The 72,089-nt window shown below is 35.0% G+C and overlaps 5 protein-coding genes and 1 non-coding gene across 14 annotated transcripts; 3 read left to right on the forward strand and 3 right to left on the reverse strand.

Moving 5' to 3' along the window:
- Positions 1–5,075: 5,075 nt before the first annotated feature.
- On the reverse strand, positions 5,076–5,147 carry TRNAP-UGG (transfer RNA proline (anticodon UGG)). Its single transcript has one exon. It is a non-coding gene; the product is annotated as a tRNA-Pro (tRNA).
- A 1,295-nt stretch (positions 5,148–6,442) lies between these two features.
- Positions 6,443–8,929, forward strand: LOC127800689 (LIM domain-containing protein WLIM1). Of its 3 annotated transcripts, none has more exons than XM_052335448.1 (6): positions 6,443–6,461; positions 6,764–6,987; positions 7,755–7,851; positions 7,971–8,014; positions 8,101–8,190; positions 8,431–8,929. In XM_052335448.1, exons 2-6 carry the CDS (start codon positions 6,853–6,855, stop codon positions 8,653–8,655), a joined length of 591 nt encoding a protein of 196 aa, XP_052191408.1. In that variant the 5' UTR covers positions 6,443–6,461; positions 6,764–6,852; the 3' UTR covers positions 8,656–8,929. The 3 variants fall into 3 exon arrangements, with proteins under 3 accessions (XP_052191408.1, XP_052191407.1, XP_052191406.1); XM_052335447.1 differs by lacking the exon at positions 6,443–6,461 and adding an exon at positions 6,555–6,641; XM_052335446.1 differs by lacking the exon at positions 6,443–6,461 and having other exon boundaries at positions 6,683–6,987.
- An 11,450-nt stretch (positions 8,930–20,379) lies between these two features.
- Positions 20,380–22,990, reverse strand: LOC127798752 (F-box protein At3g12350-like). Of its 6 annotated transcripts, none has more exons than XR_008022489.1 (4): positions 21,930–22,990; positions 21,458–21,525; positions 21,271–21,359; positions 20,812–20,958 (listed from the first exon to the last, which is right to left on the reverse strand). XR_008022489.1 is itself a non-coding variant. In XM_052332341.1 (2 exons), the coding sequence occupies exons 1-2, from the start codon at positions 22,815–22,817 to the stop codon at positions 20,491–20,493; spliced, it is 1,356 nt and encodes a 451-aa protein (XP_052188301.1). In that variant the 5' UTR covers positions 22,818–22,989; the 3' UTR covers positions 20,380–20,490. The 6 variants fall into 6 exon arrangements, 3 of the variants coding, with proteins under 3 accessions (XP_052188301.1, XP_052188304.1, XP_052188303.1); XR_008022488.1 differs by having other exon boundaries at positions 21,271–21,363; XR_008022487.1 differs by having other exon boundaries at positions 21,271–21,525.
- A 17,388-nt stretch (positions 22,991–40,378) lies between these two features.
- Positions 40,379–41,482, reverse strand: LOC127799669 (uncharacterized). The gene has a single exon (XM_052333892.1). It carries the CDS (start codon positions 41,468–41,470, stop codon positions 40,379–40,381), a length of 1,092 nt encoding a protein of 363 aa, XP_052189852.1. The 5' UTR covers positions 41,471–41,482.
- A 7,903-nt stretch (positions 41,483–49,385) lies between these two features.
- LOC127798770 (uncharacterized) lies at positions 49,386–52,049 on the forward strand. Its single transcript, XM_052332370.1, has 2 exons — positions 49,386–50,411; positions 51,797–52,049. Coding segments are annotated over exons 1-2 (804 nt in total). The 5' UTR covers positions 49,386–49,609; the 3' UTR covers positions 51,799–52,049.
- Positions 52,050–60,546: 8,497 nt separating this feature from the next.
- LOC127799909 (nucleobase-ascorbate transporter 7-like) lies at positions 60,547–67,155 on the forward strand. Of its 2 annotated transcripts, none has more exons than XM_052334188.1 (14): positions 60,547–62,190; positions 62,576–62,673; positions 62,841–63,035; positions 63,126–63,226; positions 63,324–63,399; positions 63,509–63,568; positions 63,670–63,854; positions 64,303–64,399; positions 64,844–64,930; positions 65,109–65,167; positions 65,766–65,857; positions 66,180–66,257; positions 66,444–66,604; positions 66,688–67,155. In XM_052334188.1, exons 1-14 carry the CDS (start codon positions 62,046–62,048, stop codon positions 66,904–66,906), a joined length of 1,653 nt encoding a protein of 550 aa, XP_052190148.1. In that variant the 5' UTR covers positions 60,547–62,045; the 3' UTR covers positions 66,907–67,155. The 2 variants fall into 2 exon arrangements, with proteins under 2 accessions (XP_052190148.1, XP_052190149.1); XM_052334189.1 differs by having other exon boundaries at positions 62,172–62,190; positions 62,480–62,673; positions 66,688–67,153.
- Positions 67,156–72,089: the final 4,934 nt, after the last annotated feature.

A 72,089-nucleotide genomic window follows, 5' to 3' on the forward strand; every position in this document is an offset into this window, starting at 1 on the left:
AGCAAAGTGGTGGTATTCTCAGATAGTCAAAGTGTTATCCACCTCTGTAAAAATCTAGTATATCATGAGAGGTCTAAGCACATTGAGGTGAAGTTTCACTTTGTCCGAAAGTTGGTAGCAAATGGAACTGTGATGATTAAAAAAGTGTTTACTAAGGAAAATCCAATTGATGTGGGAACCAAGATTTTGACTGCAGCCAAGTTCAAGCTTTGCTTGAGTTTGTTGCACATTAATGTCGGTTGATCCTTCAACTGACTAAAGCGATGATGGTAAGAAATTGAAGCATGTTGCACTATGTTTCTGAGTATTGGGTTCATTCTCCTCTTGATGCTTCAAGGTGGAGATTGTTGTGGGTGAAGCATCAAAACGCTGTCGTCTTGTTGGAGGGCAATTTTGGCAACCTCAGCAGTCCACGTGGACGGCTGATGGACGGCCACTTTGCAACCATCGAGACCCCTTATCTCTGATATCTGGCGCCTCTTGATTTTCCTTACTCTGCCCGACACCCCTTTGCTTGTCTTCTCTGCCTTTCTGTTAATCGTGTTCTACGATTAACTGATGGCCATCGATGCTGCCTTTATCAATCTCAATCCCAGCCGTTCAACTCTCATATAAATGGAATAGTGCCTCAGGATAGTAAAAGAGACGAGAAATATCGCAGAAAGAAAAGAGGAAGAAGGAAGATTGATCGGTTGTGGGGTTCTTTGAGTAAGCGCTGTTTTTTATTTGTATAGATTCATTTCTCGTGATAATCTCTGGTTCTTAGGTTTGCTTCTAATCCGTATTTGGTGATTGTGAGGCTATTTTGTTAAAAGAACCATTGATGTACAGTCTATTTGTTCGGATCCTTGTAACCCTACTTGATATAGTGCAGTGAGATCTTTCTTACTAAGCTCAACGTGGACGTAGCCCTTTGGGTGAACCATAGTAAAATTTCTGGTGTCCTCTTCTGTTTTTTCTGTTCGTTTTCATCCTTGTTGGTTTTTATTTTGATTGTGTGAGTGTGCTGTTATTCTTCTTATTCTACCGAAAGTATTTGGATTCTGAAATAGCTATTCTATCTGATTCGTTGTTGTGTCTTCCGCTCAGTCCAACGCCTTATTATTATAAAATAAGAGAACCGCAAGACTAATATAGAAGCATTGCAACACTAAAATCAGAGTATTATAAGAAAACAAATTGAAGTACCACAATATTAAAAGGAGAGTTTCACAAAGTTAGAATAGAAGCATTACAAGACTAAAATGGTCTCATGGGAATGCCACAAGGCTGAAATGGGAGCATCACAATAATAAAATAGAAGTACTCCAAAGCCAAAATGAGAGAATCACAATCCTAAAATAGGAGTATTGTAAGAATAGAATTGGAACACTATAAGACTAAAAGGAAAATATTACAAGATAAAAATAAGACTATCATAATTAAGAATAGGAGGAGCATTATAATGTTAAAATGGAAACATACTAAAATAAGAGCACTACAAGATTAAAATAAGAGTATATAAGACAAAAATAAAAATAAAAGTATCGCAAAGCAAACACGAGAGCATCATATAAGAATAAAATAGGAACCCCAGCCCACAAGACTAAAATCAGAGCCAGCCTAATAGAGTTGGGGACCTTAGGTGAAAGGAATTTTTGAGGTCTTCGAGCATTAATTTTTTTTATAAAAAAATAAATAATACATTTTTTTATATAAATATTTTATTATTTTATTAAATAAAAAAAATAAAATAAAATTCAATCAACTATAAAGTATAATAATCTCAATGATAATAAATTTTTAACTAAAATATAATGTCTCGGATATAAGAAAAAAAAAAACCAAACAACTTACAATAATAAATAAAAAAAAATAAAATTATTTTTTCTTGAAACTTTAAGAAGATCAGTGCCTGCAAAAAACTATAAATTCATGGGATATTGGGAAGGGCAAGTGGGTTTTATGGGATATTGGAATTTGGAAACACCGTAGCAACGGTTAAAAATTGAAAAAAATTGAAAAATGGTGAAGGGAAGTTAAAAAAATATATATATAATGTTTTGTATTTAATTTTTTAAATAAAATATTAATTATTAAAAAATAAAAAAATATATACATAAATATTATAAATTTTTAAAATTTGGGACCTTGTAATTTTGGAGGCTTAATGCGATGACATATATGGCTTAAGGGTATGATCGGCCCTGCCTAAAATGACAATCCCATAAGATTAACAAAAAAAAAAAAAGACACCACAGCCATAAAACATCAGTATTGGAAGACTAAAATGTTATATATATCATAATTAGTATTGATGTTAAATTATAATACACTATATGATAACCGAAGATGACGATCATATAGTTAAACCTATTTAAGATGGTTATCTAAATATCTCAAGAGGAGTCAAACTTCTAACAAGAAAATAAAAATAAAAAATAAAGCCAAACTGCTAACTCCCATAGTTTCATAAAACAATATCATAGAAACATAAATTTTAAGTAGTTATATCAGATATTTGGAAACCATTACAACTACGACCCGCCAATATTTGAACGAAAATGTCATGTCATTCACAAATGTTTGAATGGAAGTCTATATTTTAACCATTCCTTGTTCAGAAATTCAAATGAATAAAGGCAATCCTAAATACCTTAATAAAAAAACATACATTAATGATCATTTTAGTTAAATTACATTAAATTTATTTAGATAAGTTCTCTAGCATTTTTTATTTTCATTACCAAAGAAGTTTTTATTAGATGGCATTAAGATTATTAAATTACACTGAAATAATTTAAATAAATATTTTTAATTTTTCTTATTTTTGTTATTGAAAGAAATTTGTAAAGTTGAAAAAATTTAAAGGAATTTGTAAAGTTTTAAAATTTAAAAAATTATTTAAATGACACGAATAAATAAAATAGAATTTTGAAATTTTTTTACATTGATTTTAATTTTATTCAAATGAGTTCAAAATTAAATTTATTCACATTATTAGCTTCAATAAATTATATTAATATCATTAAAATAAATTCTTTGTATATTATCATTGTATTATTCAAATTAATTTGTCGTGTTAAATAAACTTGAACGAATATTCTAATTTTTTTATGAATGTAAAAAAATTATTTAAATAAGAAATAATTTATACTATTGTCTTTTGAGAATTAGATAATTATTTTTTAAGAGATTGTCATAAAATATAAAATATTCACTCATTCATATTATTATTTAAAATTTAAATTTCGAAAAATTAATTAATTGCAATGATATATTTAAATATATATTTTAAATTTAAAGAATGATTAATATAATTTTTGTTGGAACAATAAATTATACATTTAATCCTGCATATTGTCGATTGATTTGTAGTTATAAAATATTATAATAACTTATTATTATGCCCCACAATAAACTATTATTTTTAATGAATACTTAAAATTAAATTTTAAAAATAGTTTAAAATTTATTTTAAATTTTGAGACTTATAATTAAAATAATTTAACGTTTTCAAAAAAAAATTGTTATGATGTTGAGGAATAATCATACATAAGCAATCATAAGTTTTTTAATTACACTCAGATATATATTAACAAATATTATACATTTTATGATATTTAATGTATTATTATATATGATAATATTCTCTATATAATATTATTATTATACTAAAATAATACCTCTCATAAATATAACATACTATAATATTATCCCTTCAAAAGATTTTTTTCTATTTTCCTTCATTTTTCTCTAAACCGCTGTGACGGTTGCTGCTAATGTCGAATCAGTCGTCATTAGCGACGGAACTAGTGTTTTCGATAGTCGCTGTTACCGAAACTCCATATTTTCTCTCTTTCTCTGCGTCTTCTCCTTGCATTCTTCAATTTCTCACCCTCTCTCTTTGATTGGGTGCGTCCAAAACCCGGTTGCTCGACCCTATTTATTTATTGGCCACAACTTCACTCCCTAACGTCATATCTCGTACCCAAATGCCACTCCCAGCATATCCTGTCCTGTCGCTGCTGCTGGCATATAGCCGCTCCAGATGCTGGTATTCGCTGCTTGATTGAAACTTTTGACAAATTTTGTGAAGACCCCCTAAAATTGAGTAATTATAGGAAGGCCAAAGCTGTAAATGACTGGTTGAGCAAGTCATCCGTTGAAGAAAATCAAAGGTTGAGATGTACAATAGATAACCCAACTGGATTAGCAAATGAGTTGAGATGTTTGCAAATGACTCAATGTTTAATTTGTCAAAAAATTATTTGAATTCATTTGTTGAGCTTAATTTTGAAGTCCAATTTATAAATAACCTGGCTTTTTGTGCTTAGTAAAGCTCACTCGATAAAGTTTGTAAATAGTCTCAATGAGAGATTTGTGAACATGTTTGGATCAAACATTCATGAATAATTTGTAAATAAATTCATTTATAAATATATTATTTAATATAAAATTATTATAATAATATAATTAAATTTAATATGCTTAAAATCATTATATATATTAATTTAATTATTTAAAATTATAAAATATACATGCACATATCAAAACAAAAAACTAATTTAGATTTAACTAAAAATAGTCATATAAATAGTTGCAACTTAAAATTCCATACAACTTAATTTTAGAAGTTATGTAAAGGTTGAACAGAACTAGTCTCAACCTTTTTGTCATTATTGCACATCTTCTCTCTCTTTAAATTTAGTTGTTGTATCGTCTATCTCTGTTACACATCTTTCTTTCTTTCTCTCTATCACTGCTCGTTGTTGTACACTTTTATCCTTTATCGCCGCAATTGCATGCCTCCCCCTCTCTCTCAAGCCAAAGCTTGAGTTCTAGGCTAAAAACTAATTAATCGGATCAAAATTGAACTTAAAAAATCTTGATTCAACTCAATTGAAACCTAACTCTTACCCTTTGGCCTTGGGTAGCATAGCTGCCCCTTTAATTCAAAGCATTGAAAGCTCCATTCTGCCATGGCCACAGCCACCATTCCCAAACAGATCATTGAACAAACTAACAGCAACACAGCCAACAGGGGGAAGAAAATAAAAATAAAAAACTAAAACAAATTGCTGCCACGAGTTTGGGGGGCATTCCGAGAATCGAACTCGGGACCTCTCGCACCCAAAGCGAGAATCATACCACTAGACCAAATGCCCAACCATTCGACAACTAAATATCTTTTTTTCCTGATCAAAGTGAAATTGTGGGGCCGAAGCATTGATCGAGAGAGATGGAATGATGATGGGGGTGTGGGACAGGCATGCATGAAGGCAAGAGCTGTCACCATTCCTAATTCAATGTCCAATCAGAGGCCCCCACAAGTCGTCGTCATCATTTCCCTCTCTCTTGCCTTTCTGGAAGCGATGCCCCGCTTTGCATCTGCCGTAATCATACTCCAATGTGCAAAATTAATAGTAAATCAATGAAATAAAAATCCATATTTGACCATCCACATCATGCCTTCCTTTTTAATTAGGCGAGTTAATTAAGCTCACATTTCCATTACCTTTACAATAAAGCGTTAATCACCCATAATTCCACAAGAATATCCTAAATATGTGCTACCGACAATTTTGCAGTCAAAATCACTGTAATTGGTGTTGGGTATTTTCCCTTCTTATCCTACAGGTAATTCATAAGATATGGGTTTAACTTGTAAAAAGTAACTTTTCTCTTTTACGAAAAAAATAATAAAAAATATTACATAAATACGACAATCTTTAACTCTTGCAATCAAACTGAGAGTCTCATGGAAAAGGATATGTCAGGTTTTATGAACCATCATGAATTTAGGCACCCAAGGATTTGTTATGCTTACAAATGAAGACGACGAAATGGGAAACAAGCAAGTTGAATGATTAAAAATGAACGCCAGACAGCTGGGTCTGGTTGTTGAAGCTCTGGCAAAGCTTTGGCTCCTCAGACATAAATTAAATCAGTTTTCTTCCCCCCTTCTCTTCCTTAATTGCTTCAATTTTTCTGTACGGCTCCAGAAGAATCACTTTCTCAACAGCCGCTTGTATATAAATTGTAGTTTAGTTTAGTTGGTGAAATCCCCTTCTGGGTGGACTGGCAGATGAAGAAAGTTAAGGAAAAAACAATGTATGCTCGGTTTGACAAGATTTCTGTGTCATGCCTGGCATGTTTGGTTTGAAAGAATTTGAATGATAACTCCTATTTGAAATTAGAATTTAAAAATCTGTACTGCATACACACACACACACACATGTATATGAATCAACTACGGGAATTCTTATTAGTGAGTCATTTATATATTAAATATATATCTTATGTGTACATCAATATATCTATATGGTCCCCATCTGTGTCTCTAGATTTTATAAGAGGAGAGAGATCTGCAAATGAGGCAGATCATTTAACATTGTATCAAAGTCAAGTGTCCACCAAACTGGGCTCCAACAGCATGTGAGATTGGTGAATTTCTACGCAACAATCACAACAATTAGTTGGTAAAGATACATCTCACAAAGTAAAATGCTTCCAGATAGCCCTAGTCCTATTTGGTACTTTCCCAATTTAATGGCATTTCTGGGTAAAACATCAGTGAGAACATCATTTTCCATTGACAACAAGAAGGTAAGAAAAGGAGAGAAAAAAAAAAGGGGGATAAAAAAACTGTGAAGAGAAAGGTGGGTGGTGGATTCATATTTGGACAAAATGATTTTGTCAAAATGGCCAACTCTGCTTTCTCTATATCTCACCCTCTCTCCCCTTATCTATCTCCTCCTCATTGGATTCTTCTTTCTTGCAGAAAGAGCAGAACCAGAGAGAGAGAGAGAGAGAGAGAGAGGGACTTGAGCTAAGCCTATCTTTGCTCTGTTTGAGAATTGAAGAATAACCATGGCATTTGCAGGCACAACCCAGAAATGCATGGCCTGTGACAAGACTGTCTATTTAGTCGACAAGCTAACTGCCGATAACCGGGTTTATCACAAGGCCTGTTTCAGATGCCATCACTGCAAGGGAACACTCAAGGTACATAATTTGTAATCACTTGTAGTTTATACCTTAATTTGACATGTTATGTTGTTCAATCCAAGATTTTATGTACCAATCTTGGTTGTTCGAGGATTCAGATGACTTATAAGATGGGCTAACACCAGAATTAGGCACATGATTCAGTGTCGTCTATCAACTTCATATTGAAGAAGCTCAGTAATGTTGAGTTTGGCATCCTGAAACCAAGGGCTTTCTTTGGATCAAAGAGTTTCAGGAAAGAAAATGTTAATATGCATTTTAGATGCACATAAAATTAGATATTTATTTATATGCACATAGGATGTTCTTGATTTCAGATACACAGTAAAATCATGAAAATTTCATGTTTCATAGTAAACCAGACTCGGATCTGAAGATGATGAATCGGTAACTGAGGCCTTGTTTGATATTTCGTTTCTTCTTGCAATTTTCAAAATTGAAAATTCTAAGAATTTTGAAAACACCTTCATTTTCATATATTAATACATCTTGAAACAATGAAAATATCTTCTAGTTGCCTAAAATTGGGGTATTCTAAGATCAATTATCTGAAAACGATTTTTCAGAATTTTCTTGAAATGTGTTTTCTTGTGTAACGTGTTTTCTAGTCGCAAAACTAGAAAATAATTTTGAACTCATAATCAAACAGGGTCCATGTAACATGGATTTTGACCTCCATGATAACATCTAGCTAGGTAAACCTAGTCACACACAGTGGAAACTTATATTACGGCCTCCATTTCTGAGGATGCTTTCATATGCAGCTCAGCAACTACAATTCCTTTGAGGGGGTTCTGTACTGCAGGCCACACTTTGATCAACTCTTCAAGAGAACTGGTAGTCTGGACAAGAGCTTTGAAGGTAAGTGCCCAGCTTAACAGGAAAAGAAAAGAAAAGGAAAGAAATTTTTTTGAGTTTTTTGAAAGATCCAGATGATTATTAATTAGAGGATCAAGCTAATATCTTTCCTTATCTTCCAGGGACACCAAAAATCGCAAAACCAGAGAAACCTGTCGACAATGAGGTACCAAAATCTAGGGTTACTAATCCTGTATGTCAATCTACAGTCCCCTTAAATGCTCCTAATTCTGACTCACCTGCATTTAACAGAAACCTCTGGCGAATAAAGTCTCAACCATGTTTGGCGGAACAAGAGAGAAATGTGTAGGCTGTAAGAATACAGTCTATCCGACAGAAAGGGTATTCATCAGGAATAGTTTCAGCTTCTAGTACACACAAATGTTTTCTCGCTGCCTGCTCTTTTCTCCTCCTATATTCCAATCGTTTCTTTCTTCTTCTTCTTTTTCTTGTATCTGAGAACCAGGCTAAGTTATGTGTCTAGAGTTCAAAGTTACACAGTACACAATCTTTAAATCTTTATGGTACAGGAAAATACATGATGAACTATGTAGTAACTAATAGCATGCAATTCATTGCAAGGTTACGGTGAATGGAAGTGCGTACCATAGGAGTTGCTTCAAATGCAGCCATGGAGGGTGCGTGATCAGCCCGTCCAACTACATTGCACATGAGGGCCGGCTTTACTGCAAGCACCACCATGCTCAACTGATTAGGGAGAAGGGAAATTTAAGCCAGCTCGAGAACAACAATGAGAAGGATCCAGCAGAGAGAGTTGAAGTCAGAGAAGTTGCTACCGAGTCATGATGTGCTGAAGGAAGCGTGCGGATCCTTTTCTCCATCTGTGGTATTGTGGTTTTCTGCTGTCTGCATTAATGCCGCTCCTTTGCCGGTCTACCGTTTCCCTGCAGTCGAGGATGGTTTACACTGCCAAGCCAATGGAACTTTTAACATTTCCCGTTTGTGTTTGAGACATTTTGCATGCTATCTCGGGTACTCTGATATATGCCATATGAAAAGTTATGTACCGGTTCTGTTTGTCAATTCCTACTTTCTTCACTCTTCAGTGGGTTTTGAACAAGTGTGACTGTTCCCACGATTTTCATTTTCCTTTGTGCTTTACAGGGTGTTGTTTTATATATGTGCATCGCAGGGGACGCATTCCTTATTGGTGAAGAGGAAGAACTTCACTCACTACATTCTAGAGTACAAAAATGACCTTCCTCCAGTTGGCGCACATCGATCAGGGATTCTAGTCCATGGAGGACATCCCTTTTGTTTAACTCTTATACACGAAATAGTAGAGTAAGATCTCAACCAGAAATTACAACCAGAATAGTTGAACTATGGGATCTCAGTTGTACTGTGCTCATAATCAGAATTGTTGAAACGTAAAATATCAAGTTGTTGCCTGTTATAGACCTCAACACTGACAGTGGCTATATTAAGAGTAACAATGAAGAAACCAAACAATGGAGGAAGTTCAATCAGCCTAAAGATTTGCCTCCCAGATGCTAATAGCATAATAGACCATTCTTATCAGAACAGATAAAAGTTCACCCAAGATGAAAACAGAACAGAAAAATTATCAAGAGCAGACTTTCAGAGAGAAAGAAACAAGAATTTGCACAAGTATTTTAACTGAGCAAGAAAAGGACTGTAATGACCCAATCCTGTCTTGAGTCGACAGTCCTGCAGGGTGATAATTGCTCATCAAGCCCCAACATATAAATCAAAACTAAATTTGCTGGGAAAACGTGTAAATTACTCAACAAACACAGAACATTAGAGTGCGAGGTCAAGGAATTTGTTTCCCTGAACTAACTCACTAGATATACTTCGTGCGAGGGATTCACAAAAACACAATCCCTGGCAACACTTGCCCGGTAATTGAATAAAATTGAAGTCAATAAAATCAAGGGCAAGCTTCGAGGAGCGGTGCACCAGAATCAAACTCACACACACACTCATATAAATATTAGCAGACAAAAAACTCATGAATGATATTGAATGGCATCATAGCCTTTGGTACACTACCCTGTATATGAGATATATACCTGAATCTAAACAATCAAACATCCAACTTAGGTGCATCAACAGACAACAGGCAAACATACATGCTAGCTAGCCTCTGGCTAGTCAACTACTACGTACATCTGGCATACATCTCCAATTAAATAAACAAGCCTCTGGCTTGATACAGTCATGAGTCATCCAAGAATAAATAAATACAGATTGAGAAGCTAGCCTCAGCCTAGTTAAATTCATCCAAAAATAAAAATATGCATATGTGCTTAGGTAGACTACTTTGTCTAGGAAAAGAACAAAAGAACAAATACTTTTGATGTACTTTCTAGGATAGATATACAGTAATGATCCTAAGTAAGGATATCAATCAGCAAAAAGTTCGGTTGTATCAAGAATACAACCATCCTGAGCAATTTGCTTCAGGTCTATGACATAATTGTCACCGAAGAAGCCAAACCCAAACGTCCCATTCCCATACTGCCATATTCTTCCCTGTACGTATTAGCTCAGGGTTTGAAGTGTTGGTCAAGAGAGATTTTCTAGACCCTTGTTAGTCAAAAAGCTATTTCTGTATAAGCAGCAAAAATTAGGGAGTTATAGTTGAAAATGAGTGATGATCCAAATTTTAAGGAATATGCTCTGTAAAATGATGTAATATTAGTTGGAGTAGGTATGGTCCTTCATAATTTTCTGTAAGCATGCTTTTTGTATATAAGAAATACATGAACCTCATGAATGATGATGGAGAAAGTTCTATTCTAACTTTTCATTTTTTTGTTCTTCAACCAACCAATGGTATCAGAGTATTTCTTAGGGATTTGTGAGGATATGGAAGGCTCTCTCGAGTGCTTGAAAGGTGAAGAGGGGATTCAAACTCAGTGAAAAGTGGAATCGTTTCTAGCAATTTCTTAGGCATAGGTTCTCCTACATTTAAAAGTGAGAATTATCACATATGGGTGATAAAGATGAAGACTTATTTGAAGGCCTTTAATTTATGGGAAGCAGTAGAAGTTGGAGATTATCTCCTCCTCTTGGACCAGATCCAACTATGGCACAAATAAAATTCATGAAGAACAAAAGGCAAAGAAACCAAGGGCACTTACATGTATTCATTCAGCACTCTCTGAGGTAATTTTCACTAGGATAATGGCCTGTGAAACACCTAAGGAAGCATGGGATAAATTAAAAGAAGAGTTTGAAGGCAGTGACAGAGTAAGGACTATCAAACTCTTGACTCTCAAAAAAAAAATTGAGATGTTCAGAATGAAGGAAGGAGAAACTGTGAAGGATTATTCGGCTAAGCTCTTGGACCTTGTAAATAAAATAAGGTTGTTTGGTGAAGAATTTCCTAATTCTAGAGTAGTGGAGAAGATGATGATAAGTCTGCCTGCAAGGTTTGAATCCAAGATTTCTGCAATAGAAGAATCTTGTGACTTGAAAATGCTGTTAGTAGTAGAACTGATTAGTAAATTACAAGCCCAAGAGCAAATGTCAATTATTCAAGATAAAGAAGTACCACAGGGAGCATTTCAAGTCAAACATAAAGGCAAACAATCTGCAAAAGATAACAAGAAGACATAACAGCAAAAAGAAAACACCAATGCATGGAAAGGAACAAACAAAGAAGGGCAAGTGTCATCCATGCATTATCTATCAAAGAACCAATCATCAAGAGAAGGATTACTGGTTGAAGGGGAAACCTCCTATTCAATGCAGATTTTGTAAAAAGTTGGGGAATATTGAGAAAAACTGTAGAGCCAAACAGAATCAACCACAGCAGCAAGCTGTACAGCAGTTAAACTTAACTGAAAAGTCAGAAAGAAAAGAAGACAGCTTGTTTATGTTTTCACATGAGCCACAAACAATTGGCAGATCCAGCTGGTTTATAGACAATGGATGCACATGTCATATGTTAAACAATGATCTCCTGTTTAGCACTCTTGATAAATCATTCAGGACCAAAGTAAGGTTAGGAAATGGTGAAACAATTGAAGCACAAGGAAAGAGGTCAGTAGCTCTGCAAACTAAATAAGGTACTATACTTATTCACGATGTTCTGTTTATTCCCCTTTTAGCACATAATTTGTTAAGGGTTGCTCAAATGCTCTCCAAAGGTTATTCTTTGTCAACAACAACAACAACAACATATCCAGCCTTTATCCCACTATGTGGGGTCGGCTACATGAATTCTAGACTTCCATGTATTTCTGTCTTTTGTCATATCCTCATTTAGATCCATATATTTCATATCAAATTTTAATGTCTCTCCCAAAGTCTTCTTGGGTCTACCTCTACCTCTTTTTGTGACTAATTGTTCCATTTCATCAACTCTCTTCACAGGAGCGTCTCTTAGTCTCCTTCTCACATGACCAAACCATCTTAGTCTAGTTTCTCTCATCTTCTCCTCAATTGGCACTACTCCTACCTTATTACGAATAACTCCATTTCTAATTTTATCCTTTCTTGTATGTCCGCACATCCATCTTAACATCCTCATCTCCGCTACACTCGTCTTTTGCTCATGCTGGTATTTGACTGCCCAACATTCTGAGTCATACAGCAAAACTGGTCTTATAGCTGTCCTATAAAATTTTCCTTTCAATTTTAATGGGATTTTACCATCACATAACACCCCCGATGCATTTCTCCATTTTAGCCAACCTGCCTTAATTCTATGTGCAACATCATCGTGGATTTCTCCATCTTTTTGAATCACTGATCCCAAATATCGAAAATGGTCTTTTCTTTGTAAGATTTGGTCTTCTAATTTTATTATAACATCATCCACTCTTGCATTTTTACTAAATTTGCATTCCATATATTATGTTTTCTTTCTACTTAATTTAAATCCCTTAGATTCTAAATTGTTTCTCCACAACTCAAGCTTAGTGTTCACTCCTTCTTTTGTTTCATCCACCAACACTATGTCGTCTGCAAATAGCATACACCATGGCACATCTGTCTGAATATCTTTAGTGAGTTCATCCATTATTAGGGCAAATAAGTATGGACTTAATGCAGAACCTTGATGCAATCCTATTGTAGTTGTAAATGGTTCAGTATTCCCTCCGCATGTTCTGACCCTTGTCTCTACACCATGATACATGTCCTTAAAGGCTTGTATATAGGCTATTTTGACTCATTTCTTCTCTAAAACCCTCCATAATACTTCTCTAGGGACCCTATCATAGGCCTTTTCTAGATCTATAAACACCATATGTAGGTCCTTCTGATGATCTCGATACCTTTCCATTAGACGCCTCAGTAAATATATAGCTTCCATTGTTGACCTACCAGGCATGAAACCAAACTGATTTTCTGACATCTTTGTTTCCTTTCTGAGCCTCTACTCTATTACTCTCTCCCAGAGTTTCATGGTATGGCTCATTAACTTAATTCCTCTATAATTTTCACAGTTTTGAACATCTCCTTTGTTCTTGTATATAGGAACCAAAGTACTCTTCCTCCACTCATCTGGCATCTTTTTTTATTTAAGGATGGCATTAAATAGTTGTGTTAGCCAGGAGATACCCTCTTCTCCCATGCATTTCCATGCTTCTATTGGTATATTATCTAGTCCCACTGCCTTATGATTTTTCATCTTGTTTAATGCTTGCCTTATTTTATTTGAAATTATGCGTCGATAGAATGTGTAGCTCACATTCCCTTCGGAGTTACTAAGATGTCCCAACCTAACTCTTGTGTCACCGCCATCATTGAATAATTTTGTGAAATACTCCTTCCATCTCTCCTTAATCGCTCCCTCATTTACTAAAACATTTTGATTGTCATCTTTTATGCATTTCACTTGATTTAAATCCCGTGTTTTTCTTTCTCTTGCTTTAGCTAATTTATATATATCCATTTCTCCATCTTTTGTATCAAGTCGTTTATATAGATTCTTATATGCTTTTGACCTTGCTTCACTAACAGCTCTTTTTGCTGCCGTTTTTGCTTCTTTATAATTTTTTTGATTTTCTTCATTGTTGCATTGATATACCGCCTTATAGCAAGTTTTCTTATTTTTAATTTTCAATTGTACCTCTTCATTCCACCACCAAGACTCCTTAAGGTTAGGGACTCTACCATTTGTCTCTCCAAGGACTACATTTGCCGTGCTTCTCAGAGCATTAGCCATTTCTTTCCATATTTGGTTTGTCTGTCTTTCTCCATTCCATTCCGTTCTACCCCTTAATTTTTCTTTGAAGATTAGTTGTTTCTCCCCTTTTAAATTCCACCACTTGATTCTTGGATTTTGTTTTATGTGATTTTTTCTCTTCCAATTTCTTACTTGGACGTCAAGTACTAGAAGTCTATGTTGAGTAGTCAAACACTCTCCCGGTATCACCTTACAATTCCTACAACATAACCGATCCTCTTGTCTTATGAGGAAGTAATCTATTTGGGTGCTTGAGGTGATATTTTTATATGTGATTAAGTGTTCGTCCTGTTTTTTAAACCTAGTATTGGTTATAATGAGCCCATATGCCATAGCAAAATCTAGGATAGATTTACCCTCATTATTAATTTTCCTGAATCCATACCCTCCGTGTACCTCTCTATATCCGTTTCCGTCTCTACCCACGTGCCCATTTAAATCACCTCCTATAATCACTTTATCTCCTCTTGGTATCATTTGTATGAGTCCCTCTAGATCCTCCCAGAATTTTGCTTTTATCTCATCACCTAACTCCGCTTGTGGTGCATATGTACTAAAGATATTCATAGTCATTCTTCCTAGACTAATCTTCACCATAATAATCCTATCCCCTATTCTCTTTACATCCACTACCTCATCTATTAAGCTTTTATCCATAATAATCCCCACTCCATTTTTCGCTCGATCAGTTCCTGTGTACCATATTTTATATCCAGCTTCTGATAAAGTTTTTTCTTTTTTCCCTACCCATCTCGTCTCTTGAAGGCACATAATATTAATTTTTCTCCTAATCATCACATCCACCACTTCCATAGTTTTGCCTGTTAATGTTCCTATGTTCCATGACCCAATCCTTAATCTATGATTTTGTTTTTGGTCTTGACTTTGGATTTGATTTTGTTTTTGGCCTTGACTTTGAATTTGATTTTGTTTTTTATTTTGATTTTGGTTTTGGTTTTGATTTTGATTTTGGTTTTGATTTTGATTTTGGTTTTGATTTTGATTTTGATTTTGGACTAGCTTCTTTACCCACATCCGTCCAAGCAAATGTGGGAACCCTTGCTCATTTATCATTACATCCGGGCGTCGATGCAGCGACCCTAGCTCACTTGTCACTACACGGGGGCAGTGTAGCGCGTCGCTATGAAGGGTTACGCCCACGCCCAAATGATTTTTCATAATTTGTCTAGAATTCATGTTTTGGATCCGACTAGTTTTACGTTGGCTGTCGGCTACCTAACACAACCCTCTTCCTTTATCCGGGCTTGGGACCGGTAGTGGATAACATCCCCAGGCGGAGTTGTTATTCTTTGTCAATCAAAGACAAATATTGTTGTGTTTGATTCTGATAATAAGTTGATTGTTAAAGTGAAAATGATGGACAAAAGCTTTCCTTTAGACTGGAAGTTAGCAGCAGATAGTGTTAACTATGTCAGTATGGATGAATCGTGTGTATGGCACAAAAGGTATGGGCATTTTAATTATACTACCTTGAAAAATATGTGCGAAAAGGGCTAACTAAGGAATTACCTAAAATCTCACTCTCTAGGGATGTGTGTGGGTCATGTTAGATGGGAAAGGTAAATAGGCAAGCATTTCCTACAAGTGCTACCTGAACAGCTAAGGTAAAACTTGAATTAGTTCCTATTTATGTGTGTGGACCTATGTAAACTCCCTCATTAAGCCAAAATAGATACTTTGTTCTCTTTTATTGATGATCTAACATGGATGATATGGGTATATTTTCTAAATTGCAAGTCACAAGTGTTCTTAGTTTTAAAAAAATTAAAACTTTACTCGAAAACTCTTGTGAGGGACAAACATGTGAAATTGTGGGTAGATGTCCATGGTCAACCCAAGAGTTCTGATTGTGAGATGCGTGAGGGCATTCTCAAGTTTCGGGGTAGAGTGTACGTTTGTAATCAACTGGTATTGACATGATTTTAAATGAAATACATCGAATTTGGTATACTGTACACCCTAGTGCTACCAAGATGTACCGAGATCTTTAAGAGATCTATTGATAGCCAAGAATGAAGACAAGTGTGACAAGAAGAGTTGCATGATGTGATAATTGTCAGGGAGTGAAAATTGAACATTTGAAACTAGCAGGTCAAATGCACTGATAAAAATCCCAAAATGGAAGGGAAGCATTTCATGATGGACTTTATGATGGGATTCCCTAAAAACCAAAAGGGCAATTATGCTATATGGGTCATGGTGGATCAACTCACAAAGTCTGCATGCTTTTTTGCAACAAGAATGGGTTAGCTTATGTGAAAGTTTGTGGAGCAGTACATCGATGAGATAGCCAGGATCCAAGGAGCACCTGTGAGCATAATCTTATATCAAGACCTGATATTTATTTTGAGGTTTGGGGAAGTTTGCAGAAGCCTAATTAAGTCAAAGCTTATCACTTGCAAATTGATGGACAATCAAAAAGGACACTCTAGATGCTTGAGGACAGGTTGAGGGCTTGCATTTTGGACTTTAAGGGTAGTTGGGAGAAACATCTACCATTGGTGAAGTTCACATATAATAATAGGAAAAAAAGTAAAAAATGGATATATATGTACATGTAGTAATATGTGCATGGATATATATATAAGTAAAATGCTAATGGTATAAACAAGTGGGTTACCGAGATGATGACTAAAGGCATCAAAATTTAAAAATGTCCTCACCTAATTTGTCATTGTTGCCTCTAGATGAAACCCAATGATTGATGATGAAGTCCAATCGAACTTCATCGGATGAAGTCTAATTCGATCATCGAATTTGTATATCTCGTTAGTACATGTAGCACGATCTTATATATAAAGGGGAGATGTGAGGTCCCCTTTATGAAAAAGGACCCCACAACCCCCCTCCCAGCAACAAGCAACTGTAGTTGCTCGTTGCACTAAAGGGGTTGCCCTCGCATCAAAGAGGACGACTTGGAACCATTCCCTATTGATCCCCGTTAACCCCTTTTTCCCTTCTTCCTAATTTTTTTTTGTCCTTTCTTCCTTTGTGTATATATGTATATATGTTACATAAAAAGAGGTGGTTTGGAACCCACCCACTTGAAAATAACTTTTCATTTTTATTTTAAATGATAAGAGATTAAAGTTTTTTACCAAATTAATAAGAAGATTTTAGAAGAAATTCGAAATGTTAATGCAAAAGATGAAATGGTGCCCAAGTGTGTGGATATTAATAGGGGTCATAAGGAAGAAAAAGAAGCTTTTTTCAAGGTGAGCAATTAAAAGAGGAAAGTTAGAAAAAGGAAGCAAGATCTTCATTAAAGAGGTCGAGGGTGAGGTTTTCCCATTCACAAAACTTATACTTTGTGGTTTTTTTGTGTTGCATAAAAAATATACTTTATTTAGCTTTATATTTGCATAAATTATCATGTATAGCTATGGTATCTTGTTTAATTTCTATCAGTTAGACCCAAGATGATGTGGTCCACGACCTTCTAAGAGTTGCTTAGGACACAAATTGAGAAAGCTCTTAGTAATATACCAATATTGTCATAATTGGTATCGTGAAGTAGAAACTTGCATTTTCTTTCATGCACATAATTTATATAAATGTTTTGTTTTAGGGGATTCCTCACTTACAAGATTTACCTTCTAATTTGGATTTATTTACTAAAATATTTGAATGTTTTAGGTAAGTCAAGTGGTTTGAAGATAAAGTAAGTTCTGAAATTGAGCATAGTTTTCAAAACTTCATTATTGTTTTGTGACATGCCATGTTTTTAGATGCTATGCATGTTTTTGTGATGCACTAAAAACATATTTAGGCTTTATTTTGGTGATATTAAATGTATCAAATATGCTCAATTCATTGTACGAATTAAGTTTTTATTTAAGACACATCATTTTATTTTGGTAGAAATGAACGGCTTTTGTGTTCATATCTTGAGTTGTAATGACTTATAAATTTATTCTAAGTGTTTCTAAAGATTTTTAAATAAAACACTTGAAAAGTCTTTAATTTTTTTAAATTCGATATTTTGAAAGAAATTGAAAATTTATACTCTCAATATGAGTTACGAGTTAAATTGAATCCAATCCATAAAAATAAGTGTGCATACAAGGATTATGTCTTAATAAGTTAAATTAAACACAATAGTTTAGGTTGAAAGCTGAAACTTTTAGAATTATACCTCCCTAAATATCAGTCAGAGGAATAATTTCTAGTAAATTTTAAAAAATTAATAATGAAAAGTAGAAAGTGAATGAGGGTTTCGAAAGAAAGATAGAATTCGTAAAGGTTAGGGAATGGTTTTTATAGGAATTTTTCTTTTAAAAATAAAGATTTTATTAAAATTCTTAAATTATAATATGAATATACAGTCTAACAAGAGGGTTGTTTAACTTATGAACTTAAATACTCATAAAATGTAAGGATATCACTTGAGTATTAAATGTTATGGTGTGTTTGATAGTATTTAATTGAAAAGAAAAATATTTTTTAACTTGTATGGAAAATAAAAATCATCTCCCTCTAGATGGAATTTTTCATGGAAAATAGACAAAAACATGATTTAATGATTGTACCATAAAATTCAATTCTATGAAAAATATAATGTGTCAAACACCAAAGATGAAATTTAATTCCTTAAATGTGACATTTTTCATGTATTTTTCGCGTTATCAAACACACTCTTAGACTATTTTTTTTTTTTTTACAAATTATCTAAATCTCTAACCACTCATAGCATCTCCAATGGGGAGTGCTATTTTGGAGTGCTAAAATTTTATTTTACAACTTTGAATAGTGTTATGACACTTCTAAATTCTACATTTGCTCCAATGGTAGATTGCAAATAGGGGTGCCATTTTAATATTTTTTATTAAAAAATATAATTAAAATTTTAAATTTTAAAATTCAAATTTCAAATTTTGACGCTCCAGAGCCTTCCTCTCGCAAATCAATTGTAAACATTTTAATAATATTATATATATATATATATATATTATAAGATATTTGGACGCCTCCAAAACTTTCCTTTCTCCAAATCAATTGTAAATATTTATAATGATTATATATTTATATATTATAACATACATTGGCCTCCATAAGCTTCTCCTCCGCAAATAAATTGCTGCCCTCGCTTTTGACGCAATCCAGAAGCCTTTATCTTCTCTAGAAATTAATTTCAGCTGCTCATAGCTCGCTCCCTCGCCCTTGCAATCCAGAAATTTTATTATTTTTTGCAAATCAATTGCTCCTGCTCACAGCTCGCCCTCGTCCTCCCCTTCGCTGGCACTGTTCGCCCTCACCTTGTTCTTCTTCTCACTCAGTGTTGTTCGCCCTCGCAGAATCCTCTGATTTCTCTTGCTCAGCCCGCCTCCTCTGTTCAAGTAACTATATATATATATATATATATACATAATGTAAAATATAGCCGTTGGTTTCTTGACCGTTGGTAAATGCAACATCTGATTTTCTTTTTCCAAAAATTACAAAAATGGCACCGAATAAAAGAAATTGCCATTTTACAACCTCATTTGCCACTCTCGTTGGAGTGTATATTTTGTATTTTTGGGTGCCATTTCAGCAGTTACACCGATGGCACCTCTAATGGCAACTCCCGTGGGAGTTGCTCTCAAATCACAAAATTATAGTTGTAGAGGTTTCAAACATACGGTAAATTAGTTGTAATTTAAAAAATAGATAAATTGTCCATTAGATTTGATTTAAAAGATGATTTTCAAACAACCCATATATCAGCGGTACACCATAATAATAATAACATAAATTTAAGACAAAAATTAAAATTAAGTATTTAAATTACCAAAAATATCATACAAATGTTACTAAAATGATAGACCGTAACCAATTGTCAAAGTACAACTTTGAATTGGAAACTAGACCAGAGAGATTGGTTGGGAGGAAAAGGAGAAGACGGTGAAGGGAAGATTCCTTGCAGCTGCAGGGCTCTCTACTTCGTTCTATAGGGCTCTTCATTGGTTTCGTTATTTCCTCTAATGTTTTTTTTTTTTTTCTACATTTAGTTCCCTTGCTTCCAAAATATAAATAAAAATTTCTAAGCATGAACAAACCAAAAAAAATAAAATAATAATAATAATAATAATAATAATAATAATAATAATAATTTTATTCTATTTTTGTATACCTGAGATAAAACTTAATTCAAGAGACCACCTCTTAATAATAGTCCCCGGCTTAGAAGGTCGTAACACTTGGCTCTTATTGTCAACATTTGTCTAGGGATATGCCAAGAGTGAGACATGTATTAAATACCTATAATATTTGTTTACTGAATTGTGTGTGTATAGCAAACAAATATTAAGATTTCAGCGAAAAAGAAGAATCACACAGAACACTGATTATTAAATACAATCACTTCAATGATGAATATGTTACCACCCAAGTACAAATGCAGAAATGGCTCAGTTAAAAGAAGAAATATACAGTAATGATCCTAAGTAAGGATATCAATCAATAAAAAGTTCAGTTGTATCAAGAATACAACCATCCCGAGCAATTTGCTTGAGGTCTATGATCTGATTGTCACACAGAAAGCCAAACCCAAACGTTCCATTCTCATACTGCCATATTCTTCCCCCCATAACATGAGGGTTTGAAGAAGCTCGGCTCAAGCTTGGCACTGCCAAATCATAATCGTTTGAATTGATATAGACAATGCGAGAGACCAGTTCATTTTCCATCCAAGGCGATGGTTGCCCATGACCGAAATCTTCAGCTGCAAGTGGGCGGAGATGTATGCGACTGTCATATATGTATTCTTCTTCAGGAGAAAATGGAGACTCGATGAATTTAGTATTTGATGTCCAAAAGACAGAGCGGAGCCGGGATGAGTCTCCAAACCTTCGGCAGACAATACCCCCGATGTCGTCATATGCCACCATATAAAATACCAAGTTCATGTCATGACAAATACCCTGCAGTGAGAAGCGTGCCAGCGTCAACAAGCTATAGTGGAAGATCCCTTCAGACCAGACCACCATGTTGCAAGCCCAACACAGACACAGTAATGAATAAAATCACTGATGAAAATATAGGGAGAAGCCAGTAAAAGGTTATGTATTTTTGTCATGAGCAGAAGATGATGTACATTTAACAGCTAATAAGTTTCTCAAATACTCAAATGGCCCTCCTGTAGAGGAGAGATCATAGAGCAGCTAAACCTAAATCTTCTAGGCCTTCTTGGACTGTGAATTACTTCTCTTAGATATTTGAAAAGTTTGCCCAACCTTCTTCGGAGTGGAGTTTTGCTTCTTCTTTCCAACTGAATTCAAATTCCTCATCCAAACCAACCATAGTAGGCAAAACATTTCCATTTCTGTCTAACAGAAAAAGTTGAAAAATTCAATCCAAGTGGCGGAAGTGAGAAGAACATGCACTAGATAAAGAGCAAGCCATCCCAAAGCAGACCCATACCTCATGTTTTCGTACATTTGCTACGAAACTGTTGCTTCATTCCCCAATTTTGTTGCATCTCTAATCATCTAATGCAGGAACCAAATCATAAAAACATGTTGCTTTCATGGAAATAAGAAGTGGCGTAACGTAATAACCAAAATCATATGGTACAGGCCGCCATTTCCACTATTAGTCCTCTAGCGCTAAAGAAAGGGACTATGGAATGAATTATTGAGGCATATTAGTTTTCTATGGATAGCCAATTAACTAACCAAAAGAAGAAACTTGGTTCCTCTTCTTTTCTCTCCATAACTACAACATCCAAACATATAGAGTAATCAACAAACTTGAGGGAATTTCTTTCTCAATCATCACCAAACAAAGTTCATCATTAACATTTCAACGTTCAACAAACATGTGCAGTACAAAACAAATAAATAGTTTTGAGTTCTAATAAGATGTGCAACCGAACAGAGAACAAGAATAGCACCTTCCATAAACCCTGCAAAGGTCTAGAAGGCGTCGGCGAGCAATTCACAATCTTCAGAAAATGCTCGGATTCCCACTTCTTCCTCCCTTGTCTTTCCTTCTCCCTCTTCCTCTGCCTCCTCGTCGCCCTGTCGTGGCTTGGACTCGTCCGGTTTGCAAAGTGCTGATAGATGTCATACATCAACCGGTCCGGTAAGCTTCCCGGCAACCCATGATCGGGTCCAATCACATCTTCCTCAGCCCCCAAATTTCCTGAACTAGAGGTCCTCCTAAACCCAGATTTTGAATGGCCAAAGCTCAGATTTTCCTCCACAGACACGTGATTTTTTCCCATAAAACTAACGTTAACTGGTACCAACTCAGTCTCTAGCAAACCTAAATCTAAATCCCCTGATTGAAGCAAAACATCGCACATTTCAAACCGAGAATCAGGGTCCAGGAAACTGATGGTCTCACCCGAGGGGTATAGAGTCAACCACAAAAACGGATCCTTCACGACCCGGTACGACCCGGTCTTTGACGGCGAGACTCTGGAGCCGGCGAGGAAAGAGGGGCCCCACTCGAAGAACAGTAGGGTCGTCGAATTAGGGCCGCTCCGGCGCCAGAATCCGATCAGACTGTCGAAATCGTTGAGGGTTCTGTAGAGCTGCTTATAGGTGACCAGCTTGCCGATGGGCCATTGCTTGATGCGAGTCTTGGAACCCCACCGGCGTTCGCAAAGGGCGAGCCAGAGCTTGGCGTCGCTCCGGCAGAGCGCGGCGAAGTGCTTCGAAGTGCAGGCGAAGGCGGCGATCTCCGAGGGGGCGAGGAAGGAGAGAATGCAGAGCTGAACGTCGTCGGGGAAGTCGGAGAAGGAAAAGGAGGGATTTGGGGAACTGGGATTAGCCATGGAATTGTGAATTGAATGGAATTGAAGTTCGGATTGGAAATGAGAGATTGGGAAAAGCGAGAAGAGAGGGAACAGAAGGAGGAGTGTCTCGGAAGATTCCTTGGAACCGTGGGATTATTTATTCCACGGAGGACTTTCGGTTTTGGACTCGGTTGGTTCGGTTGTTTCGTGCTTCATCCGTCGTCACGTTTTTCTACATTTGTTTCCAAAATAAATTAACAACTTTCGCCTCCATTTGTTATAATCTGACGTGTTGAATTAAATAGCGTGCATTTGATGGGAATGGGAGACTCCATAGATTATTCACAAAAAAAAAAAAAAATGAAGAAGAGAATATACATAAAGTAAAAGGAAAATAATTTTATCGGCCCAATCTCATGCTTCTCTTTCATTTCTCCCGGTCTCATCTCAATACCTTGTAAACGGTATACAACATAAGGGTTATATTTGTAAATTTCATATTATGTTCTTTCTCCACCCTTTTATTTTCACTTAAACATTCAAACGTCCATAAAAGTAATTCTCCTCCATTCCCTCTTTCTCTTCCCTTCCAAAACTCCCAAACATTGTCAAAAACTTCATTTTAACCGTGTAGTCACATAAATATAGAAAATGTGTATTTAGTAAATTAATTATATAACATTTTAAAAATAATTCAAAGTTTTATATTCCTCTTCATTTCTCATTGATACAATCTATATGGTAGTATAGTTAATTAACTTAATTTTCTCAAACAATTAAAGAAAAAAAAAATTGAAATAACCGATGCGAAGCTTGGCTTAATTGCAAAAATCTCTTACATTTAAAAAATAAAGTTATGCTATTTGTATAGAAGCACCCTTATATGATGGTTTACAGGAATAATGAAATGACCATTTTGCCCCTATGATAAACCCAATTAAAACCATCTCTCTCTCTCTCTCTCTCTCTCTCTCTTCCCCCGTCTCCCTCTCACTTTCTCTTCTCAAAGACACCATCGGCCCCACCCTTCGACCACCAACTCGTCCCTCTCCAAACTTTGTGCTCACAGTGGTGGATCATTCTAAGGTTTAATCAATCAGGAAATCAAACTTATAATGTTGGAAATCAGCGAAGTATAATACTGGCATCTGCTTGCAAGTGCCATCAAATCATTCTAAGATTTCCATTTCAAATTAATTCAATGCTTTTATTCCTCTGCTCTCATAGATCATTCATTTGACCTCAATTAATCAGTAGGAAATGAATGAACAAGCACAAGCTTGGTTCATTATACCAGTTGGCAAAATTTCCAGTCATTTTCTAAAGGAATTTTCCAATAAATGCTTGAAGAATAGAGAAGCTGGAAGAGCATAGCAGCAAAGAAGGAATAATGATGGTTAAATGAGTAGAGCAACAAAGAATGATAGTTTGGCAGAACACCACTACAAAAAAAAATGGCTTTTAGTGGTGGTTATTTTTGCATTTACTTGCAGTTTTCAAAATCGTTGCAAATACAACTGTTGCGCAGCATTTAGCAACAATTTTTAGCAACAGCTAAGTGATATTTTTAGCGACGATTTTTAAAATTTAGCGGCTGTTTTAAAATCGCTACTAAAATTAATTATAAAAAATAATTTAATGACGATTATGGTAATTTTTTGCGGCAATTTTGAAACTGCCGTTGTTTCCCGCACACGGGCAAAAATAACGCACTCCCACGAGGCTAGCCCCTGCGCCCTTGCCCGCGCGCACCACTGCCCTGCCCCCCTGCACGCTTGCTGGAATACAAATTGCCTTCCCCAAGTTTTGATCCATGACCTGCGTATACGCGTGTGAGCGCGCAAAGCCACTTGATCCACAAAGCCATTTTGTAACATACTCGCGTATATTAATTATAAAGTAACCGAACCACTATTTTTTAGAATTCCCTTTGCACCCACAAACTCAAGTTTTTGAAATTACACTTGACCCTAAATTAAATAAAATAAAATAATTTTATTTTTTATTAAATTGAATTAAATTAATTAATTAAACTCTCAAAACAACTAAAAAAGAGTTAAGATATTAAATTAATTAATTGAACATAAAATGTTTTAAACTAATTAATTAAATAAAATAAATTAATTGATTAATTAATTTAAAATAAATCAATTGATTGATAAATTTAAAATAAATAAATTATTTAATTTAATTGAATTGAATTAAATTAATTGATATAAATAAATTAATTGATTAAAAATAAAAAAGTAGATTATTTTGTAAATTTTAATTTAATTTTATTTTTAAATTATTTTTTTGAAATTTAATTTTTATTTTTTTATTGCTGAATTTTGCGACGATTGATTAAAACTGCCGTAAAATTTATTTTTGAATTTTTTAATTAATGAATTTTACGACGATTTTGATAAAATCGTCGCTAAATTTATTTTTTTTGATTTTTTTTATTAATGAATTTGGTTTTTTATTACTTAAATTTATAAAAGAACTTTCTAAGAAATGCTTGAAGAATAGAGAAGCTGGAAGAGCATAGCAACAAAGAAGGAATAACATTGGTCAGAAGAGTAGAGCAACAAAGAATGATAGTTTGGCAGAGCACCACTACAAAAAAAATGATATTTAGTGGCGGTTATTTTTGCGTTTAACTACGGTTTTCAAAATCGTCACAAATACAGCCGTCGTACAACATTTAGCAGCGATTTTTAGCAACCGTTGGTATAACCGCCGCTAAGTAATATTTTTAGCGACGATTTTTAAAATTTAGCGGCGGTTTTAAAACCGCCACTAAAATTAATTGAATTTAATATTAAATTATTTAATTTAATATTAATTTTAATTATAAAAAATAATGTAACTACAGTTTTGGTAATTTTTTGCAGCAGTTTTGAAACCACCGCTATTTCCCGCATGCGGGCAAAAATAACGCATTCCCGCGAGGCCAGCCCCTGCGCGCCACTGCCCCGCCCCCTTCACGCTAGCACACGCGTCTACTCGTCCACCGCGCCTATTGGAATACAAATTGCCCTTCACCAAGTTTCGATCCATGACTTGTTGTACGCGCGTGCGTGCACAAAGCCACCTGATCTACAAAGCCATTTTGTAATATACTCGCGCATATTAATTATAAAGTAATCAAACCACTATTTTTCAGAATTTCCTTTACACCCACAAAATCAAGTTTTTTAAATTACACTTGACCCGAAATTAAATAAAATAAAAATAATTTTATTTTTTATTGAATTGAATTAAATTAAATTAATTAAACTCTCAAAACATCTAAAAAGAGTTAAGATATTAAATTAATTAATTGGACATAAAATGTTTTAAACTAATTAAATAAATTAATTGATTAATTAATTTAAAATAAATTAATTAATTGATAAATTTAAAATAAATAAATTATTTAATTGAATTGAATTAAATTAAACAAATTAATTAATTAAAAAATAAAAAATAGATTATTTTGTAAATTTTAATTTAATTTAATTTTTAAATTATTAATTTTTTTAAATTTAATTTTTTATTTTTTTATTGTTGAATTTTGCGACGGTTGATTAAAATTGTCGCGAAATTTATTTTTGAATTTTTTAATTAATAAATTTTGTGACAATTTTGACAAAATCGTCGCTAAATTTAATCTTTTTGAATTTTTTTATCAATGAATTTGGTGACGATTTTAACAAAATTGTCGCTAAAATTAATTTTTTATTTTTCTATTGCTCAATTTTCTAAAAGAACTTTCCAAAAAATGCTTGAAGAGTAGAGAAGCTGGAAGAGCATAGCAGCAAAGAAGGAATAACGATGGTCAGAAGAGTAGAGCAACAAAGAATGATAGTTTGGCAGAGCACCACTACAAAAAAAATGGCATTTAGTGGCAGTTATTTTTGCATTTAGCTGCGATTTTCAAAATCGTTGTAGATACAACCGTCGCGCAGCATTTAGCAGCGATTTTTAGCAACCGTTGGTATAACCGCCGCTAAGTGATATTTTTAGCGGCGGTTTTTAAACCGCCACTAAAATTAATTGAATTTATATTAAATTTAATTATAAAAAATAATTTAACGGCGATTTTGGTAATTTTTTGCAGCGACTTTGAAACCGTCGCTATTTCCCGCACGCGAGCAAAAATAACGCATTCCCACAAGGCCAGCCCTTGTGCGCCCGCGCGTGCCATTGCCTCGCTGTAACACCCCGCCTTCCAGGGCATTAATATATGCTAGGATTTTTTTTTTTTAACTTGCAATAAATCTTCAACATGACTTTCATTTAATAACACTCTCAAACATAGCACATGAATGATATAATTTAAACATAAGCAGAAGCAAGATCGGAACCTGCATGAAACTTCGAAAACATAACTTGGGTTTTTCAACATCATTTGCCCAACACATTTATTTAAAACCTAAGTAATATAGTCAAATGAAACATATGGTCTAGCCTCGCATGGGACCCACAAAATTTCTATCGCGATCAAGCCTCGATCACCTCCTTGCCCTTCCGGCTGCTTGTCTCGCTTGGAATGTGGAATATTTCAGAGACATAGTCCAATATTAAAAAATGAAATTTTCTAAGTGAGGGTTAGATAAACATGATGAGTGAGTGATGCATGAACAGTTATAGACAGATACCCTTAGTGTGACTTCCCTGGCCTACCAACCTGGCATAGAACCCTAGGAAAAATTCCGAACCTCTGCAGGATAACCCTAACGTTGTTCCATCATTATCCTTGGGGAATTACGGCTACATTCTGAGGGTGACATCTCATTCCCATGCACAAATATCAGTATGACAATAATATCATGCCATAAAAATATCACGACTTTCCATGCAATATGATAAAATGAATCACATTTTTCGTAAATATCATGCATAGATAAGCAATCATATCTTTCATAAATATCATGCATAATAAACAATCATATCATGAATATAAGTTCTTGTGAGAAAACCACTCACCTTTCACAATTATCGGGATACCTCAAAAAATGTGCAAACTGCCTCAATTTGTGTGCCAATCTTGAAATTCGCACCAAATATTTCACCTCACTTCCCAAAGCACCCTAGGCAAGATATTTATTTAAATAATCAATAAAACCTATTTTATTTAATTTTCTTGCCTTTTTCTCTATTTTTCTTCAATTTTTCCTTACTAATATTCCAAAATAAATAACTACACCTATTTTTCTCCAAATATTTTTACATAGAAAATTCTAAAAAATTCTAAAATAATTTTCTAAGCAATATAAAAAAAATTACATAAAAAAACAAGCCCGCATGCGCTGGCGCGTGGTAGGGCGAGTGAGACTGGCACGTGGGGCCCACGCGCCGATCATCTTCTCCGGCCACGGCTTGCCAAAAAAATGCGATTTTTATACCAAAATGAAGCTTATTCCAAGTCGATCCTAGGAGTATCTGAATGGGCTCCAAAAGAAGTCAGGAAGTGCTTCAACAGAGGCCTTGAAGTCTCGGCTAGCGGACCACCTAGGGTTCCGGCGAGGCTTCGATTCTCCTTCATTTCTGCTCCGTTGCTCACCAAATTCTCCAAAAATGCTCTCCAAATTATAGGCAACAAAATCCCTCTACCCTTGCCTCTCAATTCGTTCAAAAACACCCTCGATTTGAGCCTCCCATCTTTGAAATTTTCGGCCATCAAAGAGCTCTATTTATAGGCGATTTTGAATCTTCAAATGGCCTTGGATGCCTTGCCCACTACCTTAGGAGTCTTCACCGCCCCTAGATCGACCTAAAAGCACTAATATTCGCCTGCAAAAGTGAGTTGCAGGTCTCCTATTTTCGGCCAGCTTTATTGGCCGATTTTCTCGAAATTCCTGCCACTTTGGTGGTTGTTGTCGGCTTATCATCATCCCTTGGCCCTCCCTGGTCATTACCCATGCCATCCCAAAAGCTTTCGGTGCCACTCGTGGCCTGGTCGATTTCCCATTGTTGCCATTTTTGCATTTTTGCCCCTCAACTTTTGGCCTTTACATTTTTTGCCCTTTTTACTTAGCCCATGAACCTTTCAATATTGCCTTTGAGACTCTCAAGTTCAAATATTTCAATTTTCCTTTTGCAATTTTTTGAAAAAATGACATTTTGACCCCCCTCGGGCAACTTTAAAAAATTACACTTAGATCTGTTTCTTCGTTTTGACCTTAACCCTAATCGTTTCTTCCTGAAACCACTGAAGGGTTGTTCTATATAAAAAACTGAAGTCCCCTCAAGCTTCCGTTGACTTCCCGAAAGTCTCCTTTAGAGGTTCGATTTTTACAGTCTAAATGACAGCTGCATTTTTGCTGTATCGAAAATTATACCTGATTTGATTTCTTTTGGTCTTAAAAATCCTGTCTCGATATGATCGTTAAAGCCGTTCCTTTTTTCTTTAGACATTTAAGCTTCTAGGTCTTCCCTTTGACTGATTCGATACATTTTTCAGGCTTTTCAGATACCATTTTTCTCCGAATTTCTATTTTTTCTTTAAAATAATAACCCAAAATTCTTGGGTATTACACCCGCCCCCCTGCATGCCCGCAAGCGCGTCCACCCGTCCACCGCACCTGCTAGAATACAAATTACCTTCCCCAAGTTTCGATCCATGACTTGCTGTACACTCGTGCACACGTGAAGCCTCCTGATCTATAAAGCCATTTTGTAATATACTCGCGCATATTAATTATAAAGTAATCGAACCATTATTTTTCAGAATTCCCTTTGCACCCACAAATTCAAGTTTTTGAAATTACACTTGACCCCAAATTAAATAAAAAAAAATTATTAAATTGAATTAAATTAAATTAATTAAACTCTCAAAACACCTAAAAAAGAGTTAAGATATTAAATTAATTAATTGAACATAAAATGTTTTAAACTAATTAATTAAATTAAATAAATTAATTGATTAATTAATTTAAAATTAATTAATTAATTGATAAATTTAAAATAAATAAATTATTTAATTTAATTATTAAATTAAATAAATTAATTGATTAAAAAATAAAAATAGATTATTTTGTAAAATTTAATTTAATTTAATTTTTAAATTATTTTTTTTAAATTTATTTTTTTATTTTTTTATTGCTGAATTTTGTGGCGGTTGATTAAAACTGCTGCAAAATTTATTTTTGAATTTTTTAATTAATGAATTTTGTGGCAATTTTGATAAAATCCTCGCTAAATTTAATTTTTTTGAATTTTTTTATTAATGAATTTGGTGACGGTTTTAACAAAATCGCCTCTAAATTTATTTTTTTTATTTTTTTATTGTTGAATTTTGTAGCAATTGATTAAAATCGTCGCAAAATTTATTTTTTAATTTTTTTTATTAATAAATTTAGCAGCGATTTTGACAACATCGCCGCTAAATTAAAATTTTTTTTTTAGTCTTGAATTTTGCGACGATTGTTTAAAACCGACGCTAGATTTAATTTTATAATTTTAAATTAATTAATTTTGCAACAATTTTCAGAACCGCTGCAAAATATTAGATAAACCGCTATAAAAAAACATATTTTGTGACGATTTTGAAAATTGCAGTAAAAAACCACCACAAAAAACCTATTTTTTTGTAGTTCCTGCTTTCTCATTCTCCGATGATGGGAAGAAATTAGAGTAGAGTAGATAAATTTGGAAAGAAATTAGGGTCGTCAAGCTTCACCCACTTCTATCTACAATTTCTAATTTCTCGCGATAAATTTTTCCGGCTCATATCTAATATATCATGACTTATCCCTTGTAACTCATTCTGTAAACCATAGTATGGACAAATAGCATTTCTCTCAAAAATAACAGTAAACTTAGATAAAATAATCATTACCTTTTGTTCTCTACCTTATCCAGGGCTTCAAGTTTGTGTTTACACGTAGATGAATCTTTTAAGTTCAATCAACTTAGATGAAAAGGTCAAAACTTATATTTATTTGGGTTCGTCAAGTTTGAGGCCTTTGAAACCTCATCCGTAAATATATTTTTGTTTTTATTAAGCTTAAATGTAAGTAAATATAATTTTTATGATAAAAAAATTATTTTTATAATATTAATATACTAGTATATACCCGTGCCTAAAGGTACGGTATAAATAATATTAAAATTAAAATGTAATAATGTTCATTAATATTACAAAAAAAAATTATAAACACTGAACAAAAAATAAAAATAAAAATTATTATATACTCGTTAACGTTTTATAATAAAAAAATAAAATTACTAAATTTATATAATAAAGCACATCAGTGCTCTATAATTTAAATAAATTAAATTATAAATTAAATATCAAACAATACATACCAGACGCCGTCAGGGTTCCCTTGGAACCCCCGACTGTCATTGGTTGGGGGCTTCAAGGGCCCCTGACAGCGACCAATCAGGGGCATGTGAGTTATCTCGGACCGCCATCGCCCTTCTACCAACCCTTGCAACGCCTTGCCCCTATCCACCGTTTTTCCCTCTCGCCCCCCTCATCGCCATCTCGCCCGCGGGCCCCCCCAATATTTATAATAAATATATTTTAACAATCACATTATTTATAATAAATGTATTTTAACAATCACATTAAAATAATAAAATTAAAATCAAAACACAATTTTATAGAAATGAAATTAAAACCAAAATCAAAACCTAGTATGAAAAATTATCACTTTAAAAGTCCAAACATAAATTTATGCAAAAAAAAAAAAAACAAATTTCAACGGATAACAAAGTCATAGAAAGTGAAGATTCACCAAAAAAATTTTAAAAAATACAACATAGAATATTATACTCCCTTAAAAATATGCCAAAAAATATATATATAACCTCTCTTGCTATATTACACATAAATGTTAAAGTAGTCTTTTTTTTTTTTTTTTTAAATTGCTCCAAACAAACGATCTTTTCCTTCTTAGACCAATTTTGTTAAATAACTCCATAACAAATCACCCTCACTCTCACTTTCTTTCTAAACAATTTCTAAAATACATTCAGTGCAAAAGTATTTAAGCTTTCAACTGTTGCCAATGTCATTGACTACAACACATGGGTAAGAATAGTTTAAGTAAGATGACATAATATGAAAATTTGACACATGATAATTAATAATTTTTGATAAAATTAAAAATAAAATAACATTTCTTATTTTCTGGTGCCATATATTCATAGTTTAATTACATAATAATATCTAATTAGATAATTTAAAATTACCATTAGATTGAATATTTTTCCAATTTGATTCACTATTGATGTTGGGCTAAGTGGGTTTTGGGCAAATTGGGTTTTTATAAAGGATTTACTTGGTTTTAGGCTTAAGTTTTTAAGGTATAATAATAATAATAATTTTATTTTTAACATAAAATAGTGACATTTTAAATTTAAAATTAGAAAATAAAGAAATCATCCTACATTAAAAATAATTCTATTTTTATTTTATGAAGAGACTATTTTTAATTGTTTACAATTAAGAGTATAGTATGTAAATTTAATTTTCTATTAAAAATAAATTTACAAAAAAGTTCTTAAGTAAAACTAAAGCTATATTATATGAAATAAAGGTGAAAATCAAAATTTAACATTAAAATTATAAATTAAATATAAAACAATTTAACATATCTGTAAATCATAACTCATAAATCATCATTTCTTTATACACACAACTCAAAAAATTCATTTACAACAAATAAAGATATCCCAAAAAATACATTTACATAAAATAAAAATTAAAAAATCATGTCCAATTGAGAAATTTTTTTAAATAGACATCCAAAATACCTGTTCTTCAAAATATCTTTGGTTTATTTTTTTTACTGCTTTCTTTAACAAAAAATGACATCCCTTGTATTAATAGACCAAAATACATTATCTAAAACTTTGTAATTTATCTAAAACTTTGTTAATAGACCAAAATACATTAATATTTACGTAATTTATTTTAAAATTTTAAGAAAAAAAAGAATGTATGAATTTGATCTAATCAATTAGTTAAATTTAATTAAGGAATGTCAATTAAATAAAATGAGCAAATTGTATGATGGTATTTACTATTCATATGATGGTATTTACTATTTATATATTAAAAATATAGTTCAAATTGTAGAAATAAGCATATGTTTTAAAATATAAAACACAATATGAAGATTTATTGTAAATATATTTGAATTAATATTATTAACAAATATAATACGTTTGTATTAAATAAAAATAAAAATAAATTATATAATACTTTTTTGTTAAAGAAAATAGTAAAACATTACTATATTATATTAACAAATAGTAATTGTTGGGTTGGGCGCGTGGGTCAATACTAAGTTAGAGTAAGTATGAAGGCATGGGACGTTTCACAAATACCCACTTGCAAGGCTCTTTCTTTTCACAAATATCCACTTTCCCAATCTTCTCTTTGCACAAAAGGGCATGCAAAAGGCAAAATTGTTCAGAGGCAACCATGCTCTTTTCCCACCACCCAACAACTTATCTCTTTCAAATTAATTAAAAATTATAGCTATCAATGTACTAAAATAGATCGACTAAAATGCTATATTATTGACCTTTAATCATATAGCTCAACTAAAGGAACTATATGCATTGAAACTATACACATACATTATCTGTATATTACTGTTTTACACCAATTATAATTAAAATAATAAGATAAAAGTTGAAAACAAAGACGAACACATTATCTATATTATATGTATGTATGTAAACAATATCTCAAATGAAATCAAAAGAAAAAGTTCCCAGGAAAAGATTCCAACTTCCATTTTTCAACTCACCCAAAGCAAATTCAAATACACATATTAACATAGAGAGCAAGAATCCAACTTTCATTCTCATTTCTCTTACCCTCATTTTCAAATCAACCAAACAAAAAATCAAACACATACAGATATTGATATATACACACAGAACACACATATATACATAATATATACACAGATACACACACATACATATACACAGCAAACATAACACACACATACATACACACAGACATGCCGTCGCACACACTGATATATATATAGATACATACACACAGAACACACACATATACATAATATATACACAGATACACGCACATAACACACACATACATATACATATACACAACAATTGAGATCTGGCCGCAACAGCGAACTGTAGAGGGAGGGTGGTGGGTCTATGAGAAAGTGAAAGAGAGAGAGGCTGCGAGTAAGGGAGTGAGTGGGTCGGTGAGAGAGAAAGAGGCCGCCACCATCAACCGTTCGCCGCCGTGGGCAACCTCCTAGATGTGTTTCTAGTAGACACCACCACAAATAAGGTAATGTTCGTGGAGGCTGGAAAGGACTTCGTTGACTTCCTGTTTGTCCGCGGACCACTCTTGAATGATATGTGAGAGAGAGTGAGAGGTGAGAGCGAGTGATGCAGAGAGTGAGAGGTGAGCGAGAGAGTTGGTGAGAGGTGAGAGCTTGAGTGATGCAGAGAGTGAGAGGTGAGAGAGAGTGTGAGAGGTGAGAGCTTGATTGCGTGAGATTTGATGGTTTCTGATAAATGAAATGAGGTAGAACTTGGAATTGTTGGGCGGGAAATTTTTTAATCCCAACCATCAATCCATCAAAAATTGATCCCAGCCATTAAAATGTCTCCTCTTTGAGACATTTTCAAAACCATCCTATTTTATTATATAGATTTTATTAGCCTCTCTTATTTTTTGTATCTATGTACTTTAGGTTGACTGAGATTCTAGCCTAAGTCGGCTGAAGTGAGGCATAATACTTGAATATTCTTGTATGTCATTTATGTTGACTGAAATTTAGTTTTGATTGACCAAAGTTGGCTAGAGAGTTTGACTTTGGCTACTGGGCAATTTTGGGCGATCGAAGTTGTGGCTTAAGTCGACCGAAGTAGGCGAGAATGTTGACTTCTTGCTTAGATTGATTGATCATTCAACTGAAGTTGGGCATTAGCCTACTAGACGACTTAGATCGATTGAAGTGGAAACTTCAGTCGACCGAAGTTCAACAGTTATTTCTGTACATACGTTACTTTTTTGTGTCTCTTTTTGTTGCATGCCAATTATACATTTTTACACAATATGCTTTTATCTTGTACCTCAAAATCATGACTTGATTTTCCAATGCAAAAAGTTAAATCTCTTTTTGAGAAAATGTGCTTTTGACTTTGTTTTTGCAAATTCTGATTTCATTATCTATAACTCTTTTGCCTCTTTGTTTTTGAAAAGCTTATAATTAATCTTATTATTAGGATGATTTTATTTTGTATAAAATTATTTTTCTGATACGCTTATAAGCCAAGATCCCAACAAATACTGAAATGTTCTAGTTGCAACCCAAAAAAGCTGAAGAGATTTTTGAATTTCAAAAATGCTCAACACTTCTCTTTATAACAGCTAGTTGACTAAAGATACTTGTATAAATATGAAGTGAGTATAAAGGCTAATATATAGAGAACAAACTATTGAAAAGAGTATTCAAACAAGAGTGATAAAGTTTAAATGTTGGAAGTGTTGTTGGGTTGGTGAAATTCTCAAGTTGTGACTTGTTTGAAATTATTTTTTGGTTGTAAGTTTGTTGTTTTTACTCATTTGTTGTGTGAGGAATTTTTGCTAGTTGTATGCTAGTGGTTGTTCTTGTCTAGGTAATGGATTGTATATTTGATTCTAACTCCAACCAAAAACTAGTGTTTATTTTCCCTAGTGATATCCTTAAGCTTAGTTTTGGAGAAATGAGTAGACTCGTAAGAGTTCGAACCTCTATAAATTTTTTTTTGTATTTTTGTGGTTTCTTAATCTTATTATTCATATCATTGTTAAAATCACCATTTAACTAAGATCACATTTTAAAAGTTTTTCAATAAGAGTTAAAAATATTAATTTAAAAAAAAAACTCAATTTACCCCCTTTTTGAATATTTATATGGGCAACAAACTTAGTTGTCTCAAACCTCATTGATAAACTTAGATTCACCTAGGTTTTGAATTCTATTTCAAGTTTGAGGCCTTTAAAATCTCATCGTTTAGGATTTCAAAGCACTTAAAAACCCCATTGGTTGGTGAGAACCATTTTTCCCTACATTTTCCATAATATCGTGATCAACCTTAACCTCAATCCATTTGATCTCTCCATTCAATGGCCTCAGTGACGGAGCCATGTTTTGACCAGTTGGGACCTTGGCCCCAACTGACTTTTTTATTTTTTATATATATTATTATAAATAATTATAATTTTTATAATTTGATTAGAATTAAAATTATAATTTATTTCGAACTAAAATTTTTTTTTTGGCTCTGTCACTAAATGGCCTACATTGTCTTTTATCTCCGAAGAGAGAGAAAGAGAGATCGATGAGTCTTGACATGGGTGAGAAAAAGGTGAAAAAATTAAAACAGACAATGGAGATAGTAATGATGGTATTTTTTATACTTAAAAAAATATAAGAGCATTAAATTAATAGCAGGAAGGACTTGAAACATAATATCAACAGTTAAAGGTAATCTTTGTGTTTTCTTAAATGTTAGAAGTACTGCTTACAGTTACTCTAAATCTCAATTACCAGTTATTATATTTTTCCTTAAAAAAGAGTAAATTTTAAGAGAAAGATTAGGTTATGTTTTTTTTAGAAAATGAACTCCAAGTTATTCATTATTTAGGACAAAGTATGTTACTTGGTTACTCAAAAAGAGCAACATATTGGTTATTTAGAATATTTGAACCTACTCCTACTTGAACAACCATTTGAGAGATCATTAATGTCAACTCTTATACATCTAAAATCATATGGTAGGGCTAATCATAAAAACTTTGAGTATTATACTCAAACAATAAATATAAATAATTAAAAATGATAATTAAAAAAAAAAAGGCATAGTCAAGTTTGTGCTTACCTTAGTCTCTACCTCAATACCTCATACCTTGTCTTAAAAAAGGATATAAATCTCAAACCTTCTCTCCACTCTCAATTGGGAATGAAAATTCTGGACTGGTCTTTCTCTCAAATAATAATAATAAATAAAATAATTCATAATTCAACTTCTTGCAATACTCGTAAACTAAACTAAATATGCAGAATGCAATATTAATGGAGCTTGTGGTAGATACTAGACAGCAAGTTGCTCTTTTAATGTCACATTACAGAAACAACGCAGAGGGTAAACCAAACAAATACACTTGCAGATAGATGGATATGTATCTGTGTATATAATTAATTCAAGAGAAATACAACATCAAAATTTGTGATCGAGATTGTGTAGAGGGGAGAGGGTAGTGAAGTAGCTTTATAAATCACGTCCTCGCCCAGTCCTCATTAAATTTGTTTGGAATTTTGGAATTTGGGTTGATTGATCAATCGTTTGGTCGAGAAAACGTTGGGCAACTCAAGGATTAACGTTGCTTATTGTTTTAAGGGAATTAAGTTAGGGTTTTTTCGTTGAATCCTACCAAATTCGCACACTTTTGGTTTTGATTGAGCTCGGATCAAAACTCTGAAAATACAATTCCCTTGAACTTTGAACCTATCCCGCCATTTGCTTTTCTTGGGACTGGTTGTACCTGTGTTCCTTTCGCTTTTCATTAACTGCTTGATCCAACCTAAGTTTACAAGCTGCTTTTAAATTTTGAATTACAGTCAGCTGGCCCGTACCTGCATGGCTTGAGGATATTAATTCGTTGTTCAAGTGGCTCGAAACTGGCCCAGACCCATGTAGTTTAGACTGATCCTTGAGGTCTTGATCTCAACTTTGCCTAGTTATAGTGTGAATTGTTGTTATTGTTGGATGCTTGTAATTGTTGACCTTCCATCAATCGAAAAGGAAAATGGTAATGTTCAGCTGTGAGGGATGTGGATGCTTATTCATGTCTATGTCTCAAAATTAATTTTGCTATCGATTTTAGAGGTGACACATAAAACACCAAGTCGAGAGTACCTAAAGCAACCTAACTAGGAGTACTTTTGAGTCGACTCAACTCCAGATCTAGGGATGAGAGGAGATAGGCTCTTCAGCTATGGATAGTTGAGTGTCTTTATATTTTGGTTTTTTATTCATTGCATTTATTTACCTTGTGAAGGTTGGGCAGCTTTATATACCTCTGTTGTTTTGTTTTTCTTGTTTCCACAGCCCAAAGTTTCTAGGCCTTTAATAGTTAAATAAAATCTTGGCATAGTATAAAGTTGCTGAAAACGTGGTATTATCATTGTACTTGTATGTTAGCAATTAGATTGAGATGCATACGTACACCGTATTAGGACTTTTTTTTAGGTAAGTAAGATGATGTATAAAAAAAAACAAATACAGACGAGCATCATACCTAGGACTATGTGGCACTGTTAGGAGCATGAGAGTACAAAAAATCTTATAGAAGTGATGTAACACTGCCTTGCTCTTTGAGCAACTCTACATCCTTCCATTTCTATGACATTTGGTAATGATAATTATGTGTCTCAAAAAGTTTGTAAGCATGCGCTATAAAGAAAAACTAGCTAGGCAGACAACACATATAGTAGCTCGTTTTTGTTTTCATAATAACATATAATTGCTCGTTCTTGTTTTTATATTATATTACCAATAATTTTGGGTTCAATCTTTTCTCAATTTAGGTGATTGTTATCAACTTACATTTTTGTTTTGTTTCAGACGACTTTATTTTCTAAATTTTTGATGGAGGAAAGATAATTTTGCAGTTGCAAGGTATTATAAATTAAGATTATTTGTTTGTATTGACTTACTTGAAATAGGTTCTCACGATTGTTACTGAATTATCATATTTGATTTTTTTTTTTTCATGTATGATTTTGTTAAAAACAAGGAACAAACAATGGATGAAAAGGAGTCCTAATGTTAACCAAAAAAAAAATTAGCATACAAATACAAATCTTCAATATGATTGCTTAAAACGTCATTTTATAGCATAAGATAGGGTTTATAGACAAATTTGATTTTGAATTTCTATTCTTTGCGGTGGTTTTAGACAATGAGATCTTCCACTAAGACTTTTAGTTCATCTCTCAACCCTTCAAGTGCTCTCTAGTAGAGTAGAAGGAAGTAGCCACTCTTAAGGGTATTTATACTACACAACTAGGGTTTTAACATATATATATATATATATATAATTAGATGAAACCCAACTGACCAACGTATTAAAAACTCAAATTACCATATCACTAGTTTTACGGACTCACACTAATTTAACCCACATTAATTTAATTTAAGTACTGATAAGCCTACTAATTTATATTAATTATTATTTATGAATTTCTTAATTTCTAGTAACAATAAGATCAATGCATCTTAACCTAATTTAATTTAGATAAAATTTACAATTAATATAAGTTTAAAAATCTAACACCTGGAAATTTCCACAAGCTCGACTGGAAGATGGGAAGTGGATACGGAATCAGCAATTGTAGGTAGAGGATCCCAATTACAAGGTTAAAGAGTAAGTCGGAAATCATTTATCAAATTAAAACCAATGAGAGTTATATTCATTGAATCCTCTTCTTTAAACTTTTCACCCTTAGGACTCTTGAAACTGAAACCTTCTAATCATGTATAAATAAAGTTTTTCCTAAATTAACTCTTAAGATATGTTATTTCCACGTGTTGTGAAATATAATGAGAGGATTATTTTTGAAGTAAACACATAATTAAGATTAAGAAATTTGTCAGATTTTTAATTTTTTGTACTTGCAGTAAAATGACATGCTTAATTACATGGTGTACATATCGTGATTAAGGTCCTCCTTACATATATCTACCGAAGAAGTTTTGTATGATCCCTTGAATTGCTTGAAGCACGGCCAAATCAACCAAGGGTGGATTCTTTTCTTGTCATGGCTTGCAGTTTTATCTGAAGATGACGGGAAGTGAAAGTCAACAAGAAACCGATCGATAGGATAATACCGAGTGAAAGTCAACAGCAGCAAGCCCATGGTGCATTTATTTTGAGCGGCACTTTTCACAAGTGCGTACGGATATTAGGCACTTGTTTGATGTCAACGGATGTGAGTGATTTAATTTTGACTTTCGACCTCGAGGATGTTGAGAATTCTCCGTCGAAGGCTGAAATTTTAAGAATCAGCTCAAACTTGCTCCACCCAATGAATAAGATTCATCATTTTAACTTGGTTCGTCAGAAGTTACATTTGTATGCAATTTTGGTGTTTCTTTCTTAGTTTTGCAACGAGACTTCCACAACTCAAAATTGCGATTACAAGAGAGTAAACTTCAAATGCAAAAACAATCATTCTGCCTTGTTTGCAGGTCCAAGAATACACAGAAAACTTAAGAAAAATCATAGTGAGCTGAGCTCTACACATACATCTGTCTCTGTTGCTTCCCCTATATCTGCAAATTATCACAAACATGCATGTTCTCCCTAGCTAAACGAGTACGTGGAGAACATTCAATCGAACTGTTAACATTAACAAATATCCACCTCTTTTCCCACATTAAAAATAGAATCATCATAGAAAGGCCACTGAGAAAAAGAAGGATCTTTCCACAACCATTTAGAACTGGCTAATCACAAAATTCAAGTACTTTTCTTCATTACTTACATATTTATATATAACATATATGCAAGACGAGTAGTATATGTAATAATATAATTAAGCTGCATTTACTTTTTGCTATGTACAATTACGATCTCAACCGTTCAAACGGGACAGGTCAGAAGCCTCGCCGGTATGGATCCTCCAAGCGAAGAGGTAGTCCCTGGACTCGCACCACAACCTCATGGCATCACAGAAGGCGTGGACGGAGCAATGCTTGCCATTGCTTCCCCACTCTATCGTCACCCAGCAAGAAAACCCAGTTGCTGAAACAGGTACACTTTTATCGGAAAATTGAAGCACCACCTCGCCGCAGATCCTCTTGCATGCGCTGTGCCGGCCGTCGCACTTCACCGTGCAGTCGAGCCAGGAACATTCCGGCTGACCCACCATCGTTTTGTAGGCCGAATTCGCCAGTCTTACTTTGTTGTTCGAGTCTGACACCACCGCCGGGAGGGCCTCCAATTCAATCTCTTCCTCCACCTCCTCTCTTTTCTTCGGAACCTGGGGAGCCTGATTTGTGCCCGGCTCTTCGTTTATGCTTCGAACGATTATGGTCGAGCCGACCGGCCGGACCGGCCGAGGTGTTATCACGCTGTTGCTGCTGATGCGTTGTTCTTGGAGTTGCTGCAGCAGATCTTTTTCTTCGGGAACTTCGGCGGCTTTGTTCAGATCTATTCCTTTGTCACCTTCAGAATGATCGGGTGTCGCCGGCGGTGGTTGATGGGCGAGGATCGGGAGAGACGGACAAGGCGAAAGGGGAAGCTGGTCGGGATTGCCAAGCAGGCCCAGGAAGCTGGGGATTTGGAGCTGGGGAATGTTAATATTGAAGCTATTGACGCCATGGGCGAAGCCCTGCAGGGCGAGGCTCTTGGCAGGGGAAGTGGTGGTTATCCGGCAAGGCGGAGAGAAGCCGAAAAACTGCGCTCTGGGGCGCTTATCCATGGGGGGCGGCGGCGCAAAGGCGTTCCTGCCCCGCTTCCTGGTCCGGGTGGGGCGAGCCTGGAGCTGCGGCCAGACGTTCCTCAGGTAAGGAGACTGCTTGATCTTCTCAGATTCTTCTCCATTATTATTGTTGTCAGTGGGGTTGGCGGGAACATCGGGCCGGGGAGCAATGGGCCGGTAGCGAGACAGGATTTCGGCCGTTTTGGAGATGGTGGAGCTGCTGGGATTCAAGGCCTGAATCATGGTGGTGATGAATCGGCAGATTAATTCACTGAATGAGAGATAGAGAGGGGGGGGGGGAGGTGAGGTGAGGGGACGGGGTGGAGAGCGGTGGCGGGGTTATTTAGGGCGGGGGGAGTTGGCCAATAAGAGGTGGGCGAAAGCACGAAGAGGGCGGAGGAAGCGACAGGTGGACAGGTACGGTGGTGTACGTGTTTGAGAGGCTCAAGAATGGGACATGTGGGATCCTAGGATTTTAGTGGCTCATGCATGCTTACACCTCAGTCTTGCTCTACCATCACCCCACCTACTATTTCAATTTCCACACCATTTTTCTTTTCCCCTTAATATTTAACTATAAAAATAAAAAAAAGGTCATTTTGAGGGCTTTTGACTCTTTTCATGAGTAAAAAGAGGCAATCCTCCCGAGTCACCCCCCCCCCCCCCCCCCCAACTTATTAGGTTAAATTCCGAGATACTACTTATCTGTAACATTTCGGGTTTCTATTACATGTATGGTTATAAGTCTTTAAAAGATTTTTGTTAGATAAAAGAATTATGAAATATCAATTGCCTGGTAAAATTTGTTGGGGGGTATTGAATAGTAGTAGTAAGAGTAATAGAAGTGGCGGGTGGGGGCCCGGGGGCCGAGGGCCGAGGGCCGAGGCCAAGCCAAATCAAGCGGTGGGCGCCCATCTCTTTGCACCGAATGGAATGGAAAAGGCGTTTGGGGTTGGGGGAATGAGGACACGTGTGGGGTGGAGTGCCATGCGTGCGAACACCTATCACCATTGGCTTGGTCTGTTCTGTTCCGCTTTTATTTTATTTTATTTTGTTCCCCGAATAACCCCACTTTGGCTTCTACATCCGCCATTATAGCTTACGTGTTTGAAGTTTCTACGTGTCAGCTCCGCGCGCTTCATCAGCGGCCGAGACTCTGATTGGACCTTCAGTTTTTTTTTTCTTTGTAAACAGACATATAATTCTTGCAAAATAACCAAACACACAAATTAATAATAATGTTATTTAAATTAACAATAAATTTATTTACTATTATAAATAATTTATCACTTTAATTTAACAAATAATACATATAGCATTTCCCATATATAAATATATATAATCAATTTTTGATTTATCGATCATGCCCAAATACAATAATCGATTATCGCATAATCTTAAACACAAAAATAAAAATATCTGCATAATTCTAATGAAAGATATTTATAAAAAAATAATTTATATTTTTTAAATGATATGTTTTCTTTTTAGGATTAGCTTACACTTAAAAACCTAAAAAAGTATGTCCTTAAATATGAGATATAAATATTAATTTTGTGATTGTCTGTAAAATATACGTAGAAATAATATAGACATATATGGTTTGAAAAAAAAAAATCATTTGGAAAATGTTTTATATCAAATATAATATTAGTGAGATTTTACATTAGACAATTACAAAAAATTAATCTAAAATTTTCAAAATATTCAATTTCATGTCACCTTATAAAAATGTAGTTTGGATTGTGTTTAACTTAAGAAATACTTGACTTTCTTACCATAAACCTTTCCTAATTAGTTATTCTAAAATGAATTTGAGAGTACTTAACAAATTATTTTTTATGATTTTTTTCCTAAAACCTTTGTATCTTTTCTTTCTTTCTATTTATGACCTTTTCCTGTACCATACATTTTTAAAATCAAATTACACAGTCAATTTTTTTGTACATAAAAACTCTTTAAATGACTTTTTTTTTTCTATAATTTTGATACAATTTCATTAATAATTTTTCCTACTTGAGAAGTGTGTGTTTAGGTCAAATTTATCAAATTGTTGTCATTGTTATTTATTATTATTATTATTTTTTTATGTATGTTACTATGAGTTGATAATAGAAGGTATATTGCACGGATATATATATATATATATATTTACTGTAATTTTTTTGATGAATAACATTTATTGTAATTAAATGTTTTGATTGCATTTTTAGCTAGTGTTAGATTTAAAACTTATAATATATTTTTGAAGTTACTTTAGAAATATATTCTGTAATTTTCTTAAGTGAATTATATAATACAAATGTAACCATTAATATACAACATAAGCACGTTCAGATTTTGTTAATCTAACAAATAATGAAAATGAAAATAAAAACCCACAACCAAATCAAGCACGCTTTGATGTTCTAATTTTGATCACAAAATTAAAAATAATTTGGTAAGGTTATTTCGGTAAATAAATATCAACAATTATATGTAAATATTGTTGTTGGAAGAATGTTTTATTTTTTTCTCGTTTTTCTTCTTCATTCAGACACAAAAATAGAAATCAAATAAACCATTGTACATGCTAATTAATTGATAGTAGAAGCTAAATAAGGCAAGGCAAAGGGGGTAAATAAATTGTCCTTTTAACCCTGAAGAATATGTACCTCACAACATCCCAAAACACAGAGACTGGGGAGTCTGATTTTGTACATATACATATCGTCCGATGATGATGATGAGTAGTCAAAAGTAGGGAAAGCATGCATACGGGTAACAACACAGATCCAAGAAGCAGCAGCAACATAGAGTGGCCAAACTGCATGCACCAACCACACGCACCACACAATCTCTATCAAGGCATCATCCAATCCATATATATGGTCTAATGATTACAATTTTATTCATATATATGTATATATTAACATTTGTCTGGATGGAGGGACAGAGAGAAATTAAGAAGGTGGCCGGGGGTGGAGATTTGGTATAATACGCACGTACCATGCATCCAGGCAAGAATCAACGGGGCTTGGCTGCGCAATATAAACAACACTCGGCGGCGCATCATATGGATATGGGTATGCTGTTGGAGGTGGAGGATAGCCACCCCCCGTCCCCATCACTTTTTGATTCCCAAAACCACACAAATCAACGTATACACATATATATTCATGTTATATATATATATATAGCTGTGTCTGTTTGAAGAGGTGGCGTACCTTTAGGGGTGGCGCCGGCCGGAATATCCACCGCCTCCGGGGTGTACTGGCTCATCTTTATATTACCGCCAAGAGAGGGGGAGGGAGGGAGAGAGACTAATACCAACAACTGGAACTTGCAAAGATCAAATATTTCCATCTTACTATAACACGGCGTAAAGGGAGGCGGTGGCTAATTTGAAAAAAAACCGAAAATATTATTTTAATACAAAATTTTGACATTTTATACAATATTTAAATAATTTATGCTTGAATTATATAAATAGACAACACATTAATTAATACTGTGTACTAACTAGTACAATAACTTGCGCACCAATTATTTAATTTATTGTCAGCACAATTTATCAAAACTTTATATTTAAATAATATTTTTATTAGAAAAATAAAATAAATTACCCTGATGTCGGTTGAGGGCTGTCATTAGATCTTCAGTTTGAGAAATTATACTCTTAATCTGATTTTCAAAACTCAATATAAACAACCCTCTGCAGATACAGACGTTGGCAATTCAGTGCATAATTAAGTCTGTTGCGAAAAATCTTTTCAAAACAGAAAATATTAGTGCAATAACATCAAATCATATTTAATCGAACATAACGATAATACACAAAGTACTGAAAACAGTAACAAGAAGATGAACACGAAGTACAAACTCCCTATTTAAATACGTTCAAGGCTCAAATCTAAAGAGTTCGTCCACAACTTTGATAACGCCAACGAATAGGAACCACAAGCCATAACGAAGCCTTCAAACCAGCCCACAAACCGAAAGCCCCAACACTTCTCGGCCGAACACAAATGAAGCCCTCTCTCACCCAATCGATCAAAGCCACACACAGTAGGTTACCACAAAAGGTAGATCGGTCACAAAGACAGAGGGTAGAAATCACAAAGTAAAGAGAAAAGCTTACAGAGAATGGATGATCAAAAACCCCTAAATAGGGCATGCGCATCGACAACAAATCGACCAAAATCAACAAGAAAATATGTGGCCTCTCAACATAGAAAGAGGCATCAGACCGAGATGGAAACGGAGCCATGGAAGATTATCCACGAAAGGAAACCACGAAGGAAGTAATCAGCCAAGCAAGGAGATACGAGAGAGAGATGAGCTAGGGTTCGGCCGAGATAGAGAGAGAAACACCAAGGAAAAGGGTTGCACACGGGCCTTTTATATGAGGGCTTTAGGGCTTAAAGATAATGGGCTTTTGGGCTCAGAACAGTGGACTCCCCCCCCCCCCCCCACTTGAGCAAATAGGCCAAGGCCCATTTCTCCTCGAAAGTGGGAATAGAGCTTGTGGCCCGGTTTCTAAAATGGGCTGCGTAAAAGTGGTGACGGACTTGGGTTCTTCAATCTCGGGCTGAAGCCTATGAAGATAAAACCCACCCGAAAAATCGTCACAGCCTTGGGACTCATTGGGAAACATAAAACCAACAATCTCCACCTTGATTCCTAATGAGGCCAACACATACAGGCAACATGCAACAAATGCATATACTGGCAACAAAAGCACAATTTAAGCAACACCTGCATGAATTAGTAACAAATGTCTAATCATGCAACAAAAGCCTAATCATCCACAAAGGAAATAAACATGCAACAAATGTATAAATATGCAACAAATGCATAAACATGGAACAAATGCATAAAATAGGCAACAAATGCTTAAACATGCAACAAATGCATGAACTTGCAACAAATGCATATTATCCACATAGGAAATGCAACAAATGCTTAGACAAGCAACAAATGCATGACCTTGCAATAGATGCATATTATTCACATAGGAAATGCAACAAATGCATAAGATAGGCAACAAATGCTTAGACAAGTAACAAATGCTTAAACATGCAACAAATGCATATAACATGAGCTAGCTTTCTCTCCATCCCACTCAGGCTAGGATTCACCTAGGCTAGGATCTACCTTATCCTCTCACATAGGGTGGGACTCTCCACCTTGCTCAAGGTGGTGGGAATAAGAATACTCAACTCTTCCCTAAAATGGAACAACAGACACATAGTCCTTGCCCACTAATTTTACACTAGAATTTAGAAGCATGTATACCTCACTAACCTCACTAGGGTCATAGGGGGTCACTACATTGGCTTCTTCCTTTTGTTTGTCTTTCTTAGCATAACAATTCTTAATGAAATGTTCGATTTTCCCACAACTATAACACTTCTTACCCTTCCATTCCCTTGATTTTTGGATTTTGACCTACTCTTCCCTTTCTTGCTACCTTCATCTTGATTCTTAGTTCTACCCCTCATCATGTGGACCTCACCATATTTTCTCACATTCCAATTCCTTACTCCTAAGAGAATCTATGACAATTTCAGGTGATAACGTGTCCCTACCATATTTAATGACATTTTTAACTTCTTTATAAGTATCAGGAATGTCATTTAACAAAATAATTGCCTTCTATTCCTCCGACACCGTTTCACCACAATTTATGATATCTTGAACCAACTTATTAAAGACATCTAAGTTGTTATCTAGGTCCCTAGAGGGGTCAATTTTAAAACTAAAGAAACTTTCAAACAAATAAAACTTATTAGGGGTGGATTTCTTAACGTATAATTTCTTCAATTTCTCCCAAAGTTCTATAGTTGTGTTAAGTTTTCTTACTTTTCTTAACACTGAATCAGAGAGATGCAAGATTATAGAAGTATAGGCAAGTTTATCAGCTTCAAGTTTTAGTTCTTTTTTAGTTCTCTCAGGATATTTTCCATCTATAGCCTTAGAGACTCTTTGTTGAACTAAAATTCCCTTCATTTTTTTGCTGCCATATAGAAAAATCTCCCTTTCTATTGAAAACCCCTAATTCAAAATGTGTAGAAATATTCACTAAGTAGATGCTTGACACAAGTAAGTAGTGCAACCTACAAAAAACACTAAGTTTTTCATACTGTATCCTAAACAAAGTATATGCACAAAATAGATTCAATCAAAGGCAGATTTTAAACAGGAATAATACTGATATACTAGGCACAATTTTTAAAACACTAAGCAGTTTAAAAAACAGCCACAAAAGTAAAAGGAATTAGATATGCACCCAAGGAGACAAAGTTTTTTTTTTTTAAAAAAAAAAACTTAGGCAGCAAATTCACAAAGAATCAAAGACCAATTAGAAAAAAAAAAAAATTCAAGCACTTAGCAATTTCAGTAATCACAGAGATTATCACAAGTAATCACAATTCTAGCAACAAGCAATGGTTACCACAATAGGATAACCCCCAAAACCTAATGGACACTTCCACACGATGACCTGCTAGATACTGGAAAAGAAAATTACAGAATTTAAAACCACAGAGGTTACCAGTACAGATCTCAGGACTGAGATCTGTGAGTAATGTAGGATCAAATCTGGGACAGAAGAAGGGCACCTCAGCCCCCACGCGTTGCCTCACGCGCTACCGCCTGCAAGCTCGCGCGCCATTGGCTGGCAATGTTGCTTGGGGAGATGACCTGCAACTTACTAGATCCAGATCTAGGGTCATTTCAACCCAACTCACAACCTGCAAAGAATAATTGAACCGAGATCAGATCTGATATGGAACTCACTCACCGTGAAATCGGATCTGAAAACGATGGGGTTTTTCAGATCTAATTCGAACAAGCACAATCCAAGAGTCGCATGAGGCTCTAATACCAATTGTTGCGGAAAATCTCTTCAAAACAGAAAGGGTTAGTGCAATAACATCGAACCAGATTTAATCAAACATAACGACAATACATAAAGTACTGAAAACAACAACAAAAAGATGAACACGAAGTATAAACTCCCTGTTTAAATACGTTCAAGGCTCAGATCTGAAGAGTCCGTTCACCATTTTGATAACGCCAATGAATAGGAACCACAAGCCACAACGAAGCCCTCAAACCAGCTCACAAACCGAAAGCCCAAAAAGCCCCAATACCTCTCGGCCGAACAAAAACGAAGCCCTCTCTCACCCAATCGATCAAAGCCACACACAATATAGGTTACCACAGAAGGTAGATCGATCACAAAGATAGAGGGTAGAAAGCACAAAGCAAAGAGGAAAACTTACAGAGAATGGATGATCCAAAACCCCTAAATAGGGCATGTGCATCGACAACAAATCAGCCAAAATCAACAAGAAAATATGTGGCCTCTCAACATGGAAAGAGGTATCAGACCGAGATGGAAACGGAGCCATGGAAGATTATCCACGAAAGGAAACCACGAAGGAAGTAATTAGCCAAGCAAGGAGATACGAGAGAGAGAGGAGCTAGGGTTCGACCGAGATAGAGAGAGAAACACCAAGGAAAAGGGCTGCACACGGGCCTTTTATATGAGGGCTTTAGGGTTTAAAGATAATGGACTTTTGGGCTTAGAACAGTGGGGTTCCCCCTCATTTGAGCAAATGGGCTAAGGCCAATTTCTCCTCTAAAGTGGGAATAAGGCTTGTGGACTGACTTTTAAAATGGGCTACTTAAAAGTGGTGACAGACTTGACTTCTTCAATCCTGGGCCGAAACCTATAAAGATAAAACCCACCCGAAAAATTGTCACAGCCTTGTGCCTCATTAGAAAACACAAAACCAATAAAGTCATATTATTTTCAACGCCATTTTCTATTTTGTTTAAATCATCCATTAATTTATTATTTAATGATGAATGTTAATAATTTTTAATAGCATTTTAGAATTATAACACATGGAGAAATTCAGTTTCAGAGTTAAAAATAAAAAGTTTTTTTTTAAATTTCAATTTTTTTTAAATGAGAGTATACAGTTGGTACTCTTGATGTTTTGCTTAAAGGCAGGCAGACAACACCCTTTAAGATTTTAAAAATTACAATAATAATCATGATTAATTTTACAATCTTTGTTACATTAATGTCTTAGTGTTGTTTTAGCTCAATTAATTTTTTTAGTCGACTTCACAGTCCGCCTCTTTCCCAATTTCTTTACAATTTCGTTCCCTTGTTTTCTTTGTGGCGAAGGCAAAAAGCAACACCACTATCTCTCCCTCTGCCCCGTCTCCCCTCGTCCCTGGGTCGAGCAGAGCAGTATCTCGTGTCGGTGCTCACCTGAGAATGTGAGCATCGGCAGCAGTTTCGGCTTTTGAGTTTTCAGACTCTCCGGTCGCTGGAAAGCTTCAACTGATTCAGTAAAGCTGCGGGCATCTGATCCAGTGTCGATGATCAGGAACAACAAAGAGACCCATCCGTCGCTGCCTCCCAACTACCTCACGCTTGCACAGCTCCGGGAGCGATGGCTCAAGGAAAAGCAGCAGGGAAAGCAAGAGGAGGAGGAGGAGGTGAAAGCGACGGAGCAAAGAGAGAATGAAGATAAGGAACGCCAAAAGCGCGAGGATCAGGAGAACCGTTACGAGAATGGGGAAACGAGCCAGGAGCCGAGCAAAACTGTGCCTCGTCGTCGGCCGTTTCGACCGAATCGGGGGGGAAAACGCTTGATCGCGGTTGGAGTAAAGGAGCAGGAGTCTGTGGAGTCGCGAATCGTAGAGGTTGCGGTTAACGATTCGGAACGGAAGAGGGATGGTTCCAAGAAGAAGAAACTGTGGATGAAGATGAAAGCTAGGCCGGAGAAAGGTGGAACCGGAGGTACGGAGCAGCCATTGCCGGGAGAAGTGCCGAAGGGGGAGAGTGCGGAGGCCGTGGTTAAAGGAGACGTTGAGAAGGTGATGAAAGGTACTGAAATCAAGCGGAATGGCGGCGATATGCGGGTGCACGGTAGTAACTGGGAGGAAGAAGCTACGGTTGGTGGATCGGATGAAATCGGAGGGAAATTGGAGGTTCTTTCCCTGGGCGGCGAGAGAAGAGGCGACCGGAGATCGGCTGGGAACGTGTATCGTGATCACTTCAAGCACAACAGGGGTTCTGCAGGGTTTAATCTCTCCAAAATTCAGAAGCCGAGGGATTCAAAATTGGTTTGGGTTAGGAAAGGGGAGCCGTCTGATGTCAATCTTGCCCAGAGCTCATGTAAGCATCGCCACTTTTCCTCTGCGTGATGCACTCAATGATCTTCCAGTTCTATGCTGCTGTTTGTGACCAGTAAAATATCTTATGATTATATTATTAAATGCATTTCTAGTATAATTACATAGATTGATACTTTTATCTCTTATCTACTTGAGAGCCATGATTTTTATTTTTTCGTACTGTCAAACGTATAATTTTTCTTCAAAAATTTTGAACAATAAGACTTTAAAGTATTCAAATTCATAAATTGGGATCCGAGTTTTCAATTCCGAGGGACAGGGATAGCAAGCAGAGTGAAAGAGAACGCGTGACATTGTACTGAATGAAAAGTTAAATTATATACTTCTGTACCAAATAAATCAAAATAATTGTACTGCGGTTTTATGTAGTTTTATTATTATCATATCTGTTTGAGGAACCTGACACTTGAAAAGACTACCGGTGGTATGGTACTGACGTTTAAAAAGCATGAATTGGTGTGAATAAACATATTCAAGATACAATGCCTTGAAAAAAAGGATAAAAATGGGATTAAGATATGAAAATAACTATATTGTTTATATATTTTTATTATTTATATCTATAATCTGTAAAAATAACTCCAACAACTAAAATATTGTTGCACATGACATGTATTCCCTAATATGTATTGTACACGGATGCAACATACATTTTTGATTGTTTATTCTTTGTAGACTTGCAAAATTCGTTGACAAACTTTTGCATTCCCTGCATTCTAATGACTTTTGTGAACTTGAGTTCTCTTATGTTGGGAGTTAAATTTTTTGTGTTCTTCTAGAAGTTGAGAAATACAGAAAATGAGAAAAAGAAGGGAAAGGTTTACTTAATGCAGATTAGTATTCTCGAAATTCAGTATCCATATTCAGTAATGCTATCCTGTACAATTGATTTATGCTACACTAGTTTGCCACCCATGGAAAGGTCTCTTATTCCTTGGTCTTCAAGCAAGTAAACACACCATGGATAAAATCCTCCCTATTGAATGAACAATGCCTTCTTTCTTTTTCATTTAGAAGTGGAAGATTTTTGTTTTCTAACATGTTAGCAAAGGCTGGAGAAGGCCAGTGGAAACCAGCACGTATGACATAAAAGGAAAGAGGTTTTGGGTAGAGTAACAAAAGGCATTTCAAGTACTTTTGTTCACTACCCTTTACTAATGAATTCCATTAGGTGTTGCCATGGTGGATTCTATCAGAGATTTTGGATGTCCAATTGACAATGAGATTCCTAGAGTATCATTTCTGTCCTCTATTCTGTATCAGATATAGTTAATAACAATTTGAATTTACTCAGTATCCTTCATACATAAATTGCCAGTACATTGACGTTCATGCTTATCGACAATACATATTTTTCTACTGCAGGAAAGGAGAACAAATGAAAAGGGAGAAATTGCTGCTCTTCCTGTGTCTCTAGTGAGCTCAATATACAATCTTTTTGGTGCATGTAAAGAAAATGAATGCTTTGTCATTTTCTGAAAAGTAGATGCATCATTTGCAAGAAAACTTATCAACTTTGTGGATTTTCTTTGTTTATCAAATGTTCTATCTTGAATGTGAGTTGGCATTTATAATATGTTAAATTATTATGTTGAGGTATTGAGATGGTTGCCTTATATCATAATGTCTTGAATGTATGATGGCATGTATAATATGCGAAACTATTGTCCCTATGTATTGAGATGCCTGTCATATATTATATTGTCTTATACATTTAAGGTTCATTTCTTTGAGGAGTCGTCATGGATGCAATAGAAGATTCTGTAGTCATAGAAATGGATGCAGTAAAAGTAGAGATGGCAAAATGGGCTTGGCCTGATGGGCTGGCCCGTTGGGGCTCGGCCTGGCACCGGGCTAGGGCCAGCATTTTGCTGGCCCATTTAAGGCCGGGCCGATTTGGCCTGGACCGCTTGGCTCGGCGGGCCAAATGGTGGCGGGTCGGGCTGGCCCGCTAATCGGCCACCCCCCCCCCCCCCCCCCACAGCCTGCTCCCAAACAGCCCGCGCCCCTCGCTCTCAGCCTTGCCTCTCGCCCTCGCCCTCACCCTCTGTCTCGCCCTTTGTCGCCCTCGCCCTCGTCTCGCCCTCGCCCTCACCTCGCCCTCTGTCTCGCCCTCGCTCTCGCCCTCGCTCGTCGCCCTCGCCCCTCAGTCGCCCGCGCCCCTCGCCCTTTCTCGCTCACTGCCTGCTGCTGCTCGCCCTTGCTCTCACGCCGCCTACCTGCTGTTGCCTAGCTAAAGGTAAGTTCAAGTTTTATTCCCCTGCTAAGTGTGATTCTTTTAAATGAATTGTGTTAATTATTTGCAGTGTGGATTCTTTTAAATTTGATCATAATTTAAAATGAATTGTTTTAATTGTTTACAGTGTGGATTCTTTTGTTAGAATGGATGGTGATGATCAAATTTCGAGAGGAATCCCTAGTAATGTTAATGAGGAATCCATATCACAATCACAATCAAAAAAGCCTAAGACTTTAACCTCTGATGTGTGGAACCATTTTGTGAAAATTGGTGTTGGTAGTGATGGCAAACCAAGGTGTAAATGCAAGGGGTGTGGTAAAGAATATTCATGTCCATTTAAATCAGGAACCTCTCATTTAAGTTGTCATATTCCTAAATGTATGATGATTTCTAACCGAGATGGTAAACGGGTCGGGTCGGCCCGGCCCGCCACCAAGTGGCCCGCGGGCCGGGCCAAATTGGCCCGCTTAAAAACGGGCCAGCAGATTGCTGGCCCTAGCCCGGCCCTACACGGGCCCGCGGACCAAACGGGCCAGCCCAGCCCGCGCAGATTTTTTTTTTTTTTTATTTCCTGTTTGATACCATTTTTGGCCATTTAGCCCACTTTGACTACGTGGCCCACTTCCGTTTACCTACTTCCTTCTTTAGTTGCAGGCCAATTCCCTTACACCTGCCATTCTCAAAGTTGTAATGTATTATATCAGAAGTTACAAAATAGACAAATAATTTTATAGATATTTAAAACAATTAAAATTAAATTAAATAAGAAAATGGCAGCCACCGCAACTAAAATGCTGTAAGGTTACATGTGGTGGCTTCCAACACCTTCAATGATAATTCATGTCCACTATGTGGTGGCTTCATATGAGCAAATGACAATATCTTACTATTCAACCTCCAATTGCCATCAACATAATGAACAGTAAGAGAAATAAATCCATGATTAGTGCATGCAGTCCAAACATCAGAAGTCAAACAAACTCTACCAGGAATTTGGGCCAATTGTTGTTTTAACTTCTCTTTCTCTATTTCATATGTTCTCAAGACATCCGTTTTAGCAGTATTTCTACAAATGAACTTACAATGTTCATTCAGAAACTTTTGGTAATTTCTAAACCCCTTCCACTCAACCATATTAAAGGGAGCACCATGTGAAATAATCATTTGAGCAATAAGTTCACGATTTACTTTAGGGTCAAATTTTTTTCTCTTCAACTTCCCTTCATAATCAATAAGCATATCTCCCGCATCATTATACTTAGAAATCATCATACATTTAGGAATATGACGACTTAAATGAGATGTTCCTGATTTAGATGGACATGAATATTCTTTACCACACCCCTTGCATTTACACCTTGGTTTGCCATCACTACCAACACCAATTTTCACAAAATGGTTCCACACATCAGAGGTTAAAGTCTTAGGCTTTTTTGATTGTGATTGTGATATGGATTTCTCATTAACATTACTAGGGATTCCTCTCGAAATTTGATCATCACCATCCATTCTAACAAAAGAATCCACACTGTAAACAATTAAAACAATTCATTTTAAATTATGATCAAATTTAAAAGAATCCACACTGCAAATAATTAACACAATTCATTTAAAAGAATCACACTTGGCAGGGGAATAAAACTTGAACTTATCTTTAGCTAGGCAACAGCAGGTAGGCGGCGTGAGAGCAAGGGCGAGCAGCAACAGGCAGTGAGCGAGAGAGGGCGAGGGGCGAGATTGAGAGCGAGGGGCGCGAGCGACAGAGGGCGAGCGAGGGCGACTGAGGGGTGAGGGCGGCGAGCGAGGGCGAGACAGAGGGCAAGCGAGAGCGAGGGGCGAGGTCGAGACGAGGGTGAGGGTGAGAGGCGAGGCTGAGAGCGAGGGGTGCGGGCTGTTTGGGAGCGAGTTGTTTGAGAGGGGGGGGGGGGTGTGGCCGATTAGCGGTCCGGCCTTAAATGGGCCAGCAAAATGCTGGCCCTAGCCCGGTGCCGGGCCGAGCCCCAACGGGCCAGCCCGTTGGGCCAAGCCCATTTTGCCATCTCTAATTTCTAAGTATAATGATGTGGGAGATATGCTTATTGATTATGAAAGGAAGTTGAAGAGAAAAAAATTTGACCGTAAAGTAAATCGTGAACTTATTGCTCAGATGATTATTTCACATGGTGCTCCCTTTAATATGGTTGAGTGGAAGGGGTTTAGAAATTACCAAAAGTTTCTGAATGAACATTGTAAGTTCATTTGTAGAAATATTGCTAAAGCGGATGTCTTGAGAACATATGAAATAGAGAAAGAGAAGTTAAAACAACAATTGGCCCAAATTCCTGGTAGAGTTTGTTTGACTTCTGATGTTTGGACTGCATGCACTAATCATAGATTTATTTCTCTTACTGTTCATTATGTTGATGGCAATTGGAAGTTGAATAGTAAGATATTGTCATTTGCTCATATGAAGCCACCACATAGTGGACATGAATTATCATTGAAGGTGTTGGAAGCCACCACATATAACCTTACAACATTTTAGTTGCGGTGGCTGCCATTTTCTTATTTAATTTAATTTTAATTATTTTAAATATTTGTAAAATTATTTGTCTATTTTGTAACTTCTGATATAATACATTACAACTTTGAGAATGGCAGGTGTAAGGGAATTGGCCTGCAACTAAAGAAGGAAGTAGGTAAACGGAAGTGGGCTACGTAGTCAAAGTGGGCTAAATGGCCAAAAATGGTATCAAACAGAAAAAAAAAAAAAATTTGGGCGGGCTGGGCTGGCCCGTGTAGGGCCAGGCTAGGGCCAGCAATCTGCTGGCCCGTTTTTAAGCGGGCTGATTTGGCCTGGCCCGCGGGCCACTTGGTGGCTGGCCGGGCCAGTCCGGCCCGGCCCGTTTGCCATCTCTGAGTAAAAGGTTTTATGGTTGTCATTTGGTAAGTACCCACACTTCGATAAGGACACTTGTTCGATGCATCTCAATACTTCATGTGTTAAAGAACATGTCAAGCCTTAATTCTACTAGGCGGGGTTAGCTACATGAATTCTAACTATCATCTCTATCTATGGCATTGCTTCTATAAGGCCTTTATAACTCGTATCATGCCCAAGAGTTCCGCACCAAATTTTTCTTGGTCTTGTTTTGTCTCTTTTGTTAAAGACTTTTTTCATTCTATCCACTTTCCATATAAGCTTCTATTGGTTTTCTTCTCAATTATCTGACCATTTTAATCGCGTCTCCTGCATCTTATTTTTAATAGAAGTCACTTTGAGCTTATTACGAATACATCTTTTTTAATTCTATCATTTCTTGTATGGCCATATTTCCGCTGCAACATCCTTCTCTCCATTTTACTTATATTTTGCACATATTGGTGCTTTGCTTTCTAATATTATGTTCCATACAAGGTACAATAATGTTGGTCTTACAGTTGTCTTATGAAAATTTTCTTTTAGCTTTAATAAAATTTTACAATAATATAAAATGTGGAAATGCTTTTCTGTTTAGCTATTATGTATTAATTTTTTTTGGTAACATCATTGTTAATCTCTCTGTCTTTTTGGATATTTGACTCAAGATATCTGAACTGATCTTTTTTTTTGGGATCACTTGATCTTCAAGTCTCACTATGATGTGATCCCCACGAAGGAAGGTGAGACCCAACGCTCAATAGTGGTTCTTTTGCCAAGGATCGTTCTAAAACAGATTCGTAATAAAGAAAATAAAGGACCTTGACCCGTTATCTATAAAGAGATAAGAACCAAAGGTATAAAAAGGTAGGGTTGACGCCACACTCAAGATATATGAGAAGGGTTGTGAGTGATAAGTCAAGAATGAACGTCACAAGATGAAATCTTGATAAGTTCAAAAGTAGTTCGTTAAAGAACCAAAGAGAAAACTCTCACTAATAATATTGTCAAAAAACTGCATTCCTCTTGGGTTACATTGGCTTATATAGCCGAACTCAAATTCTAAATTAGAAGGAAATAAACCAAATCCTAGGCATAGTAGGAATTGATTACAAGAAGGAAATAGCATAATCTGATAAAGAAACAAGAATTATCTAAAATAGAAAAGATTTAAAACAAAGGAGGAAATAAGGGAAGCTTGGATCTTATCAATCAATCATCCCCACATCTTGTCAATCAATCAATCATCCCCAAATCTTGCAAATCTTGTCAATCAATCAACCAATCAATCAATCAATCCCAAATCTTGCAATCTTGTCAATCAATCAACTAATCAATCAATCAACCCCAAATCTTGCAACCTTGCAAATCTTCTCAATCAATCAATCATTCCCAAATCTTGCAATCAAATCAATCAACCCCAAATCTTCTCAATCAATCAATCAATCAACCCAGATTACTTTCAGAGACTTGGATAACATTGACAAAGCATTGACTATCTTGAATACTTAATTCGGGCATATTAGAATTTTGAACGATCCTTGAATTTGAGATGTGTTCAATTAGCCCATTTAATGCTCTCGTAATTTTCTTGGTTCGTGCCCTTGTCATTGGACCTCCATGGATGCTTAACGGGTCTTGTGGGGTTTTAGCTATGTGACTTGCATCATTACTATATCATGGATTATTGTTTTTTTACTGCACTTACATTACTTATATTAGGTATTCAATTTGTTCAACTTAAAATCTTTTTGATTTTAAAGTGTTCCTCCAATCTTGAGCTTATATTCATGCCTTGCTTTGTCTTATCCACCAAGACAATGTCATTTGCAAAATAAGGTATGTATGCTTGGATGTGTTTATTGAGTTCATTTGTTATTAGGGCAAAGAGATAAGGGTTTAATGTGGATCTCTACTGTAGTTCAATTGTAATTGAAAAAGTCTTAGTATCTCTTGTACGAGTTCTGCCACGTGTTCTATGCCATGACATATTTCTTAAATAATCAACATATAAGCAGTTCAAACTCATTCATTCTCTATGACCCTTCGTAAGACTTTTCCTGGGACTTTGTTATAAGTGTTTTCTAAATATATAAACACTATATATAAATCCTTGTGTTTATCTCTATATCTTTTTATTAGGTGTCTGAAAAAGTATATAGTTTCCGTTGTTGATCTATTAGGCATGAAACAAAATTTCACACCTTTTTTTCTCTTCTTAACCTTTTGCTTAATTACTCTCTCCCAAGGTTTCATAGTATGGCTCATTAGCTTAATTCTTCTCTACTTTTCACAACTTTGAATATTAATTTTGTTTTACAAATAGGTACTAGAGCGATTCTTCTCCGTTTGTCAAGCATTCCTCTTTGATTTAAGTATCACATCGAGTATTTTTGTTAACCACAAAATATCTTCTGCTCCTATGCATTTCTATGTTTCTACTGGAATATCATCTGGTCCAACTGTTTTATCATTTTTATCTTTTTTATGCTTGTTTCACTTCTTTTGGACCAATACATCTATAAATTATGTTTATCTAAAAAATACATCTATAAGATATGTTCTATATTCTTTAGAATTACTAAAATGTCCAAATGTAATATTTATTTCTCCACATTCATTGAATAGATTCAAGAAATACTCATTTTTCACTGTACTTGAGCAAGACATGTGTTGCTCGGAGGGTTATACCCTAACAAAATGATATTTTGTCTAGAATTCATGATAAGAATATCCGATGGTGTATTCACATTGACTGTTAACTACCTAATGCAACCCCCCTCGGTTGTAATAAGATATAATACCTTCAACACTATAGGAGATTACTGAACCCCAGGTGCAATTTCTTTATGCATCTTAGTGACATTTTAATTTTTAGATTGGTGAAGTTATCTTTTGTAATTGGCAGTTTGATATGTTGATTATGAACTCTGAAATACATGGTTAGAAAATTAAGTTTCATCTTGTTTAATAATTTGGATAAAGTTGATCTATAAATGACATAAACAGTAATGCAATTATATCTCTAATCAGCTCTATCCATGATCATATCTTCTGTGTTTTATATAAAAACACATAATTTTTTGGCATGCATGCACTGGGTTTCATGGTCAAACTTTTGAAAATCGTTGTTTTGATGATGTTCTTGTTATGTAATATCCATTTTGCGTGTTCATATCTGTCTCTTGGGTGCTAATGTGACATTTCTTAAATAATTTTGGAGCTGAAAATTTAGGAAATGAGAGCACTTATCCTTTAGAGTATGTAGTGTGATGTTTAGTATTTCTGCAGTGCAGTAGCTAACTTAGTGGCCGTATGTCTGGTTTTGGTTCACTGTGGCTATTTCAATTGGTTTCAACTCTCCTGACTTTATTCAGGGAGTTTTCGTTATGATATTGCTGGCAGTTACGACGTTTATGTTCCATATTCCAGCTGTTTGTTGAACCTTTCTGCCTTTTACTTCTGGTTGTCATTCTTCCTGGCTTACATGTTATAACTGAGTTGTTTCTTTTGTTGGAAACGTGATGGCCCTTCACTGAAGCAGCATCTGGTTCTTTTTCCTGAAACTGAGAGCAGCAGATAATGAATATTCCCTTGCTGTTTGTGTATGTGTGTGTTATATTTTTATATTGTTCTTGTGCAGAGTTTTAGCTAATTATGTTTGAGAAATTGATTAAAAAAAAAAAATGTGACTAGCTCCATCCATGGTAACATATATTGGTAGGTATAGAGTTTGGTAGTAATACCGCATAAGATAACATCTTATTCACAGAAATTTTAATGATAAGTGATGAATAATAAAAAATGCTATATTAATTATATGACAATCAGTAATGAAAGATAAGTTCAATAACCTATTTGGAAATATGTAATATGTATGCATGTAATTTGTTTTAAAGTTTCTCTTTGGATAACTTATACACTTGCATTGATTAGACACACAATACAATACACCAATGTAAGATTGTCACTCCTAATTGTCCAAGTAGCATTTCCAAATTTAGAACTAGATTAATTGAGTTTTTTTCTCTAACAAAATCTTGACAGCTCTCTTAATATTGTTTTTATTGCAGTCAAAATGTTTTCTTTTTATCCTTGAATATTTGCATAAATTTAAGATTTTTATATTGTACAAATTAAATAATTAATGATTGCATTGGAAGTAAAAGCGCAAACCATCACTCTGTCGAACCGGCTCTTATTTCAATCTGTGCTGGACTGATCAATATACCAATAATCAAGTCTTCAGTCAACTGGTGGAATTCATCGCATCAACCTGAGAGCATTGGACGATCTGGTACATCCATACATGTTCCTATGCCCATTCCAATCTAGTCTAACTTTGCTAACTCCCCCTCAACCTGTATCTTGTTCATTCTGGAAACATGTCTTCCTATTCCATCTTTTCTCGAATCTCTTTTAATGGAAGAAATAGAAGCTTGAGAAGGAATACCAAAACCTAATTCACTTACTGAGTGTCTTTGCACATTTGCATTTCTAGAATTAATAAATAAGAGATTTAAAAAAAATATTTAGATTTCCAAGTAGGGATGGCAATTTGTACTCGTCCTATGGGTCCCATCCAAACCTAGCTTGATGAAAATGGGTTTTTCTTGATCAATTCGAGTTAGGGTTTGGGGAAAACCTAAGGTGCACAAATTAGGTTTGGGGCAGGGACGGGGTTAGTACTCCGTGCCCCAAATCCAACTGTATTATATGCATTATATATATACATATATGAACATTTCAGGTTATTATTTATATTTTAACTCATAAATAAGTTCTTAAGTTTGTGAAGGATCAAATTGCATTGTTGTTTTTTATGAAGCATCAAATGATGCCAAAAAGATGGGGGGTCACTTGGCAACCGTGGGCTGCCCTTTGGGCGCCTACTGGATGGCCATTTGGGCAGCCTCTTTTTGGCCCAAGCCCAAGCCTTTTCATTTTTGTCTGTTAGCCTGCTGCAGATTGTGTTGCCTTTATGCTGTTCCATCGCAGCCATCTAGTTGCATTATTTATTGCGCGGCCTCGAGATTGGTGAAGCCATCGGAAGACGAAGAAAGAGAGGGGGTGGCTGAGAGTTGTTCATTTTTGTTAGTTTTATTCTCTCTCTCTCTCTCTGTAAATGCTTTGTACAGTCTTCGTCCTCCTTTCATTCTTCTGTGTTCTCTGGTTCGTTTAAGATAAGCTCTTAACCTGTATTAAGTGGTTTTTGAGCGTTGTTAGAGAACCAGGGTTGTCCGTTTTTGTGTTGTTTGTATGAGTGTAATCGAATTTATTCATATAGTGCAGTGAGTTTTTCTCACCGAAGCTCAAGTGGACGTAACCCTGATTTGGGGTGAACCACTATAAATCTTTTGCCTCTTGTTACGTTTTTGTTTTTGATATATGCTGTGTTTGAGTTATATGTTTTTATACTCTCGGCCATCAATGTTTATTCAGCAGTGTGTGATTTTGGCTTGAGCGAGTGTTTGCTATCGCCTGTTATCTGTAACATGCATTAAAAATATTATTTTGAATTTTGATGTATAATTTAAAATTTATAATCTTAATTTTTGTTGGATGTTTTCATTTTAATTACAGATATAAAGTTTTAGATGTTGCAATTTCTTCTTATTTTAATATTATTTTGACTTTAATCACATGTTTGGATAGGTTTGGGACGAGTTTCGGGTGGCCTTAGGGTTGATTTGGTGTGGTTTGGGTAGATGATTTAGGGAACAGGTTCCTTGCAAGGATCCCTGAACCCTGTGGGGACAGGGTTGGGGTTGACTTTCCCTTTTCGTTTGAGTTTGGGTTTGGAGATCAGATTGGGAGTTCTGGTTTGGACTCGGGGATGGCACTCTGCCTTCCCTACTTCCAAGCTTAAAGGCGTCCTTAGTACCAACCATTACCTAATAGATTCAAAATAATAATTTAGGTTACTGAAGAATATTTGATTTCCTAAATTATATAATATTCTATTTAGGCACTGAATTGATTACTAAGCATTACTTGCGCACTCTTTTAGGCATTTGAAATAATGGCATTTCTTAAGTTATAAAGCAATTAATGTAGTGAGGGTTTTTTATGTTTAATTGGTGCCAATTAGGAAATGACATGTTATTCTGGGTATTTTTAGAATTAAAAAATCAGAAAGAAGAAAAATTAGATTGAGGATTTGGGCTATATATTAATATAGATTTAGTATTAGAGCAAAAGATTAAAAGTACTTTTACAAATTATACAGTATAATCATGTTTCATAACTCCCGTTAATTATTTAAAAAGTTGTAACTGCAAAATTCAGGTTGATATTTAGCAAATCTTTTCATATCAAAACATCATTGAGAATTTAATTAGGTCATATTTTGTGTATTCATTACTTTGTAACAGCCAAGTATCATATCACACTTCTCACAACGTGGACTGTTAGACAAGGAAAAGGTGCAAGGTAACTATCCAGTTCCTCTCCTTGAACCCTCTCTGAGCTGCAGGATGGCAAAATATGGCGGTGGTGGCAGCTGTAGCTGTGACTGTTGCTGTGTCCATAGCAGAGCTAGTGTAGAGGAGATAAAGCCACATCCTGTGACAGAGCAGCTCCCAGGCATTCAATATTGCGTTAACAGTCCCCCTCATTGGTGTCTGTCACTCTTTTCCTTTACTTTCATGCATTCTACATCTTCTTGCATCTTATATTCTTGCAATGGCTGAATTTACTTTATCTATATCTGTCTATGTATGTATGAATATAACTTGTTTTTAATTTTTTTCTTTGAAACTTGAATTCAGAAGTAAAATATTCAAGCTTTTTCTAAAGTTTTTTATACAAGATCTTGAGGCAGCTTTCAGATTGCTGTTATTTTGATCAAAATGAATTTTGTTCTTTTCTCCTGAACGTTACCTGAATTAGAAATTTCTCATTGCCTCAGGGAAGTACATTTTATTTAAAAACAAGATGATGAAATTACTTCTATGATCAGAACTCGGACCTGGAGTTAACTAGTTTCTAAGTTCTGATAATGCAGCTGAAGCTATTCTTTTGGGATTCCAGCATTATGTCATAACTCTAGGAACTACAGTCTTTATTCCAAGCATGTTTGTCAACCAAATGGGAGGTAGCAATGTAAGGATACATTCTCCTGTTTTGTTAATTGCCTTTATTTTCTCTCCAATTCTCACTAGTTTTTCTATTCCAAAAGGAAACTGAAGATTGTCTTGTTTCCATACAATTCTCTCCGATGTGGATCTGCATCTATCTTCATTGAGTACTTTTAATAACTTTGCCCACAGGTTGAGAAGGCCAAGGTGATACAAACTTTACTCTTCGTGTCAGGATTGAGCACGCTATTGCAGTCCTTATTTGGTACCCGGCTCCCATCAGTAATTGGTGGTTCATATGCTTATATCATTCCCATAAGCTCCATTCTACATGTGAAAAGATATCAAATGTCACCAGAGCCTTGCGATGCAGATTGTGGATACCAGGTACCTGATCTTTCTTTTTTCATTAATTTTTATGCACTTCCTATGAATGGTGTTGGTCCAGTTTTGGCCTTAATGATGGTCTTTTTTCAGAGGTTTGAGCGGACAATGAGAGAAATGCAGGGTGCTTTGATTGTTGCATCATGTTTCCAGATGCTTATCGGTTTCCTGGGCATATGGAGAAATATTTTAAGGTCAGAATTGCAAAAAGGGCAGCTCTGTTTCACAGATTATTTTTTGCACAGATACCAGATAAATTTTTGTTTTCTGTTGCTTTTGCATCTGTTGCAGGTTTATTACTCCTCTTTCTATGGTTCCTCTCATGACTATGACTGGATTTGGGCTCTATTATCTTGGTTTCCCGCTGGTACGGTTTATTCCCTTAAAGTTATCTTCATGTGGAAAAATTGGAGATTAAGCTATTTTCCCATGAAGTTATTTATTCAAAATGGTTTCTTTTGTTTTTATTCTTACAGGTGGTAAAGTGTGTTGAAATTGGGCTCCTGGAGTTAATTTTAGTAATTATCATCTCACAGGCAAGCATCTATAACTGTCAAATGCTCAGTTATCCAATCTACTTTAGTGATGTTTTATTAAGAGTTCTCTGCCACTCTCAATTCTGGTACACCTTTTGCAGTATCTTCCTCATTATTTGAAAATGAAGAGACGTATATATGATAGATATGCTGTTATGCTCTCAGTTCCTTTTTTGTGGGTTTTTGCACAAGTGCTGACATCCAGTGGTGCGTACCACAAAGCTTCTTCAGAATCTCAGGCTGTCTGTCGCACTGATCGTGCTGGACTCATCAGTGGGGCTCCCTGGTGAGAAAATTGTTCTTTCACCCTGTACTTTGTCTAGGGGCATATATATTTCTTATCTGCCTGAATTTTGAGCTTCTTCTTCTTTTTCTTCTTCTTATGTTTTTCACACATGCACTTCAATTACTCTATGTCCAACTCTCTCTGCCTCCACTTTGAGGTTCTTCTTCTTATTGAAGAAGGAATATCAAACCAAAATGGTAATATATAATTTTAATATACTCTTAAGGTACAGCTCCTACGACCACATCTAAAGTAATATTGCCTCAACTACTACCTCTTTACTTTGAAAAAGAGAAGCTATGTTACGGTTACCATTTGGACTTGCTTGTTATTGTGCTTAAATCACAGTTTTTGTTATTTTTAACAAAAACAATGCACAACTCCTTTACCCTTCTTTTTACATCTCTAAACATTGTAACAGTAACATGTCTTTTGTTGCCACTTGCAGGATATACATCCCATATCCATTCCAGTGGGGAATGCCCACCTTTAAGGCAGGTGAAGCTTTTGCAGTGATGGCAGCTTCATTTGTTGCTTCTGTTGAGGTTTGCTCCTTACAAGAGCTTTTATGATGTCCTTGATGAAAGGCATCCAAATGCATTAGCTCCCCATTTACATGGGTTGGGGGGTCATTTTTATATGCAGCTTTCTTACCGTTTGCAAAGATGTTTCCACACCTTGGATTGATGACCTTCCTTTTCAAAGGAACAACCTTATTGTTGCTACCAAAGCTTGCCCGTTATGATATTCCTTGATAATTAAATAAATTATATGATACTATGCCTCCTCACTCTGTTCTTCTAAACAATTGATCAGATAAATAATACATGAAAAAAGGGAGAACAAATGGCCCCTACTCACTCCTTGATAAAGGGAGGAAACCTCTTGTTTTCATAAATTGTGCATTCAAGGAAAGAAATTATTTATGTATTTAAACAACTTCAGAAACTCTTAAATTTGGATGGGCAATCTCTGTATAATTTTTGCAGTCTACTGCTACATTTCTTGTGACAGCAAGATATGGGAGTGCCACACCTGTTCCAGCTTCTGTTCTTAGTCGCGGTATTAGCTGGCTGGTAATCTCTTAGGCTATTTTGGAATGAGGAATTTTTAATGGAAAAGAAAATGAATATTTCCTAGGTGCATGTACCTAAGAATATACATTTTCCTTCCATAAGTTCCAAACATAACCTCTTTCAAGATTAAATACCTTAGCTTTTGTTGATTAATGCAAGTTGTACACTATGGTTTCAGGGATTTGGGACTTTCCTAACTGGCATCTTTGGCACTGTGACTGGGTCTACTGCATCAGTGTAATAAACTTGAGCTCCAGAAGAAATTTTTTTGTTTGAACACATGATGCTATTGTTGTATTCGGTTGAGGACTTTTATCCACCCTGCCTCCTGTTCAATTGACTTGACTTGGCAGATAATTATTTTAATTGTATTGACCTCCTATAGGGATTGAGAGATTAGTGCTTACTTATGTTAGGAGAAGAAGGAAGATTGGGAAGAATTCTACATAAATAGGATTAGATTTATTTTATTTGTTTCTTATTTTCAAAATGTTGGGAGTTTGGTTATTAGAGTTCTCCTTTATTTTGGTTTCTCATACAATTATAACTTGTTTTTTCTGTATAAATAGGAATGTGATTTGAGGTACAAATCCATAAACTAAAGTTGTCCTTTTGTGAAGTTTTTATATCTGCTGCCAATTGGGAGGCATCTTTCTTCTTCCAATGGTTTGTCTGGTGCTCTTGACAAAATAAAACCCTTTTCACTACCCATGAAATAGTGTCGGCACCTCGTTCTGCATCCAAGATGGGCATTCTGAAGTGAAGAAGAAAGGACTAGTTTATGAACCATCCGATCCCAGGATGTTTAATCATGATTTCTTTATTCTATATGCAGTGAGAATGCTGGTTCATTGGCCTTGACTAGAGTTGGAAGCCGACGAGTCATTCAAATATCAGTTGCCTTTATGATATTCTTCTCTATATTAGGTTTGCTCGTCCTACCCCATTTTCTAATATGATGCATTTTTCGCCTAAGTTGTTGGAAGAAATGATTAATTGTACTGTATCAGCAGGAAACTAGTAGTCTGTGGGCAGAGCATGGAAAAGGATTACTAATATTCATCCTTCAGTAATTATTTTTTAATTTTTGAGTTGTGTGAAGAAAGAAATGCGACCTCAAGTATCTGGAGAATGTGGATTGTATTGTTATTTTCTATTATTACTTTGTTTTTGACTTTCCTCTTAGCAAGTTGATAAGATTTGAGATGTTTCAATCATTTCTCATAAAGAACTTGACATGTCTTACCAGGCAAATTCGGAGCATTTTTTGCTTCAATACCTCTGCCAGTTCTAGCAGCTTTGAATTGTGTCTTCTACAGCTATGCATGTAAGTACACTTTTTCAATGAATCATATTCCAGACTGCCTTCTGATTATTGGCTGATTATACCATGATAAGTTCTGTTTTTTGTTTTTGTTATTAGATTTTAGAGCAATTCAAAACGAAGAGTAGACATATTTGCTTGCAAAGCAGTTGACTGAGTTTACCATGGTCTGTTATGTTTCATCTACAGCTTCAGCAGGCCTCGGTCTTCTCCAATATTGCAATTTGAACAGTTTCAGAACAAAATTCATATTAGGCTTATCCTTCCTCCTGGGCCTTTCAATACCACAATACTTCAGGGAGCATCAGCTTAGCACCGGGGCCAGTCCTGTTCGCACACACGCCAGATGGGTACGTACTTTCAACACAATCCTGTGCAATTCTGGTTTCGCTAGCATTTGTTGATGCTGGCCTTCTCATTTGAAAACCTGCAGTTCAATGACATGGTGACCGTCATCTTTACGTCTCACACGGTGGTGGCTGCCTCGGTCGCGGTGCTGCTGGATTGCACTCTGTGTCGCGAGGATGACGAAACTCGGAAAGATAGAGGCTCGCATTGGTGGGAGAAGTTCGCTTCATATAATACAGATGTTAGGAGCCATGATTTTTATCGTCTGCCATTCAAACTGGACAAGTTTTTCCCACCTCTGTAAGTTATTTGTAGCCCCCCTTGGTTGGCTACCGTCGTTACTTCATTCTTTTGTTTTCTTCTGGCTGGATGATGAGGGCAAACTCAAAATAATTTGCTATTCCTGTTTGATGAACCATCATCATCAACCTCTGCTACCTGTTAATTATTACCATAATTCGAAAGTTCTCTCTCGTCTCTTTCTACGAGATTTTGTCATATACATATACATATATATATGTATGAGATTTGCTTTAACATGCCCTCTTTGTTAATTTTTCAATTAAGCTTACAGTAATATGCTTGGAGTTAAAATTTTCATTGGGGAAAATTCTGCAAAAAGAGTTTTAACACTTCTTAGGAATGTTAAAATTTTATGTATGTATGGCGTATTTTTTTTATACTTAAAATCTTTTTTGAAGGATTATTTTTGCAACTCTTAGCAAGTGCATTAATTATTTTTTTGAAATTTTTTTTCGTGAGGATTTAGAATTTTGGTGAGGTTTTGTTAGGCTAAAGATAATTTAGGTATAATTTTTATAAAATTAGTAAAATTTGCATGATATAGCAACGTTTTATAATCATTCCTGTATCAGTATGTTTTGGGGTTCAATTCATGCCGATGCATTAATGCTTTCGGGCATTTGAATTGACGAGCACTATTATACAGTGAAGGCTATATTATTCAACATTAGTTTTTTTTATACAAAAATTTGATTTAAAATAATTATTCTCTTCCGTTTGTACTCTCAAGTCTCATCCTCCTGGCCACCTAAAGCCTTGGGCAAAATTTTGTTACACGAATACGAATCAATTGATAACAAAACAAGATGGGATAAAGGTTACAGAAAGTCAGACACATGTTATTATATATTTACTAAGATTGATTCGCAAATAACAATTATCTACAATTTATGTAATTTGTTAACTAATTTGCCCATCAATTAATGGGTCATGCAATGTTAAGAAATTGAATCGAAAATAAATCATAAACTAATCATCAGCTACACAAACAAATACAAAATTTATCGTAAAAAACTTAAATCGAGAAAAATCATAGGTAAAAAAAATAGAATATTACTAATTAAATATTGGTACAATAATTTTAGTGTTTAAATCATCTATAAATATACACACAAAATTCTATCGAGAAGATTCGTGAGGATATTTCTCTATTTGAGATAACTCAAGAGGATATTTTTTCGCATGAGATAAATCCTAGTCAAAATCGAATTTGACAATATCCTAATCACAATCAAATTTAAAGTCCTAATCACGATCAAATTAGGAAACTCAATCACAAATGAATTAGGATTTTGAGTCATATTTATCACAAATCTTCACCTTGACTCGAAATACACACATGGAATTATCTAGAATTATTTTTTCTAACAAAATCACAAAGAATACTCTCTGACGAATACCAACCAAATCTACACAACACTCGAACATTGCAATAGGCAAGGACTTGGTCAACATATTTGCAGGATTATCAAGAGTGTTGATTTTTCTTATAGTAACTTCACCTCGAGCAATAATATTCCAAATAAAATGATATCACACATAAATGTGCTTCATTTTTTCGTAAAACATTTAATCTTTAGTGAGAAAAATAGTACTTTGACTATAGCAATAGACCGTACTATCTTGTAGATTCTCACCGATTTCACTAATCAACCCTTAGCACCAAGATAGCTTCTTTAATAGTCTCAATAATCGTCATATATTCAGTTTCGGTAGTAGATAGGGCAACAGTGGATTGTAAGTTACCTTTCCAACTGATAGCGTAGCCATCAATAGTGAAAATATACTCAGTAAGCGATCTTTTCTTGTTAGGATCACCTACAAAATTAGAATCAACAAAACCTATAATTCAATGTCTAGTGGTTTTGAATTGTAAACATGCATTAGCAGTACCACACAAATATCGTAGAATTTATTGGACTATCTTTCAATGTTCTTTACCAAGATTAACCATGTATTTACTAATCATGCTTATTGCATGAGCCAAATCATGACATGTACAAACCATAGCATACATAAGACAACCTATTGTGCTAAAGTATAGAATTTTCGACATCTTGTCAATTTCAGCATCTATGTAAGGAGACAAGCTGGATGAAAGGTTAAAATATGCAACTAATAGAGTACTTACAAGTTTAACCTTTTGCATATTGAATTTAGTCATAACTTTCTCAATATATCCTTTTTGACTTAGATATAATTTACCTGCTTCCCTATCTCTTGAAATTTGCATTCCAAGTATTTTCTTCGTTGCTTCCAAATCTTTCATTTCAAATTATTTGTTAAGCTAAGCTTTTAATCTTCTTATATCATCTTTATCCTTCAATGCTACACTAACATATCATCAAAATATAGAAGTAGAGACTCGTTCCTATTCCTTTTAAAATAAACACAACTGTCATAACTGCATCTATTAAAATTATGTTTAATCATAAAAGAATATAACCTTTTATACCTCTGTTGAGGAGACTATTTCAGGCCATATAGAGATTTCTTCAATAAGCACGCATAGTTTTCTTTGTCTAGAATTTTAAAACCTTCTGGTTGATACATATAGATATCCTCATCAAGTTCTCCATGTAAAAATGATGTCTTAACATCCATTTGTTCAAGTTCAAGATCTTGGATAGCCACAATATCAAGTAATGCCCAAATGGAACTGTGTTTTACAACTAAAGATAATACGTTTGTGAAGTCCACACCTGGAATCTGATTGTGCCATTTCTCTACAAGTCTAGCTTTGTACCTTATTTTTTCAACTCTTGGTGTACGTTCTTTCTTCTTGAATATCCATTTGCATTTAACTCTTTCTTAAACTCGGGTAGTTTCATTAATTTTGAAGTATCGTTTTTGTGTAAGGATTAGATTTTGTTAAGTTCAATGGTAAGTAAATATAATTTTGATAATAACAAAAATATTTTTATCAATATATTTTATTAGCCTTTTGTGAAGTAAACATCTCATTTTTTCGTATCTATGTATCTTAGGTCGATTGAGATTGAGCCGACTAAAGTGAGGTAGAATGTTTGAATCTTCTCGTATGTCATTTAGGTCGACTGAAATTTAGTTTCGGTCAACCGAAGTTAGCCAGAAAGTTTGTCCTCATGTCTTAGGTCAACCTAGCCTTCGATCGAAGTTATGGCTTTGGCTACTGGACAACTTTGGTCAATCGATATTATGCCTTAGGTCGATTGAAGTAGGCCTGGATGTTAGTTTCTTGTCTTAGCTAGGTCAACCGGTCCTTCGACTGATGTTGAGCATTAGCCTACTGAACAACTTAGGTCGACTGAAGTGAGAACTTCAGTCGATCGAAGTTCAAAGATCATTTTTGTATGTACATTGCTTTTTGTGTCTCTTTTTGTTGCATGTTGAATATACATTTTTACAATATGCTTTTACCCTGTACCTCAAAATCAAGGCCAAATTTTCTAATGCAAAAATTTAAATATCTTTTTGAGAAAAGGTGTTTTTGACTTTGTTTTTACAGATTCTAATTTGGTTGTCTCTAACTCTATCGCCTTATTGTTTTTGAAAAATTTATAATTAATCTTGTTATCAGGTTGTCTCCTTGACTTTCTCAAGTTTATTTTATTTTGTACAAAATTATTTTTCTAATATGTTCGTTAGCTAAGATGCTAACAAATGCTTAGATGTTCCGATTGCAATCTGGAAAAGCTAAAGAGATTTTTGAATTTCAAAAATGCTCCACACCCCTTTGTGAAACAGCTAGTTGACTGAAGATGCTTGTATAAATATGAGGTGAGTATGAAGGCCAAAGACAAATAACAAACTATTGAAAAAAACATTCAAACAAGAATGAGAAAATTCAAGTGCTGGAGGTGTTGTAGGCTGGTGGAACTCTCAAGTGGTGAATTGTTTGATTTTGCCTCTTAGTTGTAAGTTTGTTATTGTACTTCAACGTACCCTTTAATAACCCTAAATAATATCAAATTGATATTTTTCTTTTGATATGATTTTGATGATGAAAAATAATTATATTTTGATGATGAAATTATTTTGTTAATGATTCTTAACTTGATGCTCCAAATTATTTTTATATGTTTTGTTAAGAACTAAAATAAAAATTAATTTCATCATGCAATCCAATGTCAAAAATCTTATGATAAATTTTTCGATGGCATTTGGAAAGTTAGGTTTTATTTGGTTAAAAATGTTATATTAAAATTAGTTTTGAAAATATTTTTGAATTAATTTCAAATTTTTAAAATGCATTTGAAGAGCTTGAACTTGAGCAGCAAAAAATAATAAAAAATAAAAAAATATATTTTTTTTTTGCATAAGCAATTTGTCGACCATTTTTTATAAGCTGACAATCGTTTTCTCTTATAATGTCAATCATTTTTATGCAAGCTCTCGATTATTTGCTGTCAACCGTTCCTCAATACTGTTAATCATTCTTCATCAAGTGTTGATTGAATTTTGAATATTTAAACTAATCAATCGACCGTTTCCTTAAGCCTATCGATCGCTTTTATTGCAGTCTTTCAACTGCTAGTTTCTCAAGTCATCAAGTGCGGCTACCTACCACAAACGATTATATTTTTGAAAAAGCTTGCCAAGCTTTATAAATAGAGGTCTTGTGGATCATTCAAGATAACCAAAAAAATTTATTACAAGCTTTCAAGTGCTCAATCTTTCATATACTCAATTGTTCTTCATTTTTCTCTCTAAAAGGTTTTGATTGTCATGTGTATCATTTTGTTCAAATCTTGTGTTTATTTTGAGAGATATTATAATTAAGAGTGTCTACTCTCATATCCTCTCTTTTATATCATTTTTTATTTTCCTAACTTGTATGGCTAGATGACTGGCTACACTCTTCCCCTGCAATTAAAACACAATAAAAACACATTAAAATTTTTATATTTTTTATTTTGGTGAGAGATTTATACTCGTCAGTGTACGAGTGTAGTTGTAGTCCAAATTTAAATTTATATTTTCTGGATGAGTTCAGGTCGTCCACTGAGAGGTTTATTTATGGCAAAAGAAAAAGAATGTCACACACACGCACATGCATTTGGATGAATTGGTAACAAGATTTTTTTTATAATTTTTTTTAGATAATAGATACTAAGAAATAAAGTAAGGCAGAAGTTGAAATATACGCTTAATGTGAGAATATGAAATTGGATAGCATTTGAGTAGTTAAGACAATTTCAACGC

This window comes from Diospyros lotus, chromosome 4 (assembly GCF_014633365.1).
Source record: "Diospyros lotus cultivar Yz01 chromosome 4, ASM1463336v1, whole genome shotgun sequence".
Lineage (NCBI taxonomy): Eukaryota > Viridiplantae > Streptophyta > Magnoliopsida > Ericales > Ebenaceae > Diospyros > Diospyros lotus.

Bases quoted from the DNA above. Each gene is read 5' to 3' on its own strand.
- LOC127800689 (XM_052335448.1), top strand. From the start codon at position 6,853: ATGGCATTTGCAGGCACAACCCAGAAATGCATGGCCTGTGACAAGACT. The intron at 8,015-8,100 runs GTACCAAAATCT...TGCATTTAACAG, and splicing joins AGAAACCTGTCGACAATGAG to AAACCTCTGGCGAATAAAGT. The intron at 8,191-8,430 runs GTATTCATCAGG...ATTCATTGCAAG, and splicing joins CAGTCTATCCGACAGAAAGG to GTTACGGTGAATGGAAGTGC.
- LOC127798752 (XM_052332341.1), bottom strand. From the start codon at position 22,817: ATGGCTAATCCCAGTTCCCCAAATCCCTCCTTTTCCTTCTCCGACTTC. The intron at 20,959-21,929 runs GTGCTATTCTTG...TTCTCACTGCAG, and splicing joins CTTTGCAGGGTTTATGGAAG to GGTATTTGTCATGACATGAA.
- LOC127799669 (XM_052333892.1), bottom strand. From the start codon at position 41,470: ATGATTCAGGCCTTGAATCCCAGCAGCTCCACCATCTCCAAAACGGCC.
- LOC127798770 (XM_052332370.1), top strand. From the start codon at position 49,610: ATGATCAGGAACAACAAAGAGACCCATCCGTCGCTGCCTCCCAACTAC.
- LOC127799909 (XM_052334188.1), top strand. From the start codon at position 62,046: ATGGCAAAATATGGCGGTGGTGGCAGCTGTAGCTGTGACTGTTGCTGT. The intron at 62,191-62,575 runs GTCTGTCACTCT...CTGATAATGCAG, and splicing joins TAACAGTCCCCCTCATTGGT to CTGAAGCTATTCTTTTGGGA. The intron at 66,258-66,443 runs GTAAGTACACTT...TTTCATCTACAG, and splicing joins TGTCTTCTACAGCTATGCAT to CTTCAGCAGGCCTCGGTCTT.